The following is a 72,089-nucleotide window of genomic DNA, read 5'->3' on the forward strand; positions in this document are numbered from 1 at the left end:
GGACAATTCGTTGGATAGGTAAACAACATAACTACGACTTCCATGGGATATTTTTGCATTCTCTAGAAATTCAGCCAAAATGGAGGTTAAGAAAATCTCCTCGTAAATTTGGGACATTACTCGTTTTCGACCCTTTTTTACTAGGAAGGCCATAATGTGGCCGATTTGCATTGAATCTTAGCGTGTGACAATTCGTTGGATAGGTAAACAACATAACTATGACTTCCATGGGATATTTTTGCATTCTCTAAAAATTCAGCCAAAATGGGGGTTAAGAAAATATCCTCGTTAATTTGGGACATTACTCGTTTTCGACCCTTTTTTATAAGGAAGGCCATAAAGTGGCCGGTTTGTATTGAATCTTAGCATGGGACAATTCGTTGGATAGGTAAACAACATAACTACGACTTCCATGGGATATTTTTGCATTCTCTAAAAATTCAGCCAAAATGGGGGTTAAGAAAATATCCTCGTTAATTTGGGACATTACTCGTTTTCGACCCTTTTTTATAAGGAAGGCCATAAAGTGGCCGGTTTGTATTGAATCTTAGCATGGGACAATTCGTTGGATAGGTAAACAACATAGCTACGACTTCCATGGGATATTATTGCATTTTTTAAAAATTCAGCCAAAATGGAGGTTAAGAAAATCTCCTCGTTAATTTGGGACATTACTCGTTTTCGACCCATTTTTAGTAGGAAGGCCATAATGTGGCCGGTTTGCATTGAATCTTAGCGTGTGACAATTCGTTGGATAGGTAAACAACATAACAACGACTTCCATGGGATATTTTTGCATTATCTAAAAATTCAGCCAAAATGGGGGTTAAGAAAATATCCTCGTTAATTTGGGACATTACTCGTTTTCGACCCTTTTTTAGTAGGAAGGCCATAATGTGGCCGATTTGCATTGAATCTTAGCGTGTGACAATTCGTTGGATAGGTAAACAACATAACTATGACTTCCATGGGATATTTTTGCATTCTCTAAAAATTCAGCCAAAATGGGGGATAAGAAAATATCCTCGTTAATTTGGGACATTACTCGTTTTCGACTAAGGAAGGCCATAAAGTGGCCGGTTTGCATTGAATCTTAGCATGGGACAATTCGTTGGATAGGTAAACAACATAACTACGACTTCCATGGGATATTTTTGCATTCTCTAAAAATTCAGCCAAAATGGGGGCTAAGAAAATATCCTCGTTAATTTGGGACATTACTCGTTTTCGACCCTTTTTTATAAGGAAGGCCATAATGTGGCCGGTTTGTATTGAATCTTAGCATGGGACAATTCGTTGGAAAGGTAAACAACATAACTACGACTTCCATGGGATATTTTTGCATTCTCTAAAAATTCAGCCAAAATGGAGGTTAAGAAAATCCCCTCGTTAATTTAGGACATTACTCGTTTTCGACCCTTTTTTATAAGGAAGGCCATAAAGTGGCCGGTTTGTATTGAATCTTAGCATGGGACAATTCGTTGGATAGGTAAACAACATAACTACGACTTCCATGGGATATTTTTGCATTCTCTAGAAATTCAGCCAAAATGGAGGTTAAGAAAATCTCCTCGTAAATTTGGGACATTACTCGTTTTCGACCCTTTTTTACTAGGAAGGCCATAATGTGGCCGATTTGCATTGAATCTTAGCGTGTGACAATTCGTTGGATAGGTAAACAACATAACTATGACTTCCATGGGATATTTTTGCATTCTCTAAAAATTCAGCCAAAATGGGGGTTAAGAAAATATCCTCGTTAATTTGGGACATTACTCGTTTTCGACCCTTTTTTATAAGGAAGGCCATAAAGTGGCCGGTTTGTATTGAATCTTAGCATGGGACAATTCGTTGGATAGGTAAACAACATAACTACGACTTCCATGGGATATTTTTGCATTCTCTAAAAATTCAGCCAAAATGGGGGTTAAGAAAATATCCTCGTTAATTTGGGACATTACTCGTTTTCGACCCTTTTTTAGTAGGAAGGCCATAATGTGGCCGATTTGCATTGAATCTTAGCGTGTGACAATTCGTTGGATAGGTAAACAACATAACTATGACTTCCATGGGATATTTTTGCATTCTCTAAAAATTCAGCCAAAATGGGGGATAAGAAAATATCCTCGTTAATTTGGGACATTACTCGTTTTCGACTAAGGAAGGCCATAAAGTGGCCGGTTTGTATTGAATCTTAGCATGGGACAATTCGTTGGATAGGTAAACAACATAACTACGACTTCCATGGGATATTTTTGCATTCTCTAAAAATTCAGCCAAAATGGGGGCTAAGAAAATATCCTCGTTAATTTGGGACATTACTCGTTTTCGACCCTTTTTTATAAGGAAGGCCATAAAGTGGCCGGTTTGTATTGAATCTTAGCATGGGACAATTCGTTGGATAGGTAAACAACATAACTACGACTTCCATGGGATATTTTTGCATTCTCTAAAAATTCAGCCAAAATGGAGGTTAAGAAAATCCCCTCGTTAATTTAGGACATTACTCGTTTTCGACCCTTTTTTATAAGGAAGGCCATAAAGTGGCCGGTTTGTATTGAATCTTAGCATGGGACAATTCGTTGGATAGGTAAACAACATAACTACGACTTCCATGGGATATTTTTGCATTCTCTAGAAATTCAGCCAAAATGGAGGTTAAGAAAATCTCCTCGTAAATTTGGGACATTACTCGTTTTCGACCCTTTTTTACTAGGAAGGCCATAATGTGGCCGATTTGCATTGAATCTTAGCGTGTGACAATTCGTTGGATAGGTAAACAACATAACTATGACTTCCATGGGATATTTTTGCATTCTCTAAAAATTCAGCCAAAATGGGGGTTAAGAAAATATCCTCGTTAATTTGGGACATTACTCGTTTTCGACCCTTTTTTATAAGGAAGGCCATAAAGTGGCCGGTTTGTATTGAATCTTAGCATGGGACAATTCGTTGGATAGGTAAACAACATAACTACGACTTCCATGGGATATTTTTGCATTCTCTAAAAATTCAGCCAAAATGGGGGTTAAGAAAATATCCTCGTTAATTTGGGACATTACTCGTTTTCGACCCTTTTTTATAAGGAAGGCCATAAAGTGGCCGGTTTGTATTGAATCTTAGCATGGGACAATTCGTTGGATAGGTAAACAACATAGCTACGACTTCCATGGGATATTATTGCATTTTTTAAAAATTCAGCCAAAATGGAGGTTAAGAAAATCTCCTCGTTAATTTGGGACATTACTCGTTTTCGACCCATTTTTAGTAGGAAGGCCATAATGTGGCCGGTTTGCATTGAATCTTAGCGTGTGACAATTCGTTGGATAGGTAAACAACATAACAACGACTTCCATGGGATATTTTTGCATTATCTAAAAATTCAGCCAAAATGGGGGTTAAGAAAATATCCTCGTTAATTTGGGACATTACTCGTTTTCGACCCTTTTTTAGTAGGAAGGCCATAATGTGGCCGATTTGCATTGAATCTTAGCGTGTGACAATTCGTTGGATAGGTAAACAACATAACTATGACTTCCATGGGATATTTTTGCATTCTCTAAAAATTCAGCCAAAATGGGGGTTAAGAAAATATCCTCGTTAATTTGGGACATTACTCGTTTTCGACTAAGGAAGGCCATAAAGTGGCCGGTTTGTATTGAATCTTAGCATGGGACAATTCGTTGGATAGGTAAACAACATAACTACGACTTCCATGGGATATTTTTGCATTCTCTAAAAATTCAGCCAAAATGGGGGTTAAGAAAATATCCTCGTTAATTTGGGACATTACTCGTTTTCGACCCTTTTTTATAAGGAAGGCCATAAAGTGGCCGGTTTGTATTGAATCTTAGCATGGGACAATTCGTTGGATAGGTAAACAACATAACTACGACTTCCATGGGATATTTTTGCATTCTCTATAAATTCAGCCAAAATGGAGGTTAAGAAAATCCCCTCGTTAATTTAGGACATTACTCGTTTTCGACCCTTTTTTATAAGGAAGGCCATAAAGTGGCCGGTTTGTATTGAATCTTAGCATGGGACAATTCGTTGGATAGGTAAACAACATAGCTACGACTTCCATGGGATATTATTGCATTTTTTAAAAATTCAGCCAAAATGGAGGTTAAGAAAATCTCCTCGTTAATTTGGGACATTACTCGTTTTCGACCCATTTTTAGTAGGAAGGCCATAATGTGGCCGGTTTGCATTGAATCTTAGCGTGTGACAATTCGTTGGATAGGTAAACAACATAACAACGACTTCGTTGGGATATTTTTGCATTCTCTAAAAATTCAGCCAAAATGGGGGTTAAGAAAATATCCTCGTTAATTTGGGACATTACTCGTTTTCGACCCTTTTTTAGTAGGAACGCCATAATGTGGCCGATTTGCATTGAATCTTAGCGTGTGACAATTCATTGTATAGGTAAACAACATAACTACGACTTCCATGGGATATTTTTGCATTCTCTAAAAATTCAGCCAAAATGGAGGTTAAGAAAATCCCCTCGTTAATTTAGGACATTACTCGTTTTCGACCCTTTTTTATAAGGAAGGCCATAAAGTGGCCGGTTTGTATTGAATCTTAGCATGGGACAATTCGTTGGATAGGTAAACAACATAACTACGACTTCCATGGGATATTTTTGCATTCTCTAAAAATTCAGCCAAAATGGAGGTTAAGAAAATCCCCTCGTTAATTTAGGACATTACTCGTTTTCGACCCTTTTTTATAAGGAAGGCCATAAAGTGGCCGGTTTGTATTGAATCTTAGCATGGGACAATTCGTTGGATAGGTAAACAACATAGCTACGACTTCCATGGGATATTATTGCATTTTTTAAAAATTCAGCCAAAATGGAGGTTAAGAAAATCTCCTCGTTAATTTGGGACATTACTCGTTTTCGACCCATTTTTAGTAGGAAGGCCATAATATGGCCGGTTTGCATTGAATCTTAGCGTGTGACAATTCGTTGGATAGGTAAACAACATAACTACGACTTCCATGGGATATTTTTGCATTCTCTAAAAATTCAGCCAAAATGGGGGTTAAGAAAATATCCTCGTTAATTTGGGACATTACTCGTTTTCGACCCTTTTTTAGTAGGAAGGCCATAATGTGGCCGATTTGCATTGAATCTTAGCGTGTGACAATTCGTTGGATATGTAAACAACATAACTACGACTTCCATGGGATATTTTTGCATTCTCTAAAAATTCAGCCAAAATGGGGGTTAAGAAAATATCCTCGTTAATTTGGGACATTACTCGTTTTCGACCCTTTTTTATAAGGAAGGCCATAAAGTGGCCGGTTTGTATTGAATCTTAGCATGGGACAATTCGTTGGATAGGTAAACAACATAACTACGACTTCCATGGGTTATTTTTGCATTCTCTAAAAATTCAGCCAAAATGGAGGTTAAGAAAATCCCCTCGTTAATTTAGGACATTACTCGTTTTCGACCCTTTTTTATAAGGAAGGCCATAAAGTGGCCGGTTTGTATTGAATCTTAGCATGGGACAATTCGTTGGATAGGTAAACAACATAACTACGACTTCCATGGGATATTTTTGCATTCTCTAGAAATTCAGCCAAAATGGAGGTTAAGAAAATCTCCTCGTAAATTTGGGACATTACTCGTTTTCGACCCTTTTTTACTAGGAAGGCCATAATGTGGCCGATTTGCATTGAATCTTAACGTGTGACAATTCGTTGGATAGGTAAACAACATAACTATGACTTCCATGGGATATTTTTGCATTCTCTAAAAATTCAGCCAAAATGGGGGTTAAGAAAATATCCTCGTTAATTTGGGACATTACTCGTTTTCGACCCTTTTTTATAAGGAAGGCCATAAAGTGGCCGGTTTGTATTGAATCTTAGCATGGGACAATTCGTTGGATAGGTAAACAACATAACTACGACTTCCATGGGATATTTTTGCATTCTCTAAAAATTCAGCCAAAATGGGGGTTAAGAAAATATCCTCGTTAATTTGGGACATTACTCGTTTTCGACCCTTTTTTATAAGGAAGGCCATAAAGTGGCCGGTTTGTATTGAATCTTAGCATGGGACAATTCGTTGGATAGGTAAACAACATAACTACGACTTCCATGGGATATTTTTGCATTCTCTAAAAATTCAGCCAAAATGGAGGTTAAGAAAATCCCCTCGTTAATTTAGGACATTACTCGTTTTCAACCCTTTTTTATAAGGAAGGCCATAAAGTGGCCGGTTTGTATTGAATCTTAGCATGGGACAATTCGTTGGATAGGTAAACAACATGGCTACGACTTCCATGGGATATTATTGCATTTTGTAAAAATTGAGCCAAAATGGAGGTTAAGAAAATCTCCTCGATAATTTGGGACATTACTCGTTTTCGACCCTTTTTTATTAGGAAGGCCATAATGTGGCCGATTTGCATTGAATCTTAGCGTGTGACAATTCGTTGGATAGGTAAACAACATAACTATGACTTCCATGGGATATTTTTGCATTCTCTAAAAATTCAGCCAAAATGGGGGTTAAGAAAATATCCTCGTTAATTTGGGACATTACTCGTTTTCGACCCTTTTTTTGTAGGACGGCCATAATGTGGCCGATTTGCATTGAATCTTAGCGTGTGACAATTCGTTGGATAGGTAAACAACATAACTACGACTTCCATGGGATATTTTTGCATTCTCTAAAAATTCAGCCAAAATGGGGGTTAAGAAAATATCCTCGTTAATTTGGGACATTACTCGTTTTCGACCCTTTTTTATAAGGAAGGCCATAAAGTGGCCGGTTTGTATTGAATCTTAGCATGGGACAATTCGTTGGATAGGTAAACAACATAACTACGACTTCCATGGGATATTTTTGCATTCTCTATAAATTCAGCCAAAATGGAGGTTGTAACACCCATACTAGACGTATCTAGAAAGTCTAGCATATGCATTAATTTAGTACTGGATACATTAAAGATTTACAACATAAATTCTTCGAATGAATATAATATACAACAATGGCGTTCGTACTACAATAATACAACTTAACTTTTCTAAAACATAATAATTGCATCCTTAAGAATCCACATCATCCAGCAGCGGGTACGAACGAACACTTGTCGCATCATCCATTTGGCTATTAGCTTGCTAATCCATCCGGTTATCTGAAACAAATAAGGATTGGGATGAGACATAATGTCTCAGTGAGTTCCACCTAATCCTAGGCTATAGGTAACCTCGGGGAAACCTACGGTCACCACGTGTCTAAAATACAACCTGCCGGTTGATTATACGTGTGTGGGGACATGCTTTCTTAGACGGTTGTGCATACTAGGACCGTCATAATTCATCTTACTTGTTATAGGCTTCTCTTCTTATACGTGTCATGGCGGTTAAGGGGAAACTAGAACCGCAAAAGCCAAGATACTATCTACGCATCAAGGCCTTAACTTGCTAAAGTCATGACACGACTCTAAACCGGACGATAAAGGGGAAACCTAAGATAGTCGTTGGTATAACTCTCTTACTTGAATAAGTTGTATCTATCTTAATCTTGTCACAAAAGTGACTCTTTCTAGCTTGCTAGTTCTTGACTATCTACTTCTATATTCTTTCTAGTTCTTGACGGTCTATGTCAAGGCTCTATGACATAACACATAAATGTATAATAAATATGCATAGTCAGCTTCATTGATTATGTTAGCGTTGAACAAACAATTATCTTGAATCAAATTTTACGGATTAGTCCGGGTGGAGTAGTTCCGGAATCAAATCCTCTTCCTACCGGTGAAAGGCTTAGCAAGAGCGCACCGGACTCCCTTAGTGAACGTGCGGGTCCCTTACGGCTTAACCCATTCCCCTTGGAGAACCTTTTATACCCATCCTTGTGATGGAATACAAAAGACACGACACTTTTTCTTTCTTTCTTGTAATTCTTAGTCTTATGCATGAAAAATAAACTTAACATGCTCTCTCTCTTTTACCTCGGATCCTAAAAGATCCATCTAGAGGTAATCTTATTGCTTGCTTATCTTTCTTTGTGAATAGTTATCTAACTTTCCACACTTAGCATAAATACATTCTATGCTTAACTTTATTCTTAACTATCTAGTTCTCGACAACTATGTCGAGGCTCTATATTCTTTCCCTTTCTTACGGTTTAGCTTGCTACCCGATTCATAATTCTCTCATTTGCCATACTTTATTAACTTGTCAAATACTTGCTTATTTCTTAAGAAAACATTTAAATACTTATGCCTTGATGTCATGACTAGAGGGGTTTATGACGGTAAAAGACTGCTCGAGAAAACTGGACCGAAGTGCGTTTAAAAGGGGCTAAAGCAAGCAAACAGCATGATGCCATGCAGTCACTCGCATCTGCGAGTTGCTCTACTCGCACCTGCGAGTTGCTTGCGTGCAGCTTGCCTCATTCTATTTCCAGCTCGCAACTGCGAGTACTTTACTCGCAACTGCGAGTTATGACAGTCCAGACCTGCATAAATGGTGTTTTTGACCCAAAATACTCAAATCCAAGTGACTCAATGCATAACATGACTCTAATGATCATTTAAAACTTCTAAAACATTTGTATAACAAGTATTTGCAAGCTTGGCAAGTATGGCATAAAAGGGGTACTAAACTCTTATGTAAAAACACTAGAAAATCATAGTTAACTTACAAGAGTAATCACACAATCCCATAGGGTGGGAAACTATCTAAGGAACTCACATAAACAATTTCTTGAAGCATCACCAAGTTGCAAGCTCAACAAGCATCATCTTGCCTTCACACAACCAAACCCAAGTATACTTCCTTGCTTCCAAAGCTTTAGGTTAACCAAGCTACATAACCCATACCTTAGTTCATGCTCAATCTTCCACTAGTTACTTCCAACTTGCCATAATATCACAACATCATCAAACCCACTTCTTGTTTGTCTTGGAAACCCTAACTCTTGACCTTAATTCCAAGTTAGCATCAAAGCTTCAAAACAAACCCCAAAACTTTCTAACCAAAACCCTAATCTTGAATATCTTCTAAAGAGGAGAGGAAGTGAAGACAAGCTTAATCCAAGTTACTCAATCTCTTAAAGGATGATGGAGAAACCAAACTTGATAAAGAATCCATGAGGAAGGTGGTTTGATAAGTTGGTGAGGTGAAGAGAGAAGAGAGGGCCGATGGAGAGGAAGAGAGGGAGAGAAAATATTTTCTCCAACCAAGAGAGAGAAAAGAACAAGGGAAAATGAGATATTTTGGTCCAAAAACATATAAATAATCTTTTCCGTGAAATTACAATTATGCCCTTGCCTGAAGCGTGTTAAATACGACACTGATACTTTTCCCGCGTTATGCTGACATGACATAAAATATTCCCATTAAACTTCCTTTTAATAATATACTATCTCTGGGACGATCGACTGGTACAGTTCAGACACTGACAGGCGGGATGTTACACTCTACCCCCCTTAAAAAAATTTCGTCCTCGAAATTTAGAAACCATCTATCAATTCTCTGAGATTAAACTCGTCTTCTTCGGTTTCTAGTTAACAAAGTCCGTTCATACTCACTCTAAAGAGTTCCTAGCATACTTTCCATGTCAACATGTATCTCATTCTTCTTTCTTAATTCGCCTAAACGAATATTATCTCTTCAATCTTAGTACCTTTATCAAATCACAAAACTATCTTAGTATATCGTGATTGATTCTCACCTTGCTTAATGTGGTCTGGTTGTCTTGGATCCGCATCTTAACTACTTAGTGTAGCCATCAAATAAGTAACTTATCATAAGAGGGAACACTCAGGATTTGCCTTTTAACTGGGGTCCTATCAGAATCCAGGTTTGCCCTGCAGTGCTCTCATGCATATAAAACATCTTAACATATATATATATATAATCTTTCTTTCCGCACATTGCGACTTATTCTTTTTACTTATGTTACTTATCTTGATAATTCCACACATCTTTTATCTCTTTTAGTTCTTCGGAACTTTTCTTTCTTTTCTCAATTTCCTTGCACCCGAAACCATGGGTAACTCACATAACTTGACCCGGAGAACAAAAGCAATTATTCCGGTACATCTGACAATCTATTAACCAACCTTGCTGTTTTCATGCTCTTAAACTTTCTTCTAATTCCTTTTTGCGCTTACACTTGAACACTTTTAGTACAAATCTATGTATCCTGTATGATATTGACATCACACAAACGTTGCCATCTCCTCTTGAAACTTTATCTCCATAATACTTGCATACTTCCGAATACCACTTCTTGTTAGTTAATAACGATACCTAATCTAGTACTTTACTTCATGAAATTTCTAAACTTTGGTACGTAGGTTCTTGGAACGAACATTTACTTAACTAAAAGAAAATATCATTTTGAAACCAAGTTTGTAATGGTACCTCAGAACCACAGGACGAGTCTCTAAATTTTTATTAAAAAGGTTTTATAACTCGTCCCAAACTTGTTTATATCAAGTTGGTCCTGAAGCCTGTACGTCTTAAGTGAGCTTGCTCGCTTATGGCGCACCTCACTGGTTTCATCAATGTTTAATATCACATTTTTAAAACAATTTCGTTCCCAAGTTCCATAATACCAATCCTCACTTTATTAAAAAATTGAAATCATAGCCTGAACTATTCCATCTAGTATCATCATCATTTAACAAGTATGGTATAGGAGGGTATGTACTTCATCGTGTAAATCTTATGAACCTTAATCCATTATCATTGCACACTCTCTTCCAAACTAACCAATAGCTCTTCTACTCATTCGATACCACCAGATAGGTAATCCGATTATTTCTTCCGGGGTACTCTAGTCATTCTTGTCTTGCGTAAATGTAGATGCATCCTTATTCTTCTGTCTTAATCACCACTGACTGTGTGAGTATCATTACTTACTTAGCATATCCAATATTTCTTGCTTGTCTCAAAATATTTCTCACTAAATTGCAACACTATCTCAGACCTTCTTCACAAAGATTCTTCTTACTAAATCCACATTCCATGACTACTAATTGATTTCCGTTGCGCTACTCTGATTTCCACCGGTTGGCTTAAACCAATGCTCTATCCTGTTGCGACGAGTGAAACACCGCAATCCTGTCTACTCATGATTTCTATCTTCTTGAACTATTTCAAAATCTCCCATGATGTAACCTTTCTCTAATCTTTATCACTGATTTTAGTAAGACCAACTCACGATAAATTTATCGTATACTCTTATTCTTTTCTTGGGAATAGACCTTATATTCTTACTGGTTGTTTTTACCTTCCAATATACTCATTATTCTGAAGCTTATTTCCGAGTAACCCTGACTTAGAGAGCTTATCTTGATTCTTGGAATACCTCCTTGCTACTACATGCTCGCTATTTTCATGAGTCGTCTTCACGACTTTCCATGGTAGACTCCTCTTGCTCTCGGCATAACTTCCTTAAACATTTAACCTTGTATCTTCGTATTCTACATTTTTTTTAATCATTCTTATGCTTGCTCGTTAGTCCTTCCTTTAAAGAAAATTTTATAAACTAGCACATGGGTCACTGACGTTGACGATTCTTTACTATTAAAACATATACTAAACCAAGGCCCCATTTGTTACTCTAAAATCACAAAATAAGTTGATAACACTCATGTGTCATCAAATCTTGATTCTTGTGAATTTAGCCCACTCTACATGAGTCGCAACAAATCGACACCTACAAAATTTAAATTTTTAATTTCGAAAATGTCAACTTCTATCACCCATATGCATATATCTTTCTAAAATCATATAAAATTTACGCTTTAATATCGTAACGAGCCTTAGCAAGTCAATTAAACAAAACATAGATTCGGAGGATACTCTTAGTTCCACAAAATGAGAACCTTGCGCGTTCATGACCCTTCGCCACTTAACTTCTTACTTCATGTCTTCACATCCGTGACGTCCTTTCTAAATACCGGAACCTCTAAACTCTTAGTCTAGCTCCTTCTTACCTCTTGTCACATTAACTTCCTAGTTTACCTTAAACCAATCAATTTTTCGTGGATGATTGCTCATGCCTTTTTCCTTTAAAACTTTAGGGTGTGATATGCATTTTTCACTTGACGTTATAAAAAGATTTCCGTGATACAAAAGGATTATGAAAACAACCCCCCAATAGTCGAAGAAACCCTGGAGATGAAATAACAGTTTTTAGAAAATAGGAAATCTCATTCCAGGTCTGCTATTGGTGAGTTTCTCTAATTCAATTCTCTGGAAAATATACTTTACATACCAATATTATTCCAAGTAATTCAATGTACATCAGTCACTCCTAACATCTTAAAATATTTTATCATCTATGCATGGCAAGCATCAACCTAATTCGATACAATTTTTTTGGTACATTGGAAATTAATGCATTAGTCATATGACATAAAATTTCTCACTTAAATTCTTAGCTTCATCCGCTACAAGTAGCTCCTCTCTTTGCATGCTGCTTAACATAATCTTCCGAACACTGGAACCTTCTCCACTCTGAGCATACAAAATCTGAATTTCTATCATATAACCACCTCTTGAGAGCTTACTAACTCTGTCAACCTACGTCGACTTCTTTTCATTATCTTACACTCCCGGAGGATTCATACTTCTACTTACTTAGTTCACCGACCACCTATTGGCGCAGTAAACCTCTTACTAGCACTCATTCCGAGTTCTTACTTCTGGTCTTACATTTTCCAGTGCATCTCCATCTCATGCTTCGTTCCTCCTGGGTCCTATTCAGATCTTAGGCATCCATTCTAATCGTTGAATGTTAAATTGAGTTGATCAGGCTCAACTAACATCAACCACTAGAACATTTACCCGGAACCCAATGGTCCCACTACTCTTGTTGTAACTTAATGACCCAAGGCACGATCTGAATCGACCTGCTCTGATACCAAATGTAACACCCATACTAGACGTATCTAGAAAGTCTAGCATATGCATTAATTTAGTACTGGATACATTAAAGATTTACAACATAAATTCTTCGAATGAATATAATATACAACAATGGCGTTCGTACTACAATAATACAACTTAACTTTTCTAAAACATAATAATTGCATCCTTAAGAATCCACATCATCCAGCAGCGGGTACGAACGAACACTTGTCGCATCATCCATTTGGCTATTAGCTTGCTAATCCATCCGGTTATCTGAAACAAATAAGGATTGGGATGAGACATAATGTCTCAGTGAGTTCCACCTAATCCTAGGCTATAGGTAACCTCGGGGAAACCTACGGTCACCACGTGTCTAAAATACAACCTGCCGGTTGATTATACGTGTGTGGGGACATGCTTTCTTAGACGGTTGTGCATACTAGGACCGTCATAATTCATCTTACTTGTTATAGGCTTCTCTTCTTATACGTGTCATGGCGGTTAAGGGGAAACTAGAACCGCAAAAGCCAAGATACTATCTACGCATCAAGGCCTTAACTTGCTAAAGTCATGACACGACTCTAAACCGGACGATAAAGGGGAAACCTAAGATAGTCGTCGGTATAACTCTCTTACTTGAATAAGTTGTATCTATCTTAATCTTGTCACAAAAGTGACTCTTTCTAGCTTGCTAGTTCTTGACTATCTACTTCTATATTCTTTCTAGTTCTTGACGGTCTATGTCAAGGCTCTATGACATAACACATAAATGTATAATAAATATGCATAGTCAGCTTCATTGATTATGTTAGCGTTGAACAAACAAATATCTTGAATCAAATTTTACGGATTAGTCCGGGTGGAGTAGTTCCGGAATCAAATCCTCTTTCTACCGGTGAAAGGCTTAGCAAGAGCGCACCGGACTCCCTTAGTGAACGTGCGGGTCCCTTACGGCTTAACCCATTCCCCTTGGAGAACCTTTTATACCCATCCTTGTGATGGAATACAAAAGACACGACACTTTTTCTTTCTTTCTTGTAATTCTTAGTCTTATGCATGAAAAATAAACTTAACATGCTCTCTCTCTTTTACCTCGGATCCTAAAAGATCCATCTAGAGGTAATCTTATTGCTTGCTTATCTTTCTTTGTGAATAGTTATCTAACTTTCCACACTTAGCATAAATACATTCTATGCTTAACTTTATTCTTAACTATCTAGTTCTCGACAACTATGTCGAGGCTCTATATTCTTTCCCTTTCTTACGGTTTAGCTTGCTACCCGATTCATAATTCTCTCATTTGCCATACTTTATTAACTTGTCAAATACTTGCTTATTTCTTAAGAAAACATTTAAATACTTATGCCTTGATGTCATGACTAGAGGGGTTTATGACGGTAAAAGACTGCTCGAGAAAACTGGACCGAAGTGCGTTAAAAAGGGGCTAAAGCAAGCAAACAGCATGATGCCATGCAGTCACTCGCATCTGCGAGTTGCTCTACTCGCACCTGCGAGTTGCTTGCGTGCAGCTTGCCTCATTCTATTTCCAGCTCGCAACTGCGAGTACTTTACTCGCAACTGCGAGTTATGACAGTCCAGACCTGCATAAATGGTGTTTTTGACCCAAAATACTCAAATCCAAGTGACTCAAGGCATAACATGACTCTAATGATCATTTAAAACTTCTAAAACATTTGTATAACAAGTATTTGCAAGCTTGGCAAGTATGGCATGAAAGGGGTACTAAACTCTTATGTAAAAACACTAGAAAATCATAGTTAACTTACAAGAGTAATCACACAATCCCATAGGGTGGGAAACTATCTAAGGAACTCACATAAACAATTTCTTGAAGCATCACCAAGTTGCAAGCTCAACAAGCATCATCTTGCCTTCACACAACCAAACCCAAGTATACTTCCTTGCTTCCAAAGCTTTAGGTTAACCAAGCTACATAACCCATACCTTAGTTCATGCTCAATCTTCCACTAGTTACTTCCAACTTGCCATAATATCACAACATCATCAAACCCACTTCTTGTTTGTCTTGGAAACCCTAACTCTTGACCTTAATTCCAAGTTAGCATCAAAGCTTCAAAACAAACCCCAAAACTTTCTAACCAAAACCCTAATCTTGAATATCTTCTAAAGAGGAGAGGAAGTGAAGACAAGCTTAATCCAAGTTACTCAATCTCTTAAAGGATGATGGAGAAACCAAACTTGATAAAGAATCCATGAGGAAGGTGGTTTGATAAGTTGGTGAGGTGAAGAGAGAAGAGAGGGCCGATGGAGAGGAAGAGAGGGAGAGAAAATATTTTCTCCAACCAAGAGAGAGAAAAGAACAACGGAAAATGAGATATTTTGGTCCAAAAACATATAAATAATCTTTTCCATGAAATTACAATTATGCCCTTGCCTCAAGCGTGTTAAATACGACACTAATACTTTTCCCGCGTTATGCTGACATGACATAAAATATTCCCATTAAACTTCCTTTTAATAATATACTATCTCTGGGACGATCGACTGGTATAGTTCAGACACTGACAGGCGGGATGTTACAGAGGTTAAGAAAATCCCCTCGTTAATTTAGGACATTACTCGATTTCGACCCTTTTTTATAAGGAAGGCCATAAAGTGGCCGGTTTGTATTGAATCTTAGCATGGGACAATTCGTTGGATAGGTAAACAACATAGCTACGACTTCCATGGGATATTTTTGCATTTTTTAAAAATTCAGCCAAAATGGAGGTTAAGAAAATCTCCTCGTTAATTTTGGACATTTCTCGTTTTCGACCCTTTTTTATAAGGAAGGCCATAAAGTGGCCGGTTTGTATTGAATCTTAGCATGGGACAATTCGTTGGATAGGTAAACAACATAGCTACGACTTCCATGGGATATTTTTGCATTTTTTAAAAATTCAGCCAAAATGGAGGTTAAGAAAATCTCCTCGTTAATTTGGGACATTACTCGTTTTCGACCCATTTTTATAAGGAAGGCCATAAAGTGGCCGGTTTGTATTGAATCTTAGCATGGGACAATTCGTTGGATAGGTAAACAACATAGCTACGTCTTCCATGGGATATTTATTCATTTTTTAAAAATTCAGCCAAAATGGAGGTTAAGAAAATCTCCTCGTTAATTTGGGACATTACTCGTTTTCGACCCTTTTTTACTAGGAAGGCCATAATTTGGCCGATTTGCATTGAATCTTAGCGTGTGACAATTCGTTGGATAGGTAAACAACATAACTATGACTTCCATGGGATATTTTTGCATTCTCTAAAAATTCAGCCAAAATGGGGGTTAAGAAAATATCCTCGTTAATTTGGGACATTACTCGTTTTCGACCCTTTTTTAGTAGGAAGGCCATAATGTGGCCGATTTGCATTGAATCTTAGCGTGTGACAATTCGTTGGATAGGTAAACAACATAACTACGACTTCCATGGGATATTTTTGCATTCTCTAAAAATTCAGCCAAAATGGAGGTTAAGAAAATCTCCTCGTTAATTTGGGACATTACTCGTTTTCGACCCTTTTTTACTAGGAAGGCCATAATGTGGCCGATTTGCATTGAATCTTAGCGTGTGACAATTCGTTGGATAGGTAAACAACATAACTATGACTTCCATGGGATATTTTTGCATTCTCTAAAAATTCAGCCAAAATGGGGGTTAAGAAAATATCCTCGTTAATTTGGGACATTACTCGTTTTCGACCCTTTTTTAGTAGGAAGGCCATAATGTGGCCGATTTGCATTGAATCTTAGCGTGTGACAATTCGTTGGATAGGTAAACAACATAACTACGACTTCCATGGGATATTTTTGCATTCTCTAAAAATTCAGCCAAAATGGGGGTTAAGAAAATATCCTCGTTAATTTGGGACATTACTCGTTTTCGACCCTTTTTTATAAGGAAGGCCATAAAGTGGCCGGTTTGTATTGAATCTTAGCATGGGACAATTCGTTGGATAGGTAAACAACATAACTACGACTTCCATGGGATATTTTTGCATTCTCTAAAAATTCAGCCAAAATGGAGGTTAAGAAAATCCCCTCGTTAATTTAGGACATTACTCGTTTTCGACCCTTTTTTATAAGGAAGGCCATAAAGTGGCCGGTTTGTATTGAATCTTAGCATGGGACAATTCGTTGGATAGGTAAACAACATAACTACGACTTCCATGGGATATTTTTGCATTCTCTAAAAATTCAGCCAAAATGGAGGTTAAGAAAATCTCCTCGTAAATTTGGGACTGTCGCGTCATTTTTTGGAGATCGAGGCTATTTGATTAGCATTTGACTCACTTTTTATTTCACGACTTTGAAAAAATTTATTTAAATTGGGGGGTCCGGGGGTTGGTTATATTTAGGGAAGGTATTGGCATCCTAAATATTCGTAGTACTCTATGAGAACCTTTTGGTTTTATTTTACGTTTTGTGCTTTAAACTTGCTTTGAAAGAAAATAATGAGATGTACATAAATGGTGAATAAAATAAAGAAAAGAAAAAAAGAGTTGATTTTAATTTGATTTGAGAGGACAAGTCCCTTGCCTACGTACCCGTTTAAGGGATCAAAACCTCGTAGTTCGACTAGAAATTGATTTTTTGTTGGTTTTGTATTTTTTATTAGTTTTTGAAAAGATTTTAAAAGAAAAAGCCAAATGGCAAGTAAGCTTGTTTGTGTTTTTTAATTTAAAATAAAATAGACTTGAAATATGATTAAGTTGATTTAGAATTTGATTAAGAAAATAATAAAAAAAAAGATCACTTGGTTTTTGGAACCAAGGTTTATTGTGAAAAAGTTTTTGATGTTTGATTAATTAAAGCATGAAAATAAGCTAACGGAGCAAGAAAAAATAAATGCGCATGAACTTTTGTGGTGTCATTGGACCGCCACGAAGTCCCTAATAATAATAAAGCAATAAAACACACCCACACACGCTATTTTCTTTTATTTATACGTTACATAGGACCTATTTACATGCTAAATCTTGCAATAAAATAAATGACAAAATAAATAAACATGCACAAATAAGTAATAAGAATGCAGAATAATAAATCTACGCTAACACAAATGCATGGGAAATGGAAAAATAAAATGCTAGAGAAATAAAAATAGAAAAAAGAAATGCAAAGGGGCCACCGGTTCTCTTTACGATGGAATCACCTTAAGCCGCAGCCTTGGAATTGGAATGGAATAGAACAGCCACGACGAACACCAGTTAATTGATAGATACTCTGATTAAAAAGAATAGCCGCAGCCAGAAGCAATTATCACCGGTTGGAATTGAACGGAACAGCTACACAGCAATAGTTAGTATATGTAATACGGCACATCAAGCAGGTACGGCTATCAATCAGAATTTAAATAAACAGGTGCATCAACAATGAAATCATAAATCCATTACGAAGCAACAATGTAAAAAAGGAACAGTATGGAATAGCAAGAAATGAATCGAAATTCAAAAGTAGTAAAAAGACTTGATGGAAATTGAATAGTAACGTAATAGTACACATTGATTGGAATCAAGGCACAGCACAATAGAGTAATGAATTGAAATATTAAGTAGCAGCAAGAGAGTTAATTGAATTTGGATGAATAAAAAAAAAATAAGAAAACGGCAATTGCAATCAAATGGAGTTTTTACGGCTGTATGGAAAATTGTAGGCTAAAAAAAATGTTGTACGGCAGCGGGTTCAAAAGAAATAGAAATAAAACTAAAAAACTAGGGTTCTAAAATCTTTGTGTGTGAAAATTGTGTTGTTGGGTAAAATTGTGTGTGTTTGTTGTGTGTGCAGGTTGGCCTTTTATAGAATTAGGATTGATGTAGAAATGGAAATAACTTAGTGAAGAAGAGAACGCGTTTCTGGATTTGGCAACAAAGTGTCTTGCTCCTAAAGTTGTGGCACAGAGAAGAGAAATTTTTTTTAGACCTTGACATATATTTTTTGGACTCATTGAATTTTTGGACACTTTTGGACATTAGACTAATAAAAACGAATAAAAAATGACTTAAAATCAAAGAAAAAGAAGAAGAAAAAAAATGACTAATTAAAACAAAAATTAAAATTGGAAATCAAAATTAAAATTTAAATTTAAAAAAAAAAAAAGAATAAAAGATGGAAATTAAAGAGTAAATAACAAATAATAAAAAAACTAAAGAAAACTAAAAATATAAAGGGATAAGAGGAAATTTTGGTTAATGGCTTTGATGGTAATTGAATGATACGCGTCTAACAATTTGGAAAGAAATATTTGACCCTAGGATTATTGCTAGAAACATGGCACGGTTGAGATGAAACAAAAGGACCTTGGACAACAAATTTTTTTGGACTTATTAAAACAAGGTTAAATAAATAATAAAAAAATTAAAAAATGTAATTAAACTAAAAATGGGAAAAGTATGAAAATAAAAATAAAATATATAAAAAAAAAAGATGGAAACTAAAAATAAAAATAAAAGACTAATAAATAATGAAAAAAGTGAGAAGTGGGCCTGAACTCGGAACAAAAATGAGGTATTTTAAATTACCTCTCTACCGAATTTTTCTCTGAAAAGTCAGAGACTAATCAGGGTCAAACGGCGCATGAATGTGGGACCTTAGGTCAAAAATTGGGGTATGACAGGGACATTACTCGTTTTCGACCCTTTTTTACTAGGAAGGCCATAATGTGGCCGATTTGCATTGAATCTTAGCGTGTGACAATTCGTTGGATAGGTAAACAACATAACTATGACTTCCATGGGATATTTTTGCATTCTCTAAAAATTCAGCCAAAATGGGGGTTAAGAAAATATCCTCGTTAATTTGGGACATTACTCGTTTTCGACCCTTTTTTAGTAGGAAGGCCATAATGTGGCCGATTTGCATTGATTCTTAGCGTGTGACAATTCGTTGGATAGGTAAACAACATAACTATGACTTCCATGGGATATTTTTGCATTCTCTAAAAATTCAGCCAATAAGAAAATATCCTCGTTAATTTGGGACATTACTCGTTTTCAACCCTTTTTTATAAGGAAGGCCATAAAGTGGCCGGTTTGTATTGAATCTTAGCATGGGACAATTCGTTGGATAGGTAAACAACATAACTACGACTTCCATGGGATATTTTTGCATTCTCTAAAAATTCAGCCAAAATGGAGGTTAAGAAAATCCCCTCGTTAATTTAGGACATTACTCGTTTTCGACCCTTTTTTATAAGGATGACCATAAAGTGGCCGGTTTGTATTGAATCTTAGCATGGGACAATTCGTTGTATAGGTAAACAACATGGCTACGACTTCCATGGGATATTATTGCATTTTTTAAAAATTCAGCCAAAATGGAGGTTAAGAAAATCTCCTCGTTAATTTGGGACATTACTCGTTTTCGACCCTTTTTTACTAGGAATGCCATAATGTGGCCGATTTGCATTGAATCTTAGCGTGTGACAATTCGTTGGATAGGTAAACAACATAACTATGACTTCCATGGGATATTTTTGCATTCTCTAAAAATTCAGCCAAAATGGGGGTTAAGAAAATATCCTCGTTAATTTGGGACATTACTCGTTTTCGACCCTTTTTTAGTAGGAAGGCCATAATGTGGCCGATTTGCATTGAATCTTAGCGTGTGACAATTCGTTGGATAGGTAAACAACATAACTACGACTTCCATGGGATATTTTTGCATTCTCTAAAAATTCAGCCAAAATGGGGGTTAAGAAAATATCCTCGTTAATTTGGGACATTACTCGTTTTCGACCCTTTTTTATAAGGAAGGCCATAAAGTGGCCGGTTTGTATTGAATCTTAGCATGGGACAATTCGTTGGATAGGTAAACAACATAACTACGACTTCCATGGGATATTTTTGCATTCTCTATAAATTCAGCCAAAATGGAGGTTAAGAAAATCCCCTCGTTAATTTAGGACATTACTCGTTTTCGACCCTTTTTTATAAGGAAGGCCATAAAGTGGCCGGTTTGTATTGAATCTTAGCATGGGACAATTCGTTGGATAGGTAAACAACATAGCTACGACTTCCATGGGATATTTTTGCATTTTTTAAAAATTCAGCCAAAATGGAGGTTAAGAAAATCTCCTCGTTAATTTTGGACATTTCTCGTTTTCGACCCTTTTTTACTAGGAAGGCCATAATGTGGCCGATTTGCATTGAATCTTAGCGTGTGACAATTCGTTGGATAGGTAAACAACATAACTATGACTTCCATGGGATATTTTTGCATTCTCTAAAAATTCAGCCAAAATGGGGGTTAAGAAAATATCCTCGTTAATTTGGGACATTACTCGTTTTCGACCCTTTTTTAGTAGGAAGGCCATAATGTGGCCGATTTGCATTTGTCATACCCCAATTTTTGACCTAAGGTCCCACTGACACATGTCCTCTGACCCGGAATATTCTGTCTTTTCAGTGAAAATTTTGGCAGAAAGGTATTTTAAAATACCTCATTTTTGTTCCGATTCGGGCCCTTTTCTCACTTTATTTTTGTTATTAGTTTTTTTATTATTTCTATCTTTTATTTAATTTTATAATTTTTATTTTTATTTTCAATTTTTATTTTATCTTTTAATTAGTCATTTTTTCATATTTTATTTTAGTCACTTTTATTTTATTGTCCAAGTAAAAAAAAACCAAAGTGTCAATGAGTCCAGAATTAAGTGTCCAGGGGTCCAAAATATTTTTTCCTCCAAGTCATGCCATAATCAGTGCAGAGTCAAAACTTTCTTCCCATTTTTCATCAGGAACGCGTTTCATCATCAATACCTCTTCTCACTTTTTTTATTTATTAGTCTTATTTTTTTAAACTTTTAGTTTTTATTTTTATCTTTCATTTTTATTCAGTCTTGATTTTTATATATTTTTTTATTTTCCATTTTGCCATTTTATTTTTATTTTTTCGTTTAATTACTTCTTTAGGTTTTTATTAACTTTTTTAATGAGTCCAAAAATTGTCAAAAAATATAGTCTCAAGGTCCAATTTTTTTTTTCCTTCCTTTCTCAAGTGTGCCACCAATCATGCCATTTTTACATGTCAACTCTCCCATTTGAAAATTCATTCAAATCACATTCCAAAACCATCAATCTCATTCAAATCCCCATCAAAGTGCATTAAACCAATTTTCCATTTTTCATCAACCTTAGAACCTATAAATAGAGCTCTCATCCTTCACAATTTCACACACCAAAAGTTCTCTTGAGTTGTCAAAGAACTTTTCTCTCTTCTCCCTCATTTAGCTTGTGTTGACGAGCTATTCTTTTCTTCTCCCTCTTTTTTCTGTCCCTTCGGAATTTTGTCCCTTCGGTAATTTTTGTCCCTCCGGTTGTCCCTTTCTTTTATTTTCTTGCATTTTATTCTTTTTAGCATTTTATTTTATTTCTATTTAGCATTTTAATTATTGTCATTTATTTTCCAGTAATTAGAATGTATTTAGGTCCAATGTAAATATAAATGAGAAAAGTGTGTGTGTGTGTGTGTCTTTTATTTCTTTACAGCTTTATATATATATCAAAAAATACAAAAAAAAAATAGATTAGGGATTTTGTGGTGACCCAACGTCACTACAAAAATCCACGCGCTTTTATTTTTATTGCTCCGTTAGTTTAATTTTCATTTAATATTCCAAAACAACAAAAACATTCAAATAACAAAAATCACAAAAATATTTTCATAATAAACCTTGATTTTCAATCCAGTGATCGTTCTTTTTTATTTTATTTCTTAAGCAAACTTCAATCAATTTAATCATACCTTGAGTCCATTTTTCTTTCAATATAAAAAATACAAACCAATTCTCATTTGCCACTTGACTTTTTATTTTAAAACCTTTTTTCAAAACCAATAAAAAACACAAAACAAATCAAACGTCATTTTTTTAACCCCGAACTACGAGGTTTTGATCCCTCACGGGTACGTAGGCAGAGGACACTCGTCCTTCCAAATCAATAAAATATAGATAATTAGGTCTTCCTTTTTTAATCATTTCAAAGTTTCTTTTTTTTTTAAAAAAAAAGCAAGCAAGTTTATAGTACAAAAAGTTAAATAAAATCAAGAGGTTCTCGTAGAGTACTACGAATATTTAGGGTGCTAATACCTTCCCTAAATATAACCAACCCCCGAACCTAAAATCTTTTCAAAATGGGGTGTTTGAACTTTTTTCCCTTTTTTCTTAATAAAATTAAATGTTCAGTCGTGAAATAACTAGTGAGTCAAAAAGCTAATCAAATAGCCTTGATCTCCGAAAAATGACGCGACAGCATTGAATCTTAGTGTGTGACAATTCGTTGGATAGGTAAACAACATAACTACGACTTCCATGGGATATTTTTGCATTCTCTAAAAATTCAGCCAAAATGGGGGTTAAGAAAATATCCTCGTTAATTTGGGACATTACTCGTTTTCGACCCTTTTTTATAAGGAAGGCCATAAAGTGGCCGGTTTGTATTGAATCTTAGCATGGGACAATTCGTTGGATAGGTAAACAACATAGCTACGACTTCCATGGGATATTTTTGCATTTTTTAAAAATTCAGCCAAAATGGAGGTTAAGAAAATCTCCTCGTTAATTTGGGACATTACTCGTTTTCGACCCTTTTTTAGTAGGAAGGCCATAATGTGGCCGATTTGCATTGAATCTTAGCGTGTGACAATTCGTTGGATAGGTAAACAACATAACTATGACTTCCATGGGATATTTTTGCATTCTCTAAAAATTCAGCCAAAATGGAGGTTAAGAAAATCCCCTCGTTAATTTAGGACATTACTCGTTTTCGACCCTTTTTTATAAGGAAGGCCATAAAGTGGCCGGTTTGTATTGAATCTTAGCATGGGACAATTCGTTGGATAGGTAAACAACATAGCTACGACTTCCATGGGATATTTTTGCATTTTTTAAAAATTCAGCCAAAATGGAGGTTAAGAATATCTCCTCGTTAATTTGGGACATTACTCGTTTTCGACCCTTTTTTACTAGGAAGGCCATAATGTGGCCGATTTGCATTGAATCTTAGCGTGTGACAATTCGTTGGATAGGTAAACAACATAACTATGACTTCCATGGGATATTTTTGCATTCTCTAAAAATTCAGCCAAAATGGGGGTTAAGAAAATATCCTCGTTAATTTGGGACATTACTCGTTTTCGACCCTTTTTTAGTAGGAAGGCCATAATGTGGCCGATTTGCATTGAATCTTAGCGTGTGACAATTCGTTGGATAGGTAAACAACATAACTACGACTTCCATGGGATATTTTTGCATTCACTAAAAATTCAGCCAAAATGGAGGTTAAGAAAATCCCCTCGTTAATTTCGGACATTACTCGTTTTCGACCCTTTTTTATAAGGAAGGCCATAAAGTGGCCGGTTTGTATTGAATCTTAGCATGGGACAATTCGTTGGATAGGTAAACAACATAGCTACGACTTCCATGGGATATTTTTGCATTTTTTAAAAATTCAGCCAAAATGGAGGTTAAGAATATCTCCTCGTTAATTTGGGACATTACTCGTTTTCGACCCTTTTTTACTCGGAAGGCCATAATGTGGCCGATTTGCATTGAATCTTAGCGTGTGACAATTCGTTGGATAGGTAAACAACATAACTATGACTTCCATGGGATATTTTTGCATTCTCTAAAAATTCAGCCAAAATGGGGGTTAAGAAAATATCCTCGTTAATTTGGGACATTACTCGTTTTCGACCCTTTTTTAGTAGGAAGGCCATAATGTGGCCGATTTGCATTGAATCTTAGCGTGTGACAATTCGTTGGATAGGTAAACAACATAACTACGACTTCCATGGGATATTTTTGCATTCACTAAAAATTCAGCCAAAATGGAGGTTAAGAAAATCCCCTCGTTAATTTAGGACATTACTCGTTTTCGACCCTTTTTTATAAGGAAGGCCATAAAGTGGCCGGTTTGTATTGAATCTTAGCATGGGACAATTCGTTGGATAGGTAAACAACATAGCTACGACTTCCATGGGATATTTTTGCATTTTTTAAAAATTCAGCCAAAATGGAGGTTAAGAAAATCTCCTCGTTAATTTGGGACATTACTCGTTTTCGACCCTTTTTTACTAGGAAGGCCATAATGTGGCCGATTTGCATTGAATCTTAGCGTGTGACAATTCGTTGGATAGGTAAACAACATAACTATGACTTCCATGGGATATTTTTGCATTCTCTAAAAATTCAGCCAAAATGGGGGTTAAGAAAATATCCTCGTTAATTTGGGACATTACTCGTTTTCGACCCTTTTTTAGTAGGAAGGCCATAATGTGGCCGATTTGCATTTGTCTTACCCCAATTTTTGACCTAAGGTCCCACTGACACATGTCCTCTGACCCGGAATATTCTGTTTTTTCAGTGAAAATTTTGGCAGAAAGGTATTTTAAAATACCTCATTTTTGTTCCGATTCGGGCCCTTTTCTCACTTTATTTTTATTATTAGTTTTTTTATTATTTCTATCTTTTATTTAATTTTATAATTTTTATTTTTATTTTCAATTTTTATTTTATCTTTTAATTAGTCATTTTTTCATATTTTATTTTAGTCACTTTTATTTTATTGTCCAAGTAAAAAAAAACCAAAGTGTCAATGAGTCCAGAATTAAGTGTCCAGGGGTCCAAAATATTTTTTCCTCCAAGTCATGCCATAATCAGTGCATAGTCAAAACTTTCTTCCCATTTTTCATCAGGAACGCGTTTCATCATCAATACCTCTTCTCACTTTTTTTATTTATTAGTCTTATTTTTTTAAACTTTTAGTTTTTATTTTTATCTTTCATTTTTATTCAGTCTTGATTTTTATATATTTTTTTTTATTTTCCATTTTGCCATTTTATTTTTATTTTTTCGTTTAATTACTTCTTTAGGTTTTTATTAACTTTTTTAATGAGTCCAAAAATTGTCAAAAAATATAGTCTCAAGGTCCAATTTTTTTTTTTTCTTCCTTTCTCAAGTGTGCCACCAATCATGCCATTTTTACATGTCAACTCTCCCATTTGAAAATTCATTCAAATCACATTCCAAAACCATCAATCTCATTCAAATCCCCATCAAAGTGCATTAAACCAATTTTCCATTTTTCATCAACCTTAGAACCTATAAATAGAGCTCTCATCCTTCACAATTTCACACACCAAAAGTTCTCTTGAGTTTTCAAAGAACTTTTCTCTCTTCTCCCTCATTTAGCTTGTGTTGACGAGCTATTCTTTTCTTCTCCCTCTTTTTTCTGTCCCTTCGGAATTTTGTCCCTTCGGTAATTTTTGTCCCTCCGGTTGTCCCTTTCTTTTATTTTCTTGCATTTTATTCTTTTTAGCATTTTATTTTATTTCTATTTAGCATTTTAATTATTGTCATTTATTTTCCAGCAATTAGAATGTATTTAGGTCCAATGTAAATATAAATGAGAAAAGTGTGTGTGTGTGTGTGTGTCTTTTATTTCTTTACCGCTTTATATATATCAAAAAATACAAAACAAAATAGATTAGGGATTTTGTGGTGACCCAACGTCACTACAAAAATCCACGCGCTTTTATTTTTATTGCTCCGTTAGTTTAATTTTCATTTAATATTCCAAAACAACAAAAACATTCAAATAACAAAAATCACAAAAATATTTTCATAATAAACCTTGATTTTCAATCCAGTGATCGTTCTTTTTTATTTTATTTCTTAAGCAAACTTCAATCAATTTAATCATACCTTGAGTCCATTTTTCTTTCAATATAAAAAATACAAACCAATTCTCATTTGCCACTTGACTTTTTATTTTAAAACCTTTTTTCAAAACCAATAAAAAACACAAAACAAATCAAACGTCATTTTTTTTAACCCCGAACTACGAGGTTTTGATCCCTCACGGGTACGTACGCAGAGGACACTCGTCCTTCCAAATCAATAAAATGTAGACAATTAGGTCTTCCTTTTTTAATCATTTCAAAGTTTCTTTTTTTTTTTTTAAAAAAAAAGCAAGCAAGTTTATAGTACAAAAAGTTAAATAAAATCAAGAGGTTCTCGTAGAGTACTACGAATATTTAGGGTGCTAATACCTTCCCTAAATATAACCAACCCCCGAACCTAAAATCTTTTCAAAATGGGGTGTTAGAACTTTTTTCCCTTTTTTCTTAATAAAATTAAATGTTCAGTCGTGAAATAACTAGTGAGTCAAAAAGCTAATCAAATAGCCTTGATCTCCGAAAAATGACGCGACAGCATTGAATCTTAGCGTGTGACAATTCGTTGGATAGGTAAACAACATAACTACGACTTCCATGGGATATTTTTGCATTCTCTAAAAATTCAGCCAAAATGGGGGTTAAGAAAATCTCCTCGTTAATTTGGGACATTACTCGTTTTCGACCCTTTTTTATAAGGAAGGCCATAAAGTGGCCGGTTTGTATTGAATCTTAGCATGGGACAATTCGTTGGATAGGTAAACAACATAGCTACGACTTCCATGGGATATTTTTGCATTTTTTAAAAATTCAGCCAAAATGGAGGTTAAGAAAATCTCCTCGTTAATTTGAGACATTACTCGTTTTCGACCCTTTTTTACTAGGAAGGCCATAATGTGGCCGATTTGCATTGAATCTTAGCGTGTGACAATTCGTTGGATAGGTAAACAACATAAATATGACTTCCATGGGATATTTTTGCATTCTCTAAAAATTCAGCCAAAATGGGGGTTAAGAAAATATCCTCGTTAATTTGGGACATTACTCGTTTTCGACCCTTTTTTAGTAGGAAGGCCATAATGTGGCCGATTTGCATTGAATCTTAGCGTGTGACAATTCGTTGGATAGGTAAACAACATAACTACGACTTCCATGGGATATTTTTGCATTTTTTAAAAATTCAGCCAAAATGGAGGTTAAGAAAATCTCCTCGTTAATTTGGGACATTACTCGTTTTCGACCCTTTTTTAGTAGGAAGGCCATAATGTGGCCGATTTGCATTGAATCTTAGCGTGTGACAATTCGTTGGATAGGTAAACAACATAACACTACAAAAAAACGCGTGTTTTCCGGCGGCTAAAAAATGTATGTTCCGGCGGTTTTAGCCGCCACTATGTACAATTGTGGCATTTTAAAAAATGCCGAAATTTTGCATGCCACAATGTTTAAAGCGGCAGTTTTTACGTAACCGCCATGTTGTCCGCCGTTTTGTACTTGGTTTAAAGTGGCGGTTATTTAATTGTATTTAACGGCAGTTTCAAACGCCATTATTTACATTATTGTGACAAAGCCAATAGGTGTTTCTGGCATTTTTGACCGCCGTAATATGCAGAAAGTACCGGCGGTTTTAACCGCCAGAAATTACTCCCGAGACCTCTGCATGTAGTGGCATGTCCAACTGCCAGAATTTACTTCTGATATTTAATCATTTAGCTGCCACAATTGACATATAAAATGCCACAATGCTCAGAAAATTGAAATTATTTTATTTATAATATTATTATTTCATAGGAATATATAATTGTACATTTCTATTTTTTGAACAAAATTAAAGGACAAACAAGTTTTGAACATTGTCATTGATATAGTTATAATTCAACTCAAGTGGAGTTTGATACAAATACCCATACTCAAAATAAACCCATTCTCAAAATAAACAAGTCTCAAAATAAACAAGTCTCCAAACATAAAGTTACACAAACCATTGCTACCATCTTTAGCTATTCTCAAAATAACAAGTTTCAAAACATGAAAATGACTACACTACTGCTGTCACTAAAATTAGGACTCTCGTGCTCCACGTGCGTTGCTTTCATCTGATGATCTAGATATGTCATTAGGTGTTGGAGATTCACTTCCTACGTTTGATGCCTGCAAAAAAATATTATAATTGTTAACTCATATTGAGCAAGATATTATTGCCAATTCAACAACCTAAGCAAAGTAAAAGTTATTATCAAAGTAAAAGCTTGAAAGACAGTATTATCCAAAATCAATTTTTCATAATTGATGAATTTAAAGATTGATGATGAAAAACTTAAAGAAATTAATGCATTTAATTGATAAAAAAATTAGCAGTATTTATTTCATTAGCCCAATAGCATTAAGATCCATTTTGTAAAATATCATCAAATAATATCAATGCTTCCAAAGCTTAATGTAGCGCCGGTAATAGTGGTAGTGGTATAGAAATTTTGAAATCATATTACATAACAACATTTGGTCCGTAACCCTTAAAACTTTCATTTATTCTCGTCAGTTTCATGTTACATAATATCTTTTTCCACAAAATTGCGTTTTACTGATCATGTCTGAACGTGATGGATTAGTCATTATCAACTCTTGGTTATCTTCACTTATTTTATAACTTGGGCCTTTTGGATTCTACGCAACTAGAAATGCATCTCTATATATTTAGCAATGAGGAAGGTTGTAGGCTACTACTCCAGAAAGACACATGCACAAAATCATAAATGCATTGAGTAGTTGTTATACCTGTTGTGTATCATTGGGAAATAAGGCAGCAGCTAACTCTGGAGGTAGTGAACCACCTTCCTTCGCTTTAATGTAGCCAACAAGTGCTGCCATTTGAGCCTCCATAGTTGCAAGTTTTTGGTTCACCAATGCAGAACTGCCGCTTGAAGTACTACCTCGAAAAGAGCCAAACTCCATACCGCTAAGTCGTGTGGTAGTATGCTTAAAAGCAATAGTAGGAACCACTCCCATTCCCATTCCTCGAACACGGCCAGAATGCTCTTTTCCAAATATCTTGCCAACAATATCATTTGGAGAAATTTCAGAATAAGCATCAGGGTTTTCAGCTATATGATTGCAAATTTTCTCCTACAAACCAAATAATAAATAACCAATGAATAACATTCATTTCCTTCAATTCTAAAACAATGAACATAAATTTAAAATAATTTGGGAGGTAGATTATCAATTTACCCCTATCTTCTGAGCTTCTTCGTTCACATACTTCCCATCTGCACTTTTGTGGGTCATATCCCACATTGGACCCCGGCCGACAGGCTTACCAGCCTCAAGAGTCTAGATCAAAAAGTATAATTTTGAATCAAATAACTTAATAGTCAACTTAAACAATGAATTAGCTACATATAGTAATAGACAAACATACTAGGATATGTCTTTTCCTCGCGAAAGTCATGGCGCCGCACGTATGATTAAAAATCTGTTTCTTTCTCGCTTCTTTGTTTCGCTTGCACATTTCCTATACAAGTGAGACTATATTACTTTCTATGATTTAACAACTGATTATTTAAAAAAAAATCAATATATAATGAAAAATGAAGTATACCATAGTCTCGGGTTTCAAGCGATATTCAACAAATTTCACCCAATGGTCCAAGGGAATATTCTCAGGTTTATTGTTGACAATTTCATTCTTGCTCAAAGTAGGATCGAAGTTATCATCAAATAGTTTAAGTCTATACTCTCTCCACTTTTTGCCAATTGAACCCTCAATATATCTTTTAGCTAGATCTTCAACTTCATTGAAACAGAATCGACGCTTCAAATAACAAGAATGTTAGTTAATTACAATTTTACAAAGACAAACTATAAAAACATAAGTAGAGTTAAAATTATTTTACCACAAAGAGGTCTTTCCATTGTGTCTCAAAATAATCAGCTGGCATATCTGACCACTTATCCAAACTTATAGGAAAAAAGGGACTATGTATTGCTAGTAATCCACATACTCCAGAAAGCAAACCAGCAGCCTCTCCAATAGGTGAATGTTGGTCATCAAAATCCACAATGACTCGCAATCCATCAGGCAAGTTATTGATGTCCTTAACCATCAAATGGAGTTTTCGAATTGCATCATTCTCTTCATCTGTTGAGATATGAATATTATGTTATTAAAAAATATGTAAACAAGATACAACACAAGACTAAATCTATTTATATATATAAGCATACCTAGTGCATCTACAGACCAATAATGGGTAGATTCTCGTCCAACTCTACGTCGAGGACGTGCGGCCATTGGTTGCGCAGATTGCGACGTTAGATTAGGTGGCTGAACTGGTACATTAGCTTCATGTTGTGAGGAAGTTGGATTGGTTGGCTGAACTGGTACATTAGCTTCATGTTGGGAGGAAGTTTGATTGGGAGGTTGAATAGGTGCATTAGCTTCACGTTGCAAGCGTGTTTGATTTGGTATTTGAGACGATATACTTGCAGCAACCAGTGTAGGGGATTCATTTTGTGATGCATGTGGAGCTTGAGTTTGATCATTGGAGGCAGATACAACCTGTGTAGTGCGTGTAACCCATGTAGAGCGTGCAACCCTTTGTTGTGTAGATTGCAAGGATGTTTGATTGTGTGGCTGAACTGATACCTTTGCTCCATGATGTGAACTTGCAACCTCTTCTTGTGGATGTCGTGAGGAAGTTAGATTGGGGAAAGATGCACCATGTGAAGAGCTCTCATTTGATACTTTAAGGAAATTCTTTATCCTCCTGGGCTTTGGCATTGCTGCATATGTAAATTAAAGAAATCAGTAACAAATGATTTGAATAATTATAATGCTAAATTTAAAGAACTTTATTCAAACATAACTTTATAGACATGCTAAGCATAGAACTAGTTGCATATAACAATGATATTAATGGTTAAAAATCATAGAAGGAAAGTATGTCTTAACATTGACACGTCAAAATGATAGAAGAATATTAACATTCCCCTCTCTCATTAATTCATTCCTCATCATCTGCGTCCTCCCTTATCAAAGATAGATCATCAGAGTCTTGAAAAAATTGACTCAAGTCTTGATCGGGACAAATTTCAGTATCTATTTGGTCTCCCATATCATACAAGTCTCTTGGCTTTAAATGGACAACAACACTCCAGTCTTTACTCATCTCATCATTAACATAATAGACCATTTGAGCTTGTGAAGCCTCAATGTACGGATCATGATCTTCACGGTCACCTGTGTGAATCACTCGGGAAAAATTAATGGAACTGAAACCCCATGCATCTTTTTTAAACCCCCTATCTGTAGTTGTGTCAGCCCATGTACATTTGAATAAAGTAACTTTAAAACCAGAGTAGTTAAGCTCAATGATATCTTGTAATTTTCCATAATATGACAAATCGGCTTCTCTAACATTTCCATCTGCACTGCTAGCAACACAGGATGTTGCAGATGTTAAATAAACTCCGCTGTTTTGGGTTTTAAATCCATGCTCTCGGGCAACTGTTCGGAATTTGAATCCATTAATATTAAATGCAGAACATCTTCTAGCTTGTGCTGATGGGCCTTTTGCAAGATACTTGAGATCATCTGGTACTATACTTGATATGTCGGGGTTCATAATCTAAAATGACAATGAAAGAATGTCTTAGAACTTTCATAAATTTATAAACATCCATGAAATGATCAGCAACAACTTTGTTATATATTTAACCTTACCCTTCGAGGAAACCAGTCCATGAAATCTTTATTTACTATTTTCTCTATCTCTGTTGTTGTCGGTCTACGTCCCTTAGATTTCCTCCGCAAGTAGTCCTTAAATTCACTACATAAACAATCAATATGAATTTAGGATTCTTAATATCATATATGTCTTTACAAATCTGATATCATTTACAAATCGTCGAGGTACTCACTCTATATAAGGCTTGACTTGTGGACAATTAAATAACACATAACGATGTGCTTGAATTTTCACCATATCTGATAGCTCAAAAGTTTGGAATGCTCCTACTGCTTTACCCATTGGTGGAAAAATTGTAGATGTACGTGATGAGGCTCTATCATCAGGATAATCATCAACACGTGCAGGTCTATTGATTCGAGTCTCAATCCCTTCTACGTATAGAGAGCAAAAGGTGAGAGCCTCTTCAGCAACATATCCTTCAGCAATAGAACCTTCGGGTTGTGCCTTATTCCTAACATAGCCTTTTAAGTGTCCCAAATACCTAGAAAGGGAATTGAAAATTAGTATATTGGAATCAGCCAAAGGGGGGGAGGGGGGTTAAAGTAATAGTCTCAAAAAGATGCATATTGTTTACCTTTCAATGGGATACATCCAGCGATAGTGTACTGGACCTCCAAGTTTTGCTTCACCCACAAGATGAATCGTCAAATGAACCATGATTGTAAAGAACGAAGGAGGGAATAACATTTCTAAGTGACAAAGAGTGAGAATGATTCGATCCTGGAGCCTATCAAGATCCGAGAGACTCAAACTCTTGGCACATAATTGACGAAAGAATGAACACAACTCTATTAACACTGCAGTCACATTGTCTGGTAGGACATTTCGTATTGCTAAAGGTAGTAATTGCTCCAAAAGAACATGACAGTCATGGCTTTTCATTCCAACAAGCTTACGATTTTTTAAGTCAACACACCTTGAGATATTGCTTGAGTACCCATCTGGCACTGTAGTATTCTTCAAAGTTTGTAAGAAGACATCTTTCTTTGAATTTGACATAGTAAATATAGATGGGCGAAATTTGTCATTATCATCAGGCCAAAGATCCTTCCTTATACGCATTTTTTTAAGATCCTTCCGAGCATTAAGATTGTCTTTTGATTTCCCAGAATCATTGAGCAAAGTGTATACAATATTATCACATACATTTTTCTCAATGTGCATTGGATCTAAATTATGACGCAACAAGTTGGACTCCCAATAAGGAAGATCAAAAAATATGCTTTTCTTCCTCCATTGTTTCTTAATATCTTCAATTGTTGGCTTTTCTTCTTCTTCGATTGGTCTCTTTTTTTTTCCAACTGGTCTCTTTCTTTTTCTAATTGGTCTCTCTCCTTCTTCAACCGGCTTCTTTCCTTCTTCAACTGGTTTCTTTCCTTTTTCAATTGATTTCTTTCCTTTTTCAACTGGTTTCTTTCCTCGAGTTTTTCTACCTTTATCATTAGATTCTGGCTCCTTCCCAAAAGTAACATCAATGTTCTTAAGCTGATTTAATATGTCCAACACCGACAAAGTTGAAGGTGGTTCCCTTTCCTCAAATTTTCCATTAAAACGAGACCGATTCAATCGAAATTTATGACCTTTTTTTAAAAATCGCCGGTGACCCATAAAACACCATTTCCTACCATTCTTTAGCCTACAACTATCTGTTTCAAACTTACAAGTGGGGCATGCTAAACCAGTGTATGTGTTCCACCCAGATAAAGTACCAAGCCCTGGAAAGTCACTAATTGTCCACATCAAAGCTGCCTTCAACGTAAACATTTCATTTTTTGATGAATCTAATGTACGCACTCCATCATACCACATTTCGTTCAACTCTTTGATGAGAGGTTGTAAGTACACATCAATGTTATTTCCCGGGGCTAGTTTCCCAGGAATGATCATGGAAAGGATCATTGATGTTTGCTTCATGCACTCCCATGGAGGGCGATTGTATGGGATAAGAACCACCGGCCAAATGCTGTAGTTTGAACTCATAACTCCAAAAGGGTTAAAGCCATCGGTGGATAGGCCAAGTCGTACATTTCGAGGATCTGCTGCAAATTCAGGATGAAGTAAGTCAAACGTTTTCCATGCCTCGGAATCTTTAGGATGTCGCATCAGCCCATCTTGGTTACCATCCAATGCATGCCAACTCATAGACTCTGCGGTTTTGGAACCCATAAATAGCCTCTGCAATCTTGGCTTTAGTGGAAAGTAGCGCAATATCTTTGCAGGTTGTTTCTTCTTGTTATCCTTCCACTTAGATGTCTTGCATATTTTGCATTCTTCCAATTCTTGATTTTCTTCACCCCAATATAACATACAATCATTTGGGCAAGCAGGTATCTTAATATAACCAAGACCAAGTTTGTTGATGATTTTCTTAGCCTCGTAGAATGAATTAGGAATCTTTGCATCTACGAACACGTCTTTTAACAATTCCAGAATCATAGTCATGGCTTTGTCACTCATTCTACACAAGCACTTTATATGATACAATTTAACTATAAATGACAATTTTGAATATTTTGTACACCCTTCATATAATTCTTCATTTGCGTCCTTTAACAACTCATAAATCTCGACATCGTCAGCATCACGTGTCGAGTTATGCCCTTCATTGTTATGCACAGAGGATGGAACAGCATCGTCCAGGTTGTTTCGACCAATTCCAAATGCATCATTGACCATGTTTTCCATTGGATTTTGTGGTTGAAAAGTATCTTCTGCAACACAGGTTCTTTGAACTGCCTCAGACGCAATTACATTTGGTCTTTCACCATGCCAAGTCCAAATTTTGTAATTTTTCGGAAAAGGTCTATTTTTTAGGTGTATGTAAACTTCATCCCATGTTCCCCCCTTCTTGAAACCACATTTTGAACACGGACACTTAATTGTAAGTACATCAGCAGGTTGATGTTCAAATGCAAAATTCAAAAAGTGAATTATCCCATTTTCATATTCAGGTGTGCTTAGTGGTTTGCAAATCCATGATTTATCAATTGACATGACTACAAAAAAAATATATTAAAGCATTGCATCTTAAGATTCATAACTACCAAATTTTAATAATCACTGATGATGAATTAAGATATAGAATTATATAGACAATGTATAAAGGTACAAGGAACGCATCTCATACCTCCTCCACAGTTTTGAGATTTCAGACGGCAATTTTGGTGCAACGGCAATTGATGTGCTGACAGTTAAAGCAGTTCTGTGGGACAAATAGAAAATGAAGTGTTAAAAGTATAGTACAGAATGAATTGAAGTATATTTGAATCACAAGGAAACTAAAATCAATGATTTGGCAAGCAAAAAATCATGTATTTGATTTTTTATGTTATCCAGAAAAGCCAAAAAAAATAATAATAATAATATCCACTGTTATCTATCTGCAGATTATGGCAGCAAGCCAACAATCCACCATAAAACATGGTGCTGTGGTCTATGTTAGATATAATAGGTGTTGTGGCCTATGGCAGCTGCCACAGGACAATGGTGGTGCTCATCTAATTTTACAATATGAAAAGTGTAGTTTGAGAAAATGTTTGAAAAATGCAAATGAAATTTATAACAAAAATGTAATTATTTGAAGAATCAGACCACTATATATTGACTATATTTGGATGCCGAACTCCCACATAATTGACTTGATTTTAAACTAATCAGAGCATCAATACAAGAGATCAAACAAACAATTATAGAAGACTACAATGACTAGCTTTATTTGTATATGCATTAAATTATTTCTTATAAAACTAGAAATTCAGCAAGTTTTGAATTGCGCAAGAAACAAAAGTATAGAAATATTAAAACTAATATATATAATGGATAAAATCTATGTAACTTCAGTTAGTTGAATTGTATGTGACAAAATAAGTCATTGAGAAACTGTTGCACTTCTAGAAGTAGACTCTAGAGGAAGGAAAAAATTTCTGGAGGAGGAGGAGGCAACAAGTATAAAGTATAAACATACTTTGGCTACAATTAATTTGGCTTATGACAGAAAGCTCAGCTACGAAGGATATACTTTTTTTTACAATACTCAATGATCATCTCCATCCTTGTATTCTCTACCTAACCAAATAGCTAACTAACTACTCAAACAAGTAACAAATCTTAACTACTCTTTTTTCCCTTTATTCTATCCCTTATCAACTACAGAAGTTGTAGCAACTGCACACATCAGCTGTTACACAACTTACTATCATGCCTAAAACACCAAAAAAATCACATAAAAGGACCCAAAATGCAATCCAAGCCACAACAAAGACACACCATAGCAGAAAAACAACAGAGGCCTGCCACTTCTGCTGGACCAGCAGCCAAACAGCACCACTCAGACACCAAAAACAGGCACAAACAGAGACGAAAAAACTCCACTACCTCCTCTTAATTACTCTTATTTTCCCTTTATTCTATCCCTTATCAACTCCTAACTACTAAGATAAGAACAATGATACTCTATCATTTGATTGTACAGTAGAAAGGTTCCACCAACAAACTAAAATGAAGTAATAAGTATAGTTGAGCGGTTCCCACTTATCAATGACTATGAGCCATGCTCAACACAAACAGGAAACAAATATATATACAAAACAAACACCAATTGTTGAGGAGAAAAGTAGGGTGGTTTGATCATGTTGAAAGAATTTCAATTAAGGCTCCGGTAAGAAAAGTAGATCAAAGAAAACTTTAGGAGAAACGATTAAACAAGGCCATAGGATAAACAATTTAACCGAAAATTTTGACTTTTCTAGAGTCAAATGGCATCAATTCAGAAGATCTTTATAGGCAAAAAAAATTAAGGTTACAAGTATGTTTGAACTCATCTCACACAAATTGAAACCATTTAAGGTACACAAATTGGAAAAAAATCACCTTAGTTCATTGGTCATCTAAAGTTGTTATGACATCCCAAAAAAAAAAAATAGAACTCAACCAAAATTAAAATAACCAAGCTAGAGAGTAATTATTCAACAAAACATAAAAAAAAAATGGAAATAAAATAAACATAAAACAAAACAAAAAAATCATAAACGTGTTATTTGATGGAACATATTGTATAAACATAAAAAGTGAAACACATAAAACAACAGTAATAAAAAACATGTTATTTGAAAGGATCCTTTTCACAAACCTCTAGATCCTCCTGATTTGGCAGCAAACCCCCTCAAATAATCAAAATCTCTAGCTTAATCAAAACCTCCTCAAATAATCAACAGTAGATCTGCTTGTTTCTTGTCACAAACCTGAGTTTTTCTACCAGTAAAGAAAAACAAAAAAATCAATAACGAAAACAACAACAAATTCCAACAGCATAAAGTCTTAATCATATAATCAAAATTGAACCTTATAATCAAAATTGAACCTTGTTAACCAACTAAAATCAAGAATAATACAAAGATGAGGGTTTGGGTATTTCAGACTAAGCAATCTTCAAACTCACCAAGTTGAGAGAAGACTTCGACAGGGACCAAAGATGAGGGTTTCAGAAATCGGTTGAAGATTGGGTTTGAGGGAATCGAATGGGTTGGGTGTTTGAGGGTTTTGTAATGAATTGAAAAAGATTGAGGAATCAGTGAAGAAAAGGACGGGAATCAAAGAAACATTGAGGAAGAAAGGGTTAGTTATAGTTTAGAAGAGATGGAAACGTGTTTGAGGGTTTTTGGAACATGGAGAAGGTTTGGAAAAAGATATAAGAGAGAAGGTTTGGAAAAAGATATAAGTTTTGTTATAAAATAGTTTTGTTATAAAATATTTTATGTCAACAGAAAAGGACAAAAGAAAAAGATGGAGGGATTTTCTAAAAAATTGGGAAAAAAAAGAGGGAAGTTAGTGCGCCAAATATTGTGAGGTTAGGAAAGTTAAAATGGTTGATTTCGGCAGTCAAAAATGCCATAATATATAATGTAAATTATGCAACAAAATTTTGTTAATACTGGCGGTCAAAACCGCCGCAATGTACTGTAGATAGCGGCGGCTAGAAAAACTGCCGCAATACACCGGATATAGTGGCGGGTTACAGGGACCGCCAGTACAAAACCGCCGCAATTAACGCGTTTTTTTGTAGTGTAACTATGACTTCCATGGGATATTTTTGCATTCTCTAAAAATTCAGCCAAAATGGAGGTTAAGAAAATCCCCTCGTTAATTTAGGACATTACTCGTTTTCGACCCTTTTTTATAAGGAAGGCCATAAAGTGGCCGGTTTGTATTGAATCTTAGCATGGGACAATTCGTTGGATAGGTAAACAACATAGCTACGACTTCCATGGGATATTTTTGCATTTTTTAAAAATTCAGCCAAAATGGAGGTTAAGAATATCTCCTCGTTAATTTGGGACATTACTCGTTTTCGACCCTTTTTTACTAGGAAGGCCATAATGTGGCCGATTTGCATTGAATCTTAGCGTGTGACAATTCGTTGGATAGGTAAACAACATAACTATGACTTCCATGGGATATTTTTGCATTCTCTAAAAATTCAGCCAAAATGGGGGTTAAGAAAATATCCTCGTTAATTTGGGACATTACTCGTTTTCGACCCTTTTTTAGTAGGAAGGCCATAATGTGGCCGATTTGCATTGAATCTTAGCGTGTGACAATTCGTTGGATAGGTAAACAACATAACTACGACTTCCATGGGATATTTTTGCATTCACTAAAAATTCAGCCAAAATGGAGGTTAAGAAAATCCCCTCGTTAATTTCGGACATTACTCGTTTTCGACCCTTTTTTATAAGGAAGGCCATAAAGTGGCCGGTTTGTATTGAATCTTAGCATGGGACAATTCGTTGGATAGGTAAACAACATAGCTACGACTTCCATGGGATATTTTTGCATTTTTTAAAAATTCAGCCAAAATGGAGGTTAAGAATATCTCCTCGTTAATTTGGGACATTACTCGTTTTCGACCCTTTTTTACTCGGAAGGCCATAATGTGGCCGATTTGCATTGAATCTTAGCGTGTGACAATTCGTTGGATAGGTAAACAACATAACTATGACTTCCATGGGATATTTTTGCATTCTCTAAAAATTCAGCCAAAATGGGGGTTAAGAAAATATCCTCGTTAATTTGGGACATTACTCGTTTTCGACCCTTTTTTAGTAGGAAGGCCATAATGTGGCCGATTTGCATTGAATCTTAGCGTGTGACAATTCGTTGGATAGGTAAACAACATAACTATGACTTCCATGGGATATTTTTGCATTCACTAAAAATTCAGCCAAAATGGAGGTTAAGAAAATCCCCTCGTTAATTTAGGACATTACTCGTTTTCGACCCTTTTTTATAAGGAAGGCCATAAAGTGGCCGGTTTGTATTGAATCTTAGCATGGGACAATTCGTTGGATAGGTAAACAACATAGCTACGACTTCCATGGGATATTTTTGCATTTTTTAAAAATTCAGCCAAAATGGAGGTTAAGAAAATCTCCTCGTTAATTTGGGACATTACTCGTTTTCGACCCTTTTTTACTAGGAAGGCCATAATGTGGCCGATTTGCATTGAATCTTAGCGTGTGACAATTCGTTGGATAGGTAAACAACATAACTATGACTTCCATGGGATATTTTTGCATTCTCTAAAAATTCAGCCAAAATGGGGGTTAAGAAAATATCCTCGTTAATTTGGGACATTACTCGTTTTCGACCCTTTTTTAGTAGGAAGGCCATAATGTGGCCGATTTGCATTTGTCTTACCCCAATTTTTGACCTAAGGTCCCACTGACACATGTCCTCTGACCCGGAATATTCTGTTTTTTCAGTGAAAATTTTGGCAGAAAGGTATTTTAAAATACCTCATTTTTGTTCCGATTCGGGCCCTTTTCTCACTTTATTTTTATTATTAGTTTTTTTATTATTTCTATCTTTTATTTAATTTTATAATTTTTATTTTTATTTTCAATTTTTATTTTATCTTTTAATTAGTCATTTTTTCATATTTTATTTTAGTCACTTTTATTTTATTGTCCAAGTAAAAAAAAACCAAAGTGTCAATGAGTCCAGAATTAAGTGTCCAGGGGTCCAAAATATTTTTTCCTCCAAGTCATGCCATAATCAGTGCATAGTCAAAACTTTCTTCCCATTTTTCATCAGGAACGCGTTTCATCATCAATACCTCTTCTCACTTTTTTTATTTATTAGTCTTATTTTTTTAAACTTTTAGTTTTTATTTTTATCTTTCATTTTTATTCAGTCTTGATTTTTATATATTTTTTTTTATTTTCCATTTTGCCATTTTATTTTTATTTTTTCGTTTAATTACTTCTTTAGGTTTTTATTAACTTTTTTAATGAGTCCAAAAATTGTCAAAAAATATAGTCTCAAGGTCCAATTTTTTTTTTTTTCTTCCTTTCTCAAGTGTGCCACCAATCATGCCATTTTTACATGTCAACTCTCCCATTTGAAAATTCATTCAAATCACATTCCAAAACCATCAATCTCATTCAAATCCCCATCAAAGTGCATTAAACCAATTTTCCATTTTTCATCAACCTTAGAACCTATAAATAGAGCTCTCATCCTTCACAATTTCACACACCAAAAGTTCTCTTGAGTTTTCAAAGAACTTTTCTCTCTTCTCCCTCATTTAGCTTGTGTTGACGAGCTATTCTTTTCTTCTCCCTCTTTTTTCTGTCCCTTCGGAATTTTGTCCCTTCGGTAATTTTTGTCCCTCCGGTTGTCCCTTTCTTTTATTTTCTTGCATTTTATTCTTTTTAGCATTTTATTTTATTTCTATTTAGCATTTTAATTATTGTCATTTATTTTCCAGCAATTAGAATGTATTTAGGTCCAATGTAAATATAAATGAGAAAAGTGTGTGTGTGTGTGTGTGTCTTTTATTTCTTTACCGCTTTATATATATCAAAAAATACAAAACAAAATAGATTAGGGATTTTGTGGTGACCCAACGTCACTACCAAAATCCACGCGCTTTTATTTTTATTGCTCCGTTAGTTTAATTTTCATTTAATATTCCAAAACAACAAAAACATTCAAATAACAAAAATCACAAAAATATTTTCATAATAAACCTTGATTTTCAATCCAGTGATCGTTCTTTTTTATTTTATTTCTTAAGCAAACTTCAATCAATTTAATCATACCTTGAGTCCATTTTTCTTTCAATATAAAAAATACAAACCAATTCTCATTTGCCACTTGACTTTTTATTTTAAAACCTTTTTTCAAAACCAATAAAAAACACAAAACAAATCAAACGTCATTTTTTTTAACCCCGAACTACGAGGTTTTGATCCCTCACGGGTACGTACGCAGAGGACACTCGTCCTTCCAAATCAATAAAATGTAGACAATTAGGTCTTCCTTTTTTAATCATTTCAAAGTTTCTTTTTTTTTTTTTAAAAAAAAAGCAAGCAAGTTTATAGTACAAAAAGTTAAATAAAATCAAGAGGTTCTCGTAGAGTACTACGAATATTTAGGGTGCTAATACCTTCCCTAAATATAACCAACCCCCGAACCTAAAATCTTTTCAAAATGGGGTGTTAGAACTTTTTTCCCTTTTTTCTTAATAAAATTAAATGTTCAGTCGTGAAATAACTAGTGAGTCAAAAAGCTAATCAAATAGCCTTGATCTCCGAAAAATGACGCGACAGCATTGAATCTTAGCGTGTGACAATTCGTTGGATAGGTAAACAACATAACTACGACTTCCATGGGATATTTTTGCATTCTCTAAAAATTCAGCCAAAATGGGGGTTAAGAAAATATCCTCGTTAATTTGGGACATTACTCGTTTTCGACCCTTTTTTATAAGGAAGGCCATAAAGTGGCCGGTTTGTATTGAATCTTAGCATGGGACAATTCGTTGGATAGGTAAACAACATAGCTACGACTTCCATGGGATATTTTTGCATTTTTTAAAAATTCAGCCAAAATGGAGGTTAAGAAAATCTCCTCGTTAATTTGAGACATTACTCGTTTTCGACCCTTTTTTACTAGGAAGGCCATAATGTGGCCGATTTGCATTGAATCTTAGCGTGTGACAATTCGTTGGATAGGTAAACAACATAAATATGACTTCCATGGGATATTTTTGCATTCTCTAAAAATTCAGCCAAAATGGGGGTTAAGAAAATATCCTCGTTAATTTGGGACATTACTCGTTTTCGACCCTTTTTTAGTAGGAAGGCCATAATGTGGCCGATTTTCATTTGTCTTACCCCAATTTTTGACCTAAGGTCCCACTGACACATGTCCTCTGACCCGGAATATTCTGTCTTTTCAGTGAAAATTTTGGCAGAAAGGTATTTTAAAATACCTCATTTTTGTTCCGATTCGGGCCCTTTTCTCACTTTATTTTCATTATTAGTTTTTTTATTATTTCTATCTTTTATTTAATTTTATAATTTTTATTTTTATTTCCAATTTTTATTTTATCTTTTAATTAGTCATTTTTTCATATTTTATTTTAGTCACTTTTATTTTATTGTCCAAGTAAAAAAAAACCAAAGTGTCAATGAGTCCAGAATTAAGTGTCCAGGGGTCCAAAATATTTTTTCCTCCAAGTCATGCCATAATCAGTGCATAGTCAAAACTTTCTTCCCATTTTTCATCAGGAACGCGTTTCATCATCAATACCTCTTCTCACTTTTTTTATTTATTAGTCTTATTTTTTTAAACTTTTAGTTTTTATTTTTATCTTTCATTTTTATTCAGTCTTGATTTTTATATATTTTTTTTTATTTTCCATTTTGCCATTTTATTTTTATTTTTTCGTTTAATTACTTCTTTAGGTTTTTATTAACTTTTTTAATGAGTCCAAAAATTGTCAAAAAATATAGTCTCAAGGTCCAATTTTTTTTTTTTCTTCCTTTCTCAAGTGTGCCACCAATCATGCCATTTTTACATGTCAACTCTCCCATTTGAAAATGCATTCAAATCACATTCCAAAACCATCAATCTCATTCAAATCCCCATCAAAGTGCATTAAACCAATTTTCCATTTTTCATCAACCTTAGAACCTATAAATAGAGCTCTCATCCTTCACAATTTCACACACCAAAAGTTCTCTTGAGTTTTCAAAGAACTTTTCTCTCTTCTCCCTCATTTAGCTTGTGTTGACGAGCTATTCTTTTCTTCTCCCTCTTTTTTCTGTCCCTTCGGAATTTTGTCCCTTCGGTAATTTTTGTCCCTCCGGTTGTCCCTTTCTTTTATTTTCTTGCATTTTATTCTTTTTAGCATTTTATTTTATTTCTATTTAGCATTTTAATTATTGTCATTTATTTTCCAGCAATTAGAATGTATTTAGGTCCAATGTAAATATAAATGAGAAAAGTGTGTGTGTGTGTGTGTGTGTGTGTGTGTCTTTTATTTCTTTACCGCTTTATATATATCAAAAAATACAAAACAAAATAGATTAGGGATTTTGTGGTGACCCAACGTCACTACAAAAATCCACGCGCTTTTATTTTTATTGCTCCGTTAGTTTAATTTTCATTTAATATTCCAAAACAACAAAAACATTCAAATAACAAAAATCACAAAAATATTTTCATAATAAACCTTGATTTTCAATCCAGTGATCGTTCTTTTTTATTTTATTTCTTAAGCAAACTTCAATCAATTTAATCATACCTTGAGTCCATTTTTCTTTCAATATAAAAAATACAAACCAATTCTCATTTGCCACTTGACTTTTTATTTTAAAACCTTTTTTCAAAACCAATAAAAAACACAAAACAAATCAAACGTCATTTTTTTTAACCCCGAACTACGAGGTTTTGATCCCTCACGGGTACGTAGGCTGAGGACACTCGTCCTTCCAAATCAATAAAATGTAGACAATTAGGTCTTCCTTTTTTAATCATTTCAAAGTTTCTTTTTTTTTTTTAAAAAAAAAAGCAAGCAAGTTTATAGTACAAAAAGTTAAATAAAATCAAGAGGTTCTCGTAGAGTACTACGAATATTTAGGGTGCTAATACCTTCCCTAAATATAACCAACCCCCGAACCTAAAATCTTTTCAAAATGGGGTGTTAGAACTTTTTTCCCTTTTTTCTTAATAAAATTAAATGTTCAGTCGTGAAATAACTAGTGAGTCAAAAAGCTAATCAAATAGCCTTGATCTCCGAAAAATGACGCGACAGCATTGAATCTTAGCGTGTGACAATTCGTTGGATAGGTAAACAACATAACTACGACTTCCATGGGATATTTTTGCATTCTCTAAAAATTCAGCCAAAATGGGGGTTAAGAAAATATCCTCGTTAATTTGGGACATTACTCGTTTTCGACCCTTTTTTATAAGGAAGGCCATAAAGTGGCCGGTTTGTATTGAATCTTAGCATGGGACAATTCGTTGGATAGGTAAACAACATAGCTACGACTTCCATGGGATATTTTTGCATTTTTTAAAAATTCAGCCAAAATGGAGGTTAAGAAAATCTCCTCGTTAATTTGAGACATTACTCGTTTTCGACCCTTTTTTACTAGGAAGGCCATAATGTGGCCGATTTGCATTGAATCTTAGCGTGTGACAATTCGTTGGATAGGTAAACAACATAAATATGACTTCCATGGGATATTTTTGCATTCTCTAAAAATTCAGCCAAAATGGGGGTTAAGAAAATATCCTCGTTAATTTGGGACATTACTCGTTTTCGACCCTTTTTTAGTAGGAAGGCCATAATGTGGCCGATTTTCATTTGTCTTACCCCAATTTTTGACCTAAGGTCCCACTGACACATGTCCTCTGACCCGGAATATTCTGTCTTTTCAGTGAAAATTTTGGCAGAAAGGTATTTTAAAATACCTCATTTTTGTTCCGATTCGGGCCCTTTTCTCACTTTATTTTTATTATTAGTTTTTTTATTATTTCTATCTTTTATTTAATTTTATAATTTTTATTTTTATTTTCAATTTTTATTTTATCTTTTAATTAGTCATTTTTTCATATTTTATTTTAGTCACTTTTATTTTATTGTCCAAGTAAAAAAAAACCAAAGTGTCAATGAGTCCAGAATTAAGTGTCCAGGGGTCCAAAATATTTTTTCCTCCAAGTCATGCCATAATCAGTGCATAGTCAAAACTTTCTTCCCATTTTTCATCAGGAATGCGTTTCATCATCAATACCTCTTCTCACTTTTTTTATTTATTAGTCTTATTTTTTTAAACTTTTAGTTTTTATTTTTATCTTTCATTTTTATTCAGTCTTGATTTTTATATATTTTTTTTTATTTTCCATTTTGCCATTTTATTTTTATTTTTTCGTTTAATTACTTCTTTAGGTTTTTATTAACTTTTTTAATGAGTCCAAAAATTGTCAAAAAATATAGTCTCAAGGTCCAATTTTTTTTTTTTCTTCCTTTCTCAAGTGTGCCACCAATCATGCCATTTTTACATGTCAACTCTCCCATTTGAAAATTCATTCAAATCACATTCCAAAACCATCAATCTCATTCAAATCCCCATCAAAGTGCATTAAACCAATTTTCCATTTTTCATCAACCTTAGAACCTATAAATAGAGCTCTCATCCTTCACAATTTCACACACCAAAAGTTCTCTTGAGTTGTCAAAGAACTTTTCTCTCTTCTCCCTCATTTAGCTTGTGTTGACGAGCTATTCTTTTCTTCTCCCTCTTTTTTCTGTCCCTTCGGAATTTTGTCCCTTCGGTAATTTTTGTCCCTCCGGTTGTCCCTTTCTTTTATTTTCTTGCATTTTATTCTTTTTAGCATTTTATTCTATTTCTATTTAGCATTTTAATTATTGTCATTTATTTTCCAGCAATTAGAATGTATTTAGGTCCTATGTAAATATAAATGAGAAAAGTGTGTGTGTGTGTGTGTGTGTGTCTTTTATTTCTTTACCGCTTTATATATATCAAAAAATACAAAAAAAAATAGATTAGGGATTTTGTGGTGACCCAACGTCACTACAAAAATCCACGCGCTTTTATTTTTATTGCTCCGTTAGTTTAATTTTCATTTAATATTCCAAAACAACAAAAACATTCAAATAACAAAAATCACAAAAATATTTTCATAATAAACCTTGATTTTCAATCCAGTGATCGTTCTTTTTTATTTTATTTCTTAAGCAAACTTCAATCAATTTAATCATACCTTGAGTCCATTTGTAACACCCATACCAGACGTATCTAGAAAGTCTGGCACGTGCGTTAATATTAGTACTGGATACATTAAAATATACAACATAAAATTTCTTCGAATGAATAATATTTACATCAAGTCACGTTCGTATAAAGCATAATACAATACAACTCAATCCATACATAAAAATACATCCTTGATGTCCATAACGTCCTGCAGCTTTACGAACGAACCCTTGACGTAATATCCATCCGGCTCCGAACATGCATAACATCCTGCTTATCTGAAACAAATAAGGATTGGGATGAGACATAATGTCTCAGTGAGTTCCCCTAAATCCTAGGCTATAGGCAACCTCAAGGGGAAACCTACGGTCACCTCGTGTCTACATTACAACCTGACGGTTGATTATACGTGTGTGGGGATTTGCATACTTAGACGGTAGTGCATACTAGAGCCGTCATAGTTTTATCTCACTTGTTATAGGCTTCTCATCCTATACGTGTCATGGCGGTTGAGGGGAACCTAGAACCGCGTTGCCAAGAATACACTTTATGTATCGAGGCCTAAACATTACATAATCATGACACGACTCTTAACCGGACGATTAGGGGAAACCTAAGATCGTTGTCGGTATCATGCTCTTCACTTGCTCTATTCCATGCCTTATACTTGTCATATAGCATCTAATGCTCTTGTTCTTAAACATAAACGTGCATGGATTCATTCTTTCTTGACCGTGAACATATCATAATCATAATCATAATCATAAGTAACATAATCATATTCATATCGTACATAAACGTATCTAAGTTCATTCATTAGGTTAGCGTTGAACAAACAATTATTATCTTGATTCATTTTACGGATAGTCCCGGGTGGAGTAACCCCGAGATCAATCCCATACATGACCGATGTACGTACATCGGACTCCCTCGGTGTCGTGCGGGTCCCTTGCGGCTTAAACTGTTCCCCTTAGGTCAAGAACCTCCCGTATCCCCCTAGCGTGGATAACAAGAGACACGAACACCTACATCTTGCTTACTCGGTGACATGCGGGTCCCTTACGGCTTGAATCGTTCTCATCATGAGAACCCCTTGTATCCCCCTGATGTGGATAGCAAGAGACATGCCACCTACACTTATTAGTCATGGTCTTGTCGTACATATAACTTAAACATATTCATACTTGCTTGCTTAATACCTCGGACCCTTGAGTCGATCCGATTATCGGTAAATACATACTTGTTCATGCTTGTAAGTTCTTAATCATGTGCGAAGATAGTATACTTCGCGTCTTAACATTCTAGGGATCTTGCTAACTAGCTAGTTCTCGACAACTATGTCGAGGCTCTAGTTTTCCCTTGCTTAATGAATATTTTGCTACCCAATTCATGACTTGTTCCTCTCGTATGCCATGCCTTACTAACATGCTTGATACTTGCCTCATCTCATAAAAATCATGCTTTCTTTGATCATCATTTAGGACCTTGGTTTGGGGGTTTTACATTCATAAAAAGACACCACAGAGAAAACTGCGTCGCGAATCCCCACGCCTGCCTGAAGCGAGCAAAACAATGGGATTTCTCCCTGTCTTACTCGCCTAGGCGAGTAGATTTGCTGGGGAGGCGAGTGGTAGCTCGCCATGGCGAGTTGGGAGCGAGCAGGACCCCCCATTCGCAGTTCTAGCTCGCCATAGCGAGTAATTACTCGCCGTGGCGAGTTAGGACAGCCCAGAACACTTAAAATTGGTATTTTTGCCCCAAAAACCTCAAACCAAGTGTCTCTATGTGTTTTGGAACATATTTGATCATTGGAAACTTATAAAACATGCATATGGCAAGTATTAACATGTATAGCATGCATGACATAAAAAGGGGCAACTAGACTAATACATAAACCCTAGAATTTCATGTTATTCATACTAAACATACATGGCATAATCATAATCCCAAAGGGGTAGGAAAAACTAGCTATGGAACTCACCTAATCATAATCTTGAAGCAACTCCAAGCTCCAAGTTCAAACATACCCAAAACCTTAGCTTTGAACACTTACTTCCTTGACTTAGACCAATCCATTTTATTGCTCTTTCTTGCAACCTTAGCACCATGATTTCTTGATCTTGAAGAAAACCTAACTTGAAACCTCTTTCATCATACCATGAGCCAAAACATAACTCTTGACTTCAATACAAAATCAACTTCAAGGTTGTTTTCATGCTTCACTCTCCAACTCCATGAAATAGGATCCTTATAAGCCCTAAATTAACAAAACAAAAGCCTTAGCTTCTTGATCAAACCAAACCCTAAGTTTTCTTAAACTTCCCTTGAGAAGGAAAAATAGTGAAATCATCTCACTACAACTTCATATTACTTCCTTGAACAAGGGAAAACCATAACATAAGCAAGCTCTAGCTTCCTCTTTCCCAAACAACAAAACCCTAACCTTGAATTTCTTATAAAGAGGAGAAGAAGTGGAAAGAAGCTTACCTCAAGGTACCAATCTCTTGTAGGATGATAGAAGAACCAAACTTGAACATGATTCTTGATGAAGAAGACTTGATGAATTGGTGAGGTAGGGAGAGAAGAAGGAGAGATCGATGGAGTAGAGAGAAGGAGGAGAAAAAGTTTGCCAACATTTGAAGAGAGAGAAAGAGAATAGGAAATGAGATATTTTTGGGTTAAAACCAATTAAATATCTTTTCCACGTGAAATTACCATTATGCCCTTGCCTTTAAACGGGTTAAATCCGACACAGATAATTTTCCCGTAAATAGCTGGCATGTCATAAAATATTTCCAATAACTTACTTTCCATGAATTAAATTCATCTGACACGGTCAACGGGTAATATACCGATACTGACAGGCGGGATATTACATTCTACCCCCCTTAAAAAAATTTCGTCCTCGAAATTTAGAGACTGACTACCAATCATCATGACAAAAACTTACCATCTATGGTCTGAGCCATACATTTCTTATTCATACATATCCAAGAAGTTCATCATTGTTTGTTTTTCGTCCTGTTTCTCGATTCACATACATAAGCATATAGCTTTCTTGTTATTAATACCACTCATACATAGGGTTATCTTAGTACATCATGATTCAGAACTTACCTTGCTACACATAGACGTATTATTATCTCGGACTCGTATCTTATCCGATTAGCATGAACCATTCATAAAGATATCTTATCATAAACATGAACACTCAGGATTTGCTTTTTAACTGGAATCCTACCGAAAACCAGGTTTGCCCTGCAGTGCTTACTTGTAACTTTAAAACATCTTTTCATGCATACATAATCTTTCTTACCGCATTTTGCGACTTATGCCTCTTACATTCTTTACTCGTATAGATGATTCCACGAATCTCTTATTTCTTTCCAGAGCCTTGAGAAATCTTCCAATTTCATTGCAATCTCATTGCATCTTATCGCACCCGAACTCATGGGTATCTCATATAGCTTTACACAAGAAGTGAAATCAAATTGTTACTTTATCTGACAATCTAACATCCAACATTGTGGTTAACATGTTCTTGAAACTTCCTAGCAAATTTACTTGCACATACATCATACATTCTTAACATATCTCCGTGTATCCCGTAGGATATTAACTTTATACGAACATTGTCGTTTCCATAATATGTGCATACTTTCAAGTGCCACCTCTTGTTAAATGATAACGATACGTGTTCTAAAATCTTTCTTAAGGAAACTTTTTCTTAAACTTTGGTATTCAGGTTCTTGGAACGAATATACACATGACTAAAAAGATTTTATCATTCCCAAAACTGAATTTGTAATGGTACTACAGAACCACCGGACGAGTTTCTATATTTGAAAAAGATTTTACAACTCGCCCAAAACTTGCCCACGACAAGTTGGTCCTGAAGTTTGTACGCCTTAAGTAAGTTTGCTTACGACGTATCTCATCAGTTTCGAAAATGTATAATTCCACGAGTTTTAAAATAAACATCGTTCCCAAGTTCCTTCATACCAATCTTAACTTTTAAAAATTATAAAATCATGACTTAACATGTCTTAACAAGTATCGTTTTCACCCAACAAGTATTGCATACGAGAGTATGATTCTCATTGCACAATCTCGAGAGTCGCATCTCCCTACACAATAACATACTTAAACTTCAAAGGTGAATTTTTACCTTCTTAACTGATATACATACATCATACACATTTTAATACATGATATAAACCAAGAAGATCCTTGACCCACTTGACATTAACTTGTGTTACCAATCGAACATTCTTTCATACTAAACTTCCATATTTCATGATTAATCGATTAGCTTCCATGGCGCTACTCTGATTCCCACCGGTTGGCTTAAACTAATACCCTATTCCGTTAGAGCAATTGAGACTTCAATTCATGCTTATCAGCTTGAATACTCACTTCTTGAATTATCCTCAAAATCTTTCATGTTACAACCAACATCACAACCTTACACTTGTCTTGTACATTCAAAACTTGTGATAACTTATCTTATGCTCATAATACTTGACTTGGGGGTAAACCTTACGTTCTTGCTGGTTACATTTACCATACATATCATAATTGAACCTGTTTCCAAGCAACTCAAATTCCTTTGACAAACTCATATAACACTTGAACATATTCTTCTTGAACATCTAATCCTTGTACCTTCGCATCCTCGCATACTATATTTTGCTTAATCATAACAATGCTTGCTCGTTGATTTTTCTTTTAAAAGAAAACTTTGTAAGCTAGCGCACAGGTCATTGACGTTGATGATTTTCTACTGTATACAAATACTGAGTTTAGGCCCCCGGTCGTTACTCTAAAATCATAGAACGAGTTGATAACACATACGTGCCACCAATCCTAGACTCTAATAAGTCTAGCCCGCTCTACGAGTGTCGTAGCAAACCGGTTCCTAGAAATCTCTTGTGAATTTCCAAAATGTCAACTTCAATCACCCATACGCGTAATTCTTTTTTAAAATCCCTTTAAACCTGATAGTTCAATTTCATAATGAGCCTTAGCAAGTTAATTAAGCAAAACATAGGTTCGAGCGATACGTCATAATTCCACATAATCAGTGAACCTTGTGATTCCTCATAACTTAGCACCACTTTAACTTCTTACTTCATACCTCATGCATAAACATCTGTGACTTTCCTTCTAATTGCCGGCACTTCTATACTCCTGATCTTAGCTCGTTCTTGACTCTTGACATATTAACCTCCAAAGCTACCTTAAACCGTATCGATTTCGTTGATGGTTGCCCATGTCCTTTTCCTTAAAAATCTTAGGATATGATATGCTTTCATCACTTGATGTCACAAAAGATTTTTCATCACATAAAATACTATTGTGAAGACATCTCCCCAATAGTCATTGCAAACCTCTGGAACGAACGGTTAAATTTCATAAAAACAGAAAATTTCGTTCCAAGTTCGCTATTGGTGAGTTTCTCCAACTATCTATTTTTTTTTTCAAGTAACCAATGCACATCATTCATTCCTAGCATCATAAAACATTCTATAACGTAGGCATGGCAACTTCAACCTTTTCGATACAATTCTTGGCATGTCGGAAATCAATGCCTTAATCCTGATAACATATAACTTTCTCCGCTACGAATAGCTTACCTCATACATCCCACTTAACGCAACTTGATAACTTACATGTCCTGAACTTCACTTTCGGGTACCTGAAAGATCACTAACATCTTACCCGACATTGTCGGAACGTCCCTTCTTAACATGCCTTACATTCCCGGAGGATTCACACTTGTACCTGATTAGTTCACCGGCCACCTTTTGGCACGATAAAACTTCTTCATCACATACTTCGTTCCTCCTGGGTCCTATTCAGCTCTCAGGCATCCGTTCTAACTGTTGAAGGCTAAATTGAGTTGATCAGGCTCAACTAACAATAACAACTAGAACATTTACCCGGAACCCAATGGTCCCACTTCCTTAGTTGTAATTTAATGACCCAAGGCACGGTCTGAATCGACCTGCTCTGATACCAATTGTAACACCCATACCAGACGTATCTAGAAAGTCTGGCACGTGCGTTAATATTAGTACTGGATACATTAAAATATACAACATAAAATTTCTTCGAATGAATAATATTTACATCAAGTCACGTTCGTATAAAGCATAATACAATACAACTCAATCCATACATAAAACTACATCCTTGATGTCCATAACGTCCTGCAGCTTTACGAACGAACCCTTGACGTAATATCCATCCGGCTCCGAACATGCATAACATCCTGCTTATCTGAAACAAATAAGGATTGGGATGAGACATAATGTCTCAGTGAGTTCCCCTAAATCCTAGGCTATAGGCAACCTCAAGGGGAAACCTACGGTCACCTCGTGTCTACATTACAACCTGACGGTTGATTATACGTGTGTGGGGATTTGCATACTTAGACGGTAGTGCATACTAGAGCCGTCATAGTTTTATCTCACTTGTTATAGGCTTCTCATCCTATACGTGTCATGGCGGTTGAGGGGAACCTAGAACCGCGTTGCCAAGAATACACTTTATGTATCGAGGCCTAAACATAACATAATCATGACACGACTCTTAACCGGACGATTAGGGGAAACCTAAGATCGTCGTCGGTATCATGCTCTTCACTTGCTCTATTCCATGCCTTATACTTGTCATATAGCATCTAATGCTCTTGTTCTTAAACATAAACGTGCATGGATTCATTCTTGCTTGACCGTGAACATATCATAATCATAATCATAATCATAAGTAACATAATCATATTCATATCGTACATAAACGTATCTAAGTTCATTCATTAGGTTAGCGTTGAACAAACAATTATTATCTTGATTCATTTTACGGATAGTCCCGGGTGGAGTAACCCCGAGATCAATCCCATACATGACCGATGTACGTACATCGGACTCCCTCGGTGTCGTGCGGGTCCCTTGCGGCTTAAACCGTTCCCCTTAGGTCAAGAACCTCCCGTATCCCCCTAGCGTGGATAACAAGAGACACGAACACCTACATCTTGCTTACTCGGTGACATGCGGGTCCCTTACGGCTTGAATCGTTCTCATCATGAGAACCCCTTGTATCCCCCTGATGTGGATAGCAAGAGACATGCCACCTACACTTATTAGTCATGGTCTTGTCGTACATATAACTTAAACATATTCATACTTGCTTGCTTAATACCTCGGACCCTTGAGTCGATCCGATTATCGGTAAATACATACTTGTTCATGCTTGTAAGTTCTTAATCATGTGCGAAGATAGTATACTTCGCGTCTTAACATTCTAGGGATCTTGCTAACTAGCTAGTTCTCGACAACTATGTCGAGGCTCTAGTTTTCCCTTGCTTAATGAATATTTTGCTACCCAATTCATGACTTGTTCCTCTCGTATGCCATGCCTTACTAACATGCTTGATACTTGCCTCATCTCATAAAAATCATGCTTTCTTTGATCATCATTTAGGACCTTGGTTTGAGGGTTTTACATTCATAAAAAGACACCACAGAGAAAACTGCGTCGCGAATCCCCACGCCTGCCTGAAGCGAGCAAAACAATGGGATTTCTCCCTGTCTTACTCGCCTAGGCGAGTAGATTTGCTGGGGAGGCGAGTGGTAGCTCGCCATGGCGAGTTGGGGGCGAGCAGGACCCCCCATTCGCAGTTCTAGCTTGCCATAGCGAGTAATTACTCGCCGTGACGAGTTAGGACAGCCCAGAACACTTAAAATTGGTATTTTTGCCCCAAAAACCTCAAACCAAGTGTCTCTATGTGTTTTGGAACATATTTGATCATTGGAAACTTATAAAACATGCATATGGCAAGTATTAACATGTATAGCATGCATGACATAAAAAGGGGCAACTAGACTAATACATAAACCCTAGAATTTCATGTTATTCATACTAAACATACATGGCATAATCATAATCCCAAAGGGGTAGGAAAAACTAGCTATGGAACTCACCTAATCATAATCTTGAAGCAACTCCAAGCTCCAAGTTCAAACATACCCAAAACCTTAGCTTTGAACACTTACTTCCTTGACTTAGACCAATCCATTTTATTGCTCTTTCTTGCAACCTTAGCACCATGATTTCTTGATCTTGAAGAAAACCTAACTTGAAACCTCTTTCATCATACCATGAGCCAAAACATAACTCTTGACTTCAATACAAAATCAACTTCAAGGTTGTTTTCATGCTTCACTCTCCAACTCCATGAAATAGGATCCTTATAAGCCCTAAATTAACAAAACAAAAGCCTTAGCTTCTTGATCAAACCAAACCCTAAGTTTTCTTAAACTTCCCTTGAGAAGGAAAAATAGTGAAATCATCTCACTACAACTTCATATTACTTCCTTGAACAAGGGAAAACCATAACATAAGCAAGCTCTAGCTTCCTCTTTCCCAAACAACAAAACCCTAACCTTGAATTTCTTATAAAGAGGAGAAGAAGTGGAAAGAAGCTTACCTCAAGGTACCAATCTCTTGTAGGATGATAGAAGAACCAAACTTGAACATGATTCTTGATGAAGAAGACTTGATGAATTGGTGAGGTAGGGAGAGAAGAAGGAGAGATCGATGGAGTAGAGAGAAGGAGGAGAAAAAGTTTGCCAACATTTGAAGAGAGAGAAAGAGAATAGGAAATGAGATATTTTTGGGTTAAAACCAATTAAATATCTTTTCCACGTGAAATTACCATTATGCCCTTGCCTTTAAACGGGTTAAATCCGACACAGATAATTTTCCCGTAAATAGCTGGCATGTCATAAAATATTTCCAATAACTTACTTTCCATGAATTAAATTCATCTGACACGGTCAACGGGTAATATACCGATACTGACAGGCGGGATATTACACCATTTTTCTTTCAATATAAAAAATACAAACCAATTCTCATTTGCCACTTGACTTTTTATTTTAAAACCTTTTTTCAAAACCAATAAAAAACACAAAACAAATCAAACGTCATTTTTTTTAACCCCGAACTACGAGGTTTTGATCCCTCACGGGTACGTAGGCAGAGGACACTCGTCCTTCCAAATCAATAAAATGTAGATAATTAGGTCTTCCTTTTTTAATCATTTCAAAGTTTCTTTTTTTTTTTAAAAAAAAAAAGCAAGCAAGTTTATAGTACAAAAAGTTAAATAAAATCAAGAGGTTCTCGTAGAGTACTACGAATATTTAGGGTGCTAATACCTTCCCTAAATATAACCAACCCCCGAACCTAAAATCTTTTCAAAATGGGGTGTTTGAACTTTTTTCCCTTTTTTCTTAATAAAATTAAATGTTCAGTCGTGAAATAACTAGTGAGTCAAAAAGCTAATCAAATAGCCTTGATCTCCGAAAAATGACGCGACAGCATTGAATCTTAGCGTGTGACAATTCGTTGGATAGGTAAACAACATAACTACGACTTCCATGGGATATTTTTGCATTCTCTAAAAATTCAGCCAAAATGGGGGTTAAGAAAATATCCTCGTTAATTTGGGACATTACTGGTTTTCGACCCTTTTTTATAAGGAAGTCCATAAAGTGGCCGGTTTGTATTGAATCTTAGCATGGGACAATTCGTTGGATAGGTAAACAACATAGCTACGACTTCCATGGGATATTTTTGCATTTTTTAAAAATTCAGCCAAAATGGAGGTTAAGAAAATCTCCTCGTTAATTTGGGACATTACTCGTTTTCGACCCTTTTTTACTAGGAAGGCCATAATGTGGCCGATTTGCATTGAATCTTAGCGTGTGACAATTCGTTGGATAGGTAAACAACATAACTATGACTTCCATGGGATATTTTTGCATTCTCTAAAAATTCAGCCAAAATGGGGGTTAAGAAAATATCCTCGTTAATTTGGGACATTACTCGTTTTCGACCCTTTTTTAGTAGGAAGGCCATAATGTGGCCGATTTGCATTTGTCTTACTCCAATTTTTGACCTAAGGTCCCACTGACACATGTCCTCTGACCCGGAATATTCTGTCTTTTCAGTGAAAATTTTGGCAGAAAGGTATTTTAAAATACCTCATTTTTGTTCCGATTCGGGCCCTTTTCTCACTTTATTTTTATTATTAGTTTTTTTATTATTTCTATCTTTTATTTAATTTTATAATTTTTATTTTTATTTTCAATTTTTATTTTATCTTTTAATTAGTCATTTTTTCATATTTTATTTTAGTCACTTTTATTTTATTGTCCAAGTAAAAAAAAACCAAAGTGTCAATGAGTCCAGAATTAAGTGTACAGGGGTCCAAAATATTTTTTCCTCCAAGTCATGCCATAATCAGTGCAGAGTCAAAACTTTCTTCCCATTTTTCATCAGGAACGCGTTTCATCATCAATACCTCTTCTCACTTTTTTTATTTATTAGTCTTATTTTATTAAACTTTTAGTTTTTATTTTTATCTTTCATTTTTATTCAGTCTTGATTTTTATATATTTTTTTTATTTTCCATTTTGCCATTTTATTTTTATTTTTTCGTTTAATTACTTCTTTAGGTTTTTATTAACTTTTTTAATGAGTCCAAAAATTGTCAAAAAATATAGTCTCAAGGTCCAATTTTTTTTTTTTCTTCCTTTCTCAAGTGTGCCACCAATCATGCCATTTTTACATGTCAACTCTCCCATTTGAAAATTCATTCAAATCACATTCCAAAACCATCAATCTCATTCAAATCCCCATCAAAGTGCATTAAACCAATTTTCCATTTTTCATCAACCTTAGAACCTATAAATAGAGCTCTCATCCTTCACAATTTCACACACCAAAAGTTCTCTTGAGTTGTCAAAGAACTTTTCTCTCTTCTCCCTCATTTAGCTTGTGTTGACGAGCTATTCTTTTCTTCTCCCTCTTTTTTTTGTCCCTTCGGAATTTTGTCCCTTCGGTAATTTTTGTCCCTCCGGTTGTCCCTTTCTTTTATTTTCTTGCATTTTATTCTTTTTAGCATTTTATTTTATTTCTATTTAGCATTTTAATTATTGTCATTTATTATCCAGCAATTAGAATGTATTTAGGTCCAATGTAAATATAAATGAGAAAAGTGTGTGTGTGTGTGTGTGTGTGTCTTTTATTTCTTTACCGCTTTATATATATCAAAAAATACAAAAAAAAATAGATTAGGGATTTTGTGGTGACCCAACGTCACTACAAAAATCCACGCGCTTTTATTTTTATTGCTCCGTTAGTTTAATTTTCATTTAATATTCCAAAACAACAAAAACATTCAAATAACAAAAATCACAAAAATATTTTCATAATAAACCTTGATTTTCAATTCAGTGATCGTTCTTTTTTATTTTATTTCTTAAGCAAACTTCAATCAATTTAATCATACCTTGAGTCCATTTTTCTTTCAATATAAAAAATACAAACCAATTCTCATTTGCCACTTGACTTTTTATTTTAAAACTTTTTTTCAAAACCAATAAAAAACACAAAACAAATCAAACGTCATTTTTTTAACCCCGAACTACGAGGTTTTGATCCCTCACGGGTACGTAGGCAGAGGACACTCGTCCTTCCAAATCAATAAAATGTAGATAATTAGGTCTTCCTTTTTTAATCATTTCAAAGTTTCTTTTTTTTTTAAAAAAAGCAAGCAAGTTTATAGTACAAAAAGTTAAATAAAATCAAGAGGTTCTCGTAGAGTACTACGAATATTTAGGGTGCTAATACCTTCCCTAAATATAACCAACCCCCGAACCTAAAATCTTTTCAAAATGGGGTGTTTGAACTTTTTTCCCTTTTTTCTTAATAAAATTAAATGTTCAGTCGTGAAATAACTAGTGAGTCAAAAAGCTAATCAAATAGCCTTGATCTCCGAAAAATGACGCGACAGCATTGAATCTTAGCGTGTGACAATTCGTTGGATAGGTAAACAACATAACTACGACTTCCATGGGATATTTTTGCATTCTCTAAAAATTCAGCCAAAATGGAGGTTAAGAAAATCTCCTCGTTAATTTAGGACATTACTCGTTTTCGACCCTTTTTTAGTAGGAAGGCCATAATGTGGCCGATTTGCATTTGTCTTACTCCAATTTTTGACCTAAGGTCCCACTGACACATGTCCTCTGACCCGGAATATTCTGTCTTTTCAGTGAAAATTTTGGCAGAAAGGTATTTTAAAATACCTCATTTTTGTTCCGATTCGGGCCCTTTTCTCACTTTATTTTTATTATTAGTTTTTTTATTATTTCTATCTTTTATTTAATTTTATAATTTTTATTTTTATTTTCAATTTTTATTTTATCTTTTAATTAGTCATTTTTTCATATTTTATTTTAGTCACTTTTATTTTATTGTCCAAGTAAAAAAAAACCAAAGTGTCAATGAGTCCAGAATTAAGTGTCCAGGGGTCCAAAATATTTTTTCCTCCAAGTCATGCCATAATCAGTGCAGAGTCAAAACTTTCTTCCCATTTTTCATCAGGAACGCGTTTCATCATCAATACCTCTTCTCACTTTTTTTATTTATTAGTCTTATTTTATTAAACTTTTAGTTTTTATTTTTATCTTTCATTTTTATTCAGTCTTGATTTTTATATATTTTTTTTTATTTTCCATTTTGCCATTTTATTTTTATTTTTTCGTTTAATTACTTCTTTAGGTTTTTATTAACTTTTTTAATGAGTCCAAAAATTGTCAAAAAATATAGTCTCAAGGTCCAATTTTTTTTTTCTTCCTTTCTCAAGTGTGCCACCAATCATGCCATTTTTACATGTCAACTCTCCCATTTGAAAATTCATTCAAATCACATTCCAAAACCATCAATCTCATTCAAATCCCCATCAAAGTGCATTAAACCAATTTTCCATTTTTCATCAACCTTAGAACCTATAAATAGAGCTCTCATCCTTCACAATTTCACACACCAAAAGTTCTCTTGAGTTGTCAAAGAACTTTTCTCTCTTCTCCCTCATTTAGCTTGTGTTGACGAGCTATTCTTTTCTTCTCCCTCTTTTTTAGTAGGAAGGCCATAATGTGGCCGATTTGCATTGAATCTTAGCGTGTGACAATTCGTTGGATAGGTAAACAACATAACTATGACTTCCATGGGATATTTTTGCATTCTCTAAAAATTCAGCCAAAATGGGGGTTAAGAAAATATCCTCGTTAATTTGGGACATTACTCGTTTTCGACCCTTTTTTAGTAGGAAGGCCATAATGTGGCCGATTTGCATTGAATCTTAGCGTGTGACAATTCGTTGGATAGGTAAACAACATAACTACGACTTCCATGGGATATTTTTGCATTCTCTAAAAATTCAGCCAAAATGGGGGTTAAGAAAATATACTCGTTAATTTGGGACATTACTCGTTTTCGACCCTTTTTTAGTACGAAGGCCATAATGTGGCCGATTTGCATTGAATCTTAGCGTGTGACAATTCGTTTGATAGGTAAACAACATAACTACGACTTCCATGGGATATTTTTGCATTCTCTAAAAATTCAGCCAAAATGGAGGTTAAGAAAATCCCCTCGTTAATTTAGGACATTACTCGTTTTCGACCCTTTTTTATAAGGAAGGCCATAAAGTGGCCGGTTTGTATTGAATCTTAGCATGGGACAATTCGTTGGATAGGTAAACAACAAAGCTACGACTTAAATGGGATATTTTTGCATTTTTTAAAAATTCAGCCAAAATGGAGGTTAAGAAAATCTCCTCGTTAATTTGGGACATTACTCGTTTTCGACCCTTTTTTACTAGGAAGGCCATAATGTGGCCGATTTGCATTGAATCTTAGCGTGTGACAATTCGTTGGATAGGTAAACAACATAACTATGACTTCCATGGGATATTTTTGCATTCTCTAAAAATTCAGCCAAAATGGGGGTTAAGAAAATATCCTCGTTAATTTGGGACATTACTCGTTTTCGACCCTTTTATAGTAGGAAGGCCATAATGTGGCCGATTTGCATTGAATCTTAGCGTGTGACAATTCGTTGGATAGGTAAACAACATAACTACGACTTCCATGGGATATTTTTGCATTCTCTAAAAATTCAGCCAAAATGGGGGTTAAGAAAATATCCTCGTTAATTTGGGACATTACTCGTTTTCGACCCTTTTTTAGTAGGAAGGCCATAATGTAGCCGATTTGCATTGAATCTTAGCGTGTGACAATTCGTTGGATAGGTAAACAACATAACTACGACTTCCATGGGATATTTTTGCATTCTCTAAAAATTCAGCCAAAATGGAGGTTAAGAAAATCCCCTCGTTAATTTAGGACATTACTCGTTTTCGACCCTTTTTTATAAGGAAGGCCATAAAGTGGCCGGTTTGTATTGAATCTTAGCATGGGACAATTTGTTGGATAGGTAAACAACATAGCTACGACTTCCATGGGATTTTTTTGCATTCTCTAAAAATTCAGCCAAAATGGAGGTTAAGAAAATCCCCTCGTTAATTTAGGACATTACTCGTTTTCGACCCTTTTTTATAAGGAAGGCCATAAAGTGGCCGGTTTGTATTGAATCTTAGCATGGGACAATTCGTTGGATAGGTAAACAACATAGCTACGACTTCCATGGGATATTTTTGCATTTTTTAAAAATTCAGCCAAAATGGAGGTTAAGAAAATCTCCGCGTTAATTTGGGACATTACTCGTTTTCGACCCTTTTTTAGTAGGAAGGCCATAATGTGGCCGATTTGCATTGAATCTTAGCGTGTGACAATTCGTTGGATAAGTAAACAACATAACTATGACTTCCATGGGATATTTTTGCATTCTCTAAATATTCAGCCAAAATGGGGGTTAAGAAAATCCCCTCGTTAATTTAGGACATTACTCGTTTTCGACCCTTTTTTATAAGGAAGGCCATAAAGTGGCCGGTTTGTATTGAATCTTAGCATGGGACAATTCGTTGGATAGGTAAACAACATAGCTACGACTTCCATGGGATATTTTTGCATTTTTTAAAAATTCAGCCAAAATGGAGGTTAAGAAAATCTCCGCGTTAATTTGGGACATTACTCGTTTTCGACCCTTTTTTACTAGGAAGGCCATAATGTGGCCGATTTGCGTTGAATCTTAGCGTGTGACAATTCGTTGGATAAGTAAACAACATAACTATGACTTCCATGGGATATTTTTGCATTCTCTAAATATTCAGCCAAAATGGGGGTTAAGAAAATATCCTCGTTAATTTGGGACATTACTCGTTTTCGACCCTTTTTTAGTAGGAAGGCCATAATGTGGCCGATTTGGATTGAATCTTAGCGTGTGACAATTCGTTGGATATGTAAACAACATAACTACGACTTCCATGGGATATTTTTGCATTCTCTAAAAATTCAGCCAAAATGGGGGTTAAGAAAATATCCTCGTTAATTTGGGACATTACTCGTTTTCGACCCTTTTTTATAAGGAAGGCCATAAAGTGGCCGGTTTGTATTGAATCTTAGCATGGGACAATTCGTTGGATAGGTAAACAACATAGCTACGACTTCCATGGGATATTTTTGCATTTTTTAAAAATTCAGCCAAAATGGAGGTTAAGAAAATCTCCTCGTTAATTTGGGACATTACTCGTTTTCGACCCTTTTTTACTAGGAAGGCCATAATGTGGCCGATTTGCATTGAATCTTAGCGTGTGACAATTCGTTGGATTGGTAAACAACATAACTATGACTTCCATGGGATATTTTTGCATTCTCTAAAAATTCAGCCAAAATGGGGGTTAAGAAAATATCCTCGTTAATTTGGGACATTACTCGTTTTCGACCCTTTTTTAGTAGGAAGGCCATAATGTGGCCGATTTGCATTGAATCTAAGCGTGTGACAATTCGTTGGATAGGTAAACAACATAACTACGACTTCCATGGGATATTTTTGCATTCTCTAAAAATTCAGCCAAAATGGAGGTTAAGAAAATCCCCTCGTTAATTTAGGACATTACTCGTTTTCGACCCTTTTTTATAAGGAAGGCCATAAAGTGGCCGGTTTGTATTGAATCTTAGCATGGGACAATTCGTTGGATAGGTAAACAACATAGCTACGACTTCCATGGGATATTTTTGCATTTTTTAAAAATTCAGCCAAAATGGAGGTTAAGAAAATCTCCTCGTTAATTTGGGACATTACTCGTTTTCGACCCTTTTTTACTAGGAAGGCCATAATGTGGCCGATTTGCATTGAATCTTAGCGTGTGACAATTCGTTGGATAGGTAAACAACATAACTACGACTTCCATGGGATATTTTTGCATTCTCTAAAAATTCAGCCAAAATGGGGGTTAAGAAAATATCCTCGTTAATTTGGGACATTACTCGTTTTCGACCCTTTTTTAGTAGGAAGGCCATAATGTAGCCGATTTGCATTGAATCTTAGCGTGTGACAATTCGTTGGATAGGTAAACAACATAACTACGACTTCCATGGGATATTTTTGCATTCTCTAAAAATTCAGCCAAAATGGAGGTTAAGAAAATCCCCTCGTTAATTTAGGACATTACTCGTTTTCGACCCTTTTTTACAAGGAAGGCCATAAAGTGGCCGGTTTGTATTGAATCTTAGCATGGGACAATTTGTTGGATAGGTAAACAACATAGCTACGACTTCCATGGGATTTTTTTGCATTCTCTAAAAATTCAGCCAAAATGGAGGTTTAGAAAATCTCCTCGTTAATTTGGGACATTACTCGTTTTCGACCCTTCTTTACTAGGAAGGCCATAATGTGGCATATTTGCATTGAATCTTAGCATGGGACAATTCGTTGGATAGGTAAACAACATAGCTACGACTTCCATGGGATATTTTTGCATTTTTTAAAAATTCAGCCAAAATGGAGGTTAAGAAAATCTCCTCGTTAATTTGGGACATTACTCGTTTTCGACCCTTTTTTACTAGGAAGGCCATAATGTGGCCGATTTGCGTTGAATCTTAGCGTGTGACAATTCGTTGGATAAGTAAACAACATAACTATGACTTCCATGGGATATTTTTGCATTCTCTAAATATTCAGCCAAAATGGGGGTTAAGAAAATATCCTCGTTAATTTGGGACATTACTCGTTTTCGACCCTTTTTTAGTAGGAAGGCCATAATGTGGCCGATTTGCATTGAATCTTAGCGTGTGACAATTCGTTGGATAGGTAAACAACATAACTACGACTTCCATGGGATATTTTTGCATTCTCTAAAAATTCAGCCAAAATGGGGGTTAAGAAAATATCCTCGTTAATTTGGGACATTACTCGTTTTCGACCCTTTTTTATAAGGAAGGCCATAAAGTGGCCGGTTTGTATTGAATCTTAGCATGGGACAATTCGTTGGATAGGTAAACAACATAGCTACGACTTCCATGGGATATTTTTGCATTTTTTAAAAATTCAGCCAAAATGGAGGTTAAGAAAATCTCCTCGTTAATTTGGGACATTACTCGTTTTCGACCCTTTTTTACTAGGAAGGCCATAATGTGGCCGATTTGCATTGAATCTTAGCGTGTGACAATTCGTTGGATTGGTAAACAACATAACTATGACTTCCATGGGATATTTTTGCATTCTCTAAAAATTCAGCCAAAATGGGGGTTAAGAAAATATCCTCGTTAATTTGGGACATTACTCGTTTTCGACCCTTTTTTAGTAGGAAGGCCATAATGTGGCCGATTTGCATTGAATCTAAGCGTGTGACAATTCGTTGGATAGGTAAACAACATAACTACGACTTCCATGGGATATTTTTGCATTCTCTAAAAATTCAGCCAAAATGGAGGTTAAGAAAATCCCCTCGTTAATTTAGGACATTACTCGTTTTCGACCCTTTTTTATAAGGAAGGCCATAAAGTGGCCGGTTTGTATTGAATCTTAGCATGGGACAATTCGTTGGATAGGTAAACAACATAGCTACGACTTCCATGGGATATTTTTGCATTTTTTAAAAATTCAGCCAAAATGGAGGTTAAGAAAATCTCCTCGTTAATTTGGGACATTACTCGTTTTCGACCCTTTTTTACTAGGAAGGCCATAATGTGGCCGATTTGCATTGAATCTTAGCATGTGACAATTCGTTGGATAGGTAAACAACATAACTACGACTTCCATGGGATATTTTTGCATTCTCTAAAAATTCAGCCAAAATGGGGGTTAAGAAAATATCCTCGTTAATTTGGGACATTACTCGTTTTCGACCCTTTTTTAGTAGGAAGGCCATAATGTAGCCGATTTGCATTGAATCTTAGCGTGTGACAATTCGTTGGATAGGTAAACAACATAACTACGACTTCCATGGGATATTTTTGCATTCTCTAAAAATTCAGCCAAAATGGAGGTTAAGAAAATCCCCTCGTTAATTTAGGACATTACTCGTTTTCGACCCTTTTTTACAAGGAAGGCCATAAAGTGGCCGGTTTGTATTGAATCTTAGCATGGGACAATTTGTTGGATAGGTAAACAACATAGCTACGACTTCCATGGGATTTTTTTGCATTCTCTAAAAATTCAGCCAAAATGGAGGTTTAGAAAATCTCCTCGTTAATTTGGGACATTACTCGTTTTCGACCCTTCTTTACTAGGAAGGCCATAATGTGGCATATTTGCATTGAATCTTAGCATGGGACAATTCGTTGGATAGGTAAACAACATAGCTACGACTTCCATGGGATATTTTTGCATTTTTTAAAAATTCAGCCAAAATGGAGGTTAAGAAAATCTCCTCGTTAATTTGGGACATTACTCGTTTTCGACCCTTTTTTACTAGGAAGGCCATAATGTGGCCGATTTGCGTTGAATCTTAGCGTGTGACAATTCGTTGGATAAGTAAACAACATAACTATGACTTCCATGGGATATTTTTGCATTCTCTAAAAATTCAGCCAAAATGGGGGTTAAGAAAATATCCTCGTTAATTTGGGACATTACTCGTTTTAGACCCTTTTTTAGTAGGAAGGCCATAATGTGGCCGATTTGCATTGAATCTTAGCGTGTGACAATTCGTTGGATAGGTAAACAACATAACTACGACTTCCATGGGATATTTTTGCATTCTCTAAAAATTCAGCCAAAATGGGGGTTAAGAAAATATCCTCGTTAATTTGGGACATTACTCGTTTTCGACCCTTTTTTATAAGGAAGGCCATAAAGTGGCCGGTTTGTATTGAATCTTAGCATGGGACAATTCGTTGGATAGGTAAACAACATAGCTACGACTTCCATGGGATATTTTTGCATTTTTTAAAAATTCAGCCAAAATGGAGGTTAAGAAAATCTCCTCGTTAATTTGGGACATTACTCGTTTTCGACCCTTTTTTACTAGGAAGGCCATAATGTGGCCGATTTGCATTGAATCTTAGCGTGTGACAATTCGTTGGATTGGTAAACAACATAACTATGACTTCCATGGGATATTTTTGCATTCTCTAAAAATTCAGCCAAAATGGGGGTTAAGAAAATATCCTCGTTAATTTGGGATATTACTCGTTTTCGACCCTTTTTTAGTAGGAAGGCCATAATGTGGCCGATTTGCATTGAATCTAAGCGTGTGACAATTCGTTGGATAGGTAAACAACATAACTACGACTTCCATGGGATATTTTTGCATTCTCTAAAAATTCAGCCAAAATGGAGGTTAAGAAAATCCCCTCGTTAATTTAGGACATTACTCGTTTTCGACCCTTTTTTATAAGGAAAGCCATAAAGTGGCCGGTTTGTATTGAATCTGAGCATGGGACAATTCGTTGGATAGGTAAACAACATAGCTACGACTTCCATGGGATATTTTTGCATTTTTTAAAAATTCAGCCAAAATGGAGGTTAAGAAAATCTCCTCGTTAATTTGGGACATTACTCGTTTTCGACCCTTTTTTACTAGGAAGGCCATAATGTGGCCGATTTGCATTGAATCTTAGCGTGTGACAATTCGTTGGATAGGTAAACAACATAACTATGACTTCCATGGGATATTTTTGCATTCTCTAAAAATTCAGCCAAAATGGGGGTTAAGAAAATATCCTCGTTAATTTGGGACATTACTCGTTTTCGACCCTTTTTTAGTAGGAAGGCCATAATGTGGCCGATTTGCATTGAATCTTAGCGTGTGACAATTCGTTGGATAGGTAAACAACATAACTACGACTTCCATGGGATATTTTTGCATTCTCTAAAAATTCAGCCAAAATGGAGGTTAAGAAAATCCCCTCGTTAATTTAGGACATTACTCGTTTTCGACCCTTTTTTATAAGGAAGGCCATAAAGTGGCCGGTTTGTATTGAATCTTAGCATGGGACAATTCGTTGGATAAGTAAACAACATAGCTACGACTTCCATGGGATATTTTTGCATTTTTTAAAAATTCAGCCAAAATGGAGGTTAAGATAATCTCCTCGTTAATTTGGGACATTACTCGTTTTCGACCCTTTTTTACTAGGAAGGCCATAATGTGGCCGATTTGCATTGAATCTTAGCGTGTGACAATTCGTTGGATAGGTAAACAACATAACTATGACTTCCATGGGATATTTTTGCATTCTCTAAAAATTCAGCCAAAATGGGGGTTAAGAAAATATCCTCGTTAATTTGGGACATTACTCGTTTTCGACCCTTTTTTAGTAGGAAGGCCATAATGTGGCCGATTTGCATTGAATCTTAGCGTGTGACAATTCGTTGGATAGGTAAACAACATAACTACGACTTCCATGGGATATTTTTGCATTCTCTAAAAATTCAGCCAAAATGGGGGTTAAGAAAATATCCTCGTTAATTTGGGACATTACTCGTTTTCGACCCTTTTTTAGTAGGAAGGCCATAATGTAGCCGATTTGCATTGAATCTTAGCGTGTGACAATTCGTTGGATAGGTAAACAACATAACTACGACTTCCATGGGATATTTTTGCATTCTCTAAAAATTCAGCCAAAATGAAGGTTAAGAAAATCCCCTCGTTAATTTAGGACATTACTCGTTTTCGACCCTTTTTTATAAGGAAGGCCATAAAGTGGCCGGTTTGTATTGAATCTTAGCATGGGACAATTTGTTGGATAGGTAAACAACATAGCTACGACTTCCATGGGATTTTTTTGCATTCTCTAAAAATTCAGCCAAAATGGAGGTTAAGAAAATCTCCTCGTTAATTTGGGACATTACTCGTTTTCGACCCTTCTTTACTAGGAAGGCCATGATGTGGCATATTTGCATTGAATCTTAGCGTGTGACAATTCGTTGGATAGGTAAACAACATAACTACGACTTCCATGGGATATTTTTGCATTCTCTAAAAATTCAGCCAAAATGGAGGTTAAGAAAATCCCCTCGTTAATTTAGGACATTACTCGTTTTCGACCCTTTTTTATAAGGAAGGCCATAAAGTGGCCGGTTTGTATTGAATCTTAGCATGGGACAATTTGTTGGATAGGTAAACAACATAGCTACGACTTCCATGGGATTTTTTTGCATTCTCTAAAAATTCAGCCAAAATGGAGGTTAAGAAAATCTCCTCGTTAATTTGGGACATTACTCGTTTTCGACCCTTCTTTACTAGGAAGGCCATGATGTGGCATATTTGCATTGAATCTTAGCGTGTGACAATTCGTTGGATTGGTAAACAACATAACTATGACTTCCATGGGATATTTTTGCATTCTCTAAAAATTCAGCCAAAATGGGGGTTAAGAAAATATCCTCGTTAATTTGGGATATTACTCGTTTTCGACCCTTTTTTAGTAGGAAGGCCATAATGTGGCCGATTTGCATTGAATCTAAGCGTGTGACAATTCGTTGGATAGGTAAACAACATAACTACGACTTCCATGGGATATTTTTGCATTCTCTAAAAATTCAGCCAAAATGGAGGTTAAGAAAATCCCCTCGTTAATTTAGGACATTACTCGTTTTCGACCCTTTTTTATAAGGAAAGCCATAAAGTGGCCGGTTTGTATTGAATCTGAGCATGGGACAATTCGTTGGATAGGTAAACAACATAGCTACGACTTCCATGGGATATTTTTGCATTTTTTAAAAATTCAGCCAAAATGGAGGTTAAGAAAATCTCCTCGTTAATTTGGGACATTACTCGTTTTCGACCCTTTTTTACTAGGAAGGCCATAATGTGGCCGATTTGCATTGAATCTTAGCGTGTGACAATTCGTTGGATAGGTAAACAACATAACTATGACTTCCATGGGATATTTTTGCATTCTCTAAAAATTCAGCCAAAATGGGGGTTAAGAAAATATCCTCGTTAATTTGGGACATTACTCGTTTTCGACCCTTTTTTAGTAGGAAGGCCATAATGTGGCCGATTTGCATTGAATCTTAGCGTGTGACAATTCGTTGGATAGGTAAACAACATAACTACGACTTCCATGGGATATTTTTGCATTCTCTAAAAATTCAGCCAAAATGGAGGTTAAGAAAATCCCCTCGTTAATTTAGGACATTACTCGTTTTCGACCCTTTTTTATAAGGAAGGCCATAAAGTGGCCGGTTTGTATTGAATCTTAGCATGGGACAATTCGTTGGATAAGTAAACAACATAGCTACGACTTCCATGGGATATTTTTGCATTTTTTAAAAATTCAGCCAAAATGGAGGTTAAGATAATCTCCTCGTTAATTTGGGACATTACTCGTTTTCGACCCTTTTTTACTAGGAAGGCCATAATGTGGCCGATTTGCATTGAATCTTAGCGTGTGACAATTCGTTGGATAGGTAAACAACATAACTATGACTTCCATGGGATATTTTTGCATTCTCTAAAAATTCAGCCAAAATGGGGGTTAAGAAAATATCCTCGTTAATTTGGGACATTACTCGTTTTCGACCCTTTTTTAGTAGGAAGGCCATAATGTGGCCGATTTGCATTGAATCTTAGCGTGTGACAATTCGTTGGATAGGTAAACAACATAACTACGACTTCCATGGGATATTTTTGCATTCTCTAAAAATTCAGCCAAAATGGGGGTTAAGAAAATATCCTCGTTAATTTGGGACATTACTCGTTTTCGACCCTTTTTTAGTAGGAAGGCCATAATGTAGCCGATTTGCATTGAATCTTAGCGTGTGACAATTCGTTGGATAGGTAAACAACATAACTACGACTTCCATGGGATATTTTTGCATTCTCTAAAAATTCAGCCAAAATGGAGGTTAAGAAAATCCCCTCGTTAATTTAGGACATTACTCGTTTTCGACCCTTTTTTATAAGGAAGGCCATAAAGTGGCCGGTTTGTATTGAATCTTAGCATGGGACAATTTGTTGGATAGGTAAACAACATAGCTACGACTTCCATGGGATTTTTTTGCATTCTCTAAAAATTCAGCCAAAATGGAGGTTAAGAAAATCTCCTCGTTAATTTGGGACATTACTCGTTTTCGACCCTTCTTTACTAGGAAGGCCATGATGTGGCATATTTGCATTGAATCTTAGCGTGTGACAATTCGTTGGATAGGTAAACAACATAACTACGACTTCCATGGGATATTTTTGCATTCTCTAAAAATTCAGCTAAAATGGAGGTTAAGAAAATCCCCTCGTTAATTTAGGACATTACTCGTTTTCGACCCTTTTTTATAAGGAAGGCCATAAAGTGGCCGGTTTGTATTGAATCTTAGCATGGGACAATTCGTTGGATAGGTAAACAACATAGCTACGACTTCCATGGGATATTTTTGCATTTTTTAAAAATTCAGCCAAAATGGAGGTTAAGAAAATCTCCTCGTTAATTTGGGACATTACTCGTTTTCGACCCTTTTTTAGTAGGAAGGCCATAATGTGGCCGATTTGCATTGAATCTTAGCGTGTGACAATTCGTTGGATAGGTAAACAACATAACTATGACTTCCATTGGATATTTTTGCATTCTCTAAAAATTCAGCCAAAATGGGGGTTAAGAAAATATCCTCGTTAATTTGGGACATTACTCGTTTTCGACCCTTTTTTAGTAGGAAGGCCATAATGTGGCCGATTTGCATTGAATCTTAGCGTGTGACAATTCGTTGGATAGGTAAACAACATAACTACGACTTCCATGGGATATTTTTGCATTCTCTAAAAATTCAGCCAAAATGGGGGTTAAGAAAATATCCTCGTTAATTTGGGACATTACTCGTTTTCGACCCTTTTTTAGTAGGAAGGCCATAATGTGGCCGATTTGCATTGAATCTAAGCGTGTGACAATTCGTTGGATAGGTAAACAACATAACTACGACTTCCATGGGATATTTTTGCATTCTCTAAAAATTCAGCCAAAATGGAGGTTAAGAAAATCCCCTCGTTAATTTAGGACATTACTCGTTTTTGACCCTTTTTTATAAGGAAGGCCATAAAGTGGCCGGTTTGTATTGAATCTTAGCATGGGACAATTCGTTGGATAGGTAAACAACATAGCTACGACTTCCATGGGATATTTTTGCATTTTTTAAAAATTCAGCCAAAATGGAGGTTAAGAAAATCTCCTCGTTAATTTGGGACATTACTCGTTTTCGACCCTTTTTTACTAGGAAGGCCATAATGTGGCCGATTTGCATTGAATCTTAGCGTGTGACAATTCGTTGGATAGGTAAACAACATAACTATGACTTCCATGGGATATTTTTGCATTCTCTAAAAATTCAGCCAAAATGGGGGTTAAGAAAATATCCTCGTTAATTTGGGACATTACTCGTTTTCGACCCTTTTTTAGTAGGAAGGCCATAATGTGGCCGATTTGCATTGAATCTTAGCGTGTGACAATTCGTTGGATAGGTAAACAACATAACTACGACTTCCATGGGATATTTTTGCATTCTCTAAAAATTCAGCCAAAATGGAGGTTAAGAAAATCCCCTCGTTAATTTAGGACATTACTCGTTTTCGACCCTTTTTTATAAGGAAGGCCATAAAGTGGCCGGTTTGTATTGAATCTTAGCATGGGACAATTTGTTGGATAGGTAAACAACATAGCTACGACTTCCATGGGATTTTTTTGCATTCTCTAAAAATTCAGCCAAAATGGAGGTTAAGAAAATCTCCTCGTTAATTTGGGACATTACTCGTTTTCGACCCTTCTTTACAAGGAAGGCCATGATGTGGCATATTTGCATTGAATCTTAGCGTGTGACAATTCGTTGGATAGGTAAACAACATAACTACGACTTCCATGGGATATTTTTGCATTCTCTAAAAATTCAGCCAAAATGGGGGTTAAGAAAATATCCTCGTTAATTTGGGACATTACTCGTTTTCGACCCTTTTTTAGTAGGAAGGCCATAATGTGGCCGATTTGCATTGAATCTTAGCGTGTGACAATTCGTTGGATAGGTAAACAACATAACTACGACTTCCATGGGATATTTTTGCATTCTCTAAAAATTCAGCCAAAATGGGGGTTAAGAAAATATCCTCGTTAATTTGGGACATTACTCGTTTTCGACCCTTTTTTAGTAGGAAGGCCATAATGTAGCCGATTTGCATTGAATCTTAGCGTGTGACAATTCGTTGGATAGGTAAACAACATAACTACGACTTCCATGGGATATTTTTGCATTCTCTAAAAACTCAGCCAAAATGGAGGTTAAGAAAATCCCCTCGTTAATTTAGGACATTACTCGTTTTCGACCCTTTTTTATAAGGAAGGCCATAAAGTGGCCGGTTTGTATTGAATCTTAGCATGGGACAATTTGTTGGATAGGTAAACAACATAGCTACGACTTCCATGGGATTTTTTT

The 72,089-nt window shown here is 35.5% G+C and overlaps 1 protein-coding gene and 1 pseudogene across 3 annotated transcripts; both read right to left on the minus strand.

Annotated features, from left to right (window-relative positions):
• Positions 1 to 28,440: 28,440 nt before the first annotated feature.
• On the minus strand, positions 28,441 to 31,705 carry LOC146918769 (uncharacterized). Of its 2 annotated transcripts, XM_085720380.1 has the most exons (8): positions 31,548 to 31,705; positions 30,821 to 31,378; positions 30,490 to 30,734; positions 30,195 to 30,407; positions 30,015 to 30,107; positions 29,825 to 29,926; positions 29,372 to 29,719; positions 28,441 to 28,747 (listed from the first exon to the last, which is right to left on the minus strand). In XM_085720380.1, exons 2-8 carry the CDS (start codon positions 31,374 to 31,376, stop codon positions 28,658 to 28,660), a joined length of 1,647 nt encoding a protein of 548 aa, XP_085576506.1. In that variant the 5' UTR covers positions 31,377 to 31,378; positions 31,548 to 31,705; the 3' UTR covers positions 28,441 to 28,657. The 2 variants fall into 2 exon arrangements, with proteins under 2 accessions (XP_085576506.1, XP_085576505.1); XM_085720379.1 differs by having other exon boundaries at positions 30,821 to 31,603.
• A 1,742-nt stretch (positions 31,706 to 33,447) lies between these two features.
• LOC146918770 (uncharacterized) lies at positions 33,448 to 38,064 on the minus strand (annotated as a pseudogene). The gene is made up of 4 exons (XR_015016370.1): positions 37,784 to 38,064; positions 37,475 to 37,596; positions 35,474 to 35,548; positions 33,448 to 35,342 (listed from the first exon to the last, which is right to left on the minus strand). The product of XR_015016370.1 is annotated as an uncharacterized LOC146918770 (transcript).
• Between the last annotated feature and the right edge of the window lie 34,025 nt (positions 38,065 to 72,089).

Source organism: Medicago sativa, chromosome 6, assembly GCF_051527215.1.
Source record: "Medicago sativa cultivar Bolivia chromosome 6, Bolivia_mono, whole genome shotgun sequence".
Lineage (NCBI taxonomy): Eukaryota > Viridiplantae > Streptophyta > Magnoliopsida > Fabales > Fabaceae > Medicago > Medicago sativa.

What these genes read in the sequence shown, in the direction of transcription:
- LOC146918769 (XM_085720380.1), bottom strand. Translation starts at nt 31,376, where the DNA reads ATGCCAAAGCCCAGGAGGATAAAGAATTTCCTTAAAGTATCAAATGAG. An exon ending in GCTTGAAACCCGAGACTATG is followed by an intron (nt 30,108 to 30,194) that starts GTATACTTCATT and finishes TCACTTGTATAG; the next exon opens with GAAATGTGCAAGCGAAACAA. An exon ending in CGAGGAAAAGACATATCCTA is followed by an intron (nt 29,927 to 30,014) that starts GTATGTTTGTCT and finishes TTTTTGATCTAG; the next exon opens with ACTCTTGAGGCTGGTAAGCC.